General features: G+C 44.1%; 2 protein-coding genes across 4 annotated transcripts; both read right to left on the bottom strand.

The window, feature by feature from the left end:
- Nucleotides 1-45,030: 45,030 nt before the first annotated feature.
- Nucleotides 45,031-54,873, bottom strand: pcdh18b (protocadherin 18b). Of its 3 annotated transcripts, none has more exons than XM_006803654.3 (4): nucleotides 52,112-54,873; nucleotides 51,696-51,784; nucleotides 51,238-51,407; nucleotides 45,031-46,447 (listed from the first exon to the last, which is right to left on the bottom strand). In XM_006803654.3, exons 1-4 carry the CDS (start codon nucleotides 54,611-54,613, stop codon nucleotides 45,510-45,512), a joined length of 3,699 nt encoding a protein of 1,232 aa, XP_006803717.2. In that variant the 5' UTR covers nucleotides 54,614-54,873; the 3' UTR covers nucleotides 45,031-45,509. The 3 variants fall into 3 exon arrangements, with proteins under 3 accessions (XP_006803717.2, XP_035769220.2, XP_006803718.2); XM_035913327.2 differs by having other exon boundaries at nucleotides 51,292-51,407; XM_006803655.3 differs by having other exon boundaries at nucleotides 51,696-51,751.
- A 2,790-nt stretch (nucleotides 54,874-57,663) lies between these two features.
- Nucleotides 57,664-62,227, bottom strand: LOC148106020 (uncharacterized). Its single transcript, XM_087830121.1, has 5 exons — nucleotides 61,763-62,227; nucleotides 61,109-61,630; nucleotides 60,877-60,997; nucleotides 60,512-60,801; nucleotides 57,664-57,807 (listed from the first exon to the last, which is right to left on the bottom strand). Exons 1-5 carry the CDS (start codon nucleotides 62,225-62,227, stop codon nucleotides 57,664-57,666), a joined length of 1,542 nt encoding a protein of 513 aa, XP_087686247.1.
- Nucleotides 62,228-72,089: the final 9,862 nt, after the last annotated feature.

The following is a 72,089-nucleotide window of genomic DNA, read 5'->3' as shown; positions in this document are numbered from 1 at the left end:
GTGAACGGCACATCCGGGACCTTCAGCACTCAGGAGAGATTTAACTTGACGTATGTATTTACCTTTGATATCCATGATTCGACGCACACTTCGCAAGGTAAAGTTGTATGTTTAACAAGCTAATTAACGTTAGTTAAACGGAATTAAAACAATGCACAATCGATTTGAACAAACTGAAAGTGATGAATGATGATAAATGTTAAAAAATTACTTAAGATTTATCTTCAACAATAGATATTAGAAGTTAAATTTAACTGTTCTTAAATTCCCACTGGAGTTAAAGGGACCTGCGGCCTAGCATGTGCTCTGCATCTTCAACTGCAGAGACAGTCAGCCTAAGCTCTTTTTAAGTGTAGCTAACTGCAACACACATTTTTTTCAACACAAGATATGTTTGGGGGGATTTAAATGATAATATTAATGTTTTCGTATTTAGCACAAATCAATAGTATTATAGTTATTCGCTCACGGTCTGGGTTTCTGGCCCAGCGTTTCTGACTTTATTCTAAAGTTTTTGAGTTTCTTATGTTTGGTGGTGGGTTAGCTGACTTTGGCATAACGTTATTAACATCGTTTTAAGGAATTTATGTTAGGGCTGTATATTACCACGTTTGTATTTTCATGCCATGTTTCCTGTTTTATTTTGAAAGAGTCTGTTGTGTTCAGTTCATTAATCTCACTTCCCTGTTGTGTCAATAGAATCATTTGTGCGAGCTACTACCCTGCTGTCCCTCCATCCTGTCTCAACCTCCAACAGGAAAATAGAAGTCCTCATATGGTAGGACCAGTGATTGTAGTGTGTGTTACATTGTTCTCATATTGTTTTAAGCTGTGAAGGAAAATGAGTGTGTTTAAGTAGAAGTCCTCATATGGTAGGACCAGTGATTGTAGTGTGTGTGTTACACTGTCCTCATATTGTTGGGTAGCAGAACTGTACGGTGTTAAGTTTCTATAGAATCTGGTATAAGGAAGTCAGATCCTTCTGTAATAATATTCACTGATACAAATATGATCTGTAGTTAATTATCTAGTCGGGATTTACAGTACAGAATGTTTCTGACGTTATATTGTTGTCTTTTGTTGCAGACACCAAGTGCTGAGGTCCTGTCTCAACCTCCTTCAGACCAATTGGTGAGTGACATACCCACTTCATTCTTCCAACAGGTTACACATTATTTTTTTGTATTTGGTATCAAGTATATGTGTCAGTTGGGCCTAGTGCATAAATGAAATGCACTTTGATTGTATTAAAACAATCAGTTTGAGTCAAAGTTAACCAAAATCAACATTAGCATTAGGAGAAAGTAATTGTCTATACCATTTGTTAGTCCAAACTTTCCCTTAAAGCATCAGCTTGATCTTTATTCTGACTACATTTGATATTTTTGTCCCTTTACACATGTTTTTGTCCATTTAACCTCCCGCTGATCAGTTTACATGATTTAATTTCTGGGGAAATAGATGGCTTTACATCAGTGTTGGGTTTAGAGCTTTTATTGACAACAGCAGGAGAAGTAAGAAGTCAGGAACATGAACTCTACATGTGTTCAGTCGTCATGTCCTCATATTGTTTTAAGCTGTGAAGGACATGAGTGTGTTTAAGTAGAAGTCCTCATATGGTAGGACCAGTGATTGTATAGTGTGTGTTACATTGTCCTCATATTGTTGGGTAGCAGAACTGTACAGTGTTAAGTTTCTATAGAATCTGGTATAAGGAAGTCAGATCCTTCTGTAATAATGTTCACTCATACAAATATGATCTGTAGTTAATTATCTAGTCGGGATTTACAGTACAGAATGTTTCTGACATTATATTGTTGTCTTTTGTTGCAGACACCAAGTGCTGAGGTCCTGTCTCAACTTTGTACAGACCAATTGGTGAGTGACATACCGACTTCATTCTTCCAACAGGTTACACATTATTTTTTTGTATTTGGTATCAAGTATATGTGTCAGTTGGGCCTAGTGCATAAATGAAATGCACTTTGATTGTATTAAAACAATCAGTTTGAGTCAAAGTTAACCAAAATCAACATTAGCATTAGGAGAAAGTAATTGTCTATACCATATGTTAGTCCAAACTTTCCCTTAAAGCATCAGCTTGATCTTTATTCTGACTACATTTGATATTTTTGTCCTTTTACACATGTTTTTTTCCATTTAACCTCCCACTGATCAGTTTACATGATTTAATTTCTGGGGAAATAGATGGCTTTACATCAGTGTTGGGTTTAGAGCTTTTATTGACAACAGCAGGAGAAGTAAGAAGTCAGGAACATGAACTCTACATGTGTTCAGTCGTCATGTCCTCATATTGTTTTAAGCTGTGAAGGACATGAGTGTGTTTCAGTTGCCTTCCTCGTGTGGTGGGACCAGTGATTGTAATGTGTGTTACATTGTCCTCATATTGTTTTAAGCTTTGAAGGACATGAGTGTGTTTAAGTAGAAGTCCTCATATGGTAGGACCAGTGATTGTAGTGTGTGTGTTACACTGTCCTCATATTGTTGGGTAGCAGAACTGTACAGTGTTAAGTTTCTATAGAATCTGGTATAAGGAAGTCAGATCCTTCTGTAATAATGTTCACTGATACAAATATGATCTGTAGTTAATTATCTAGTCGGGATTTACAGTACAGAATGTTTCTGACATTATATTGTTGTCTTTTGTTGCAGACACCAAGTGCTGAGGTCCTGTCTCAACCTTGTACAGACCAATTGGTGAGTGACATACCCACTTCATTCTTCCAACAGGTTACACATTATTTTTTTGTATTTGGTATCAAGTATATGTGTCAGTTGGGCCTAGTGCATAAATGAAATGCACTTTGATTGTATTAAAACAATCGGTTTGAGTCAAAGTTAACCAAAATCAACATTAGCATTAGGAGAAAGTAATTGTCTATACCATTTGTTAGTCCAAACTTTCCCTTAAAGCATCAGCTTGATCTTTATTCTGACTACATTTGATATTTTTGTCCTTTTACACATGTTTTTGTCCATTTAACCTCCCACTGATCAGTTTACATGATTTAATTTCTGGGGAAATAGATGGCTTTACATCAGTGTTGGGTTTAGAGCTTTTATTGACAACAGCAGGAGAAGTAAGAAGTCAGGAACATGAACTCTACATGTGTTCAGTCGTCATGTCCTCATATTGTTTTAAGCTTTGAAGGACATGAGTGTGTTTAAGTAGAAGTCCTCATATGGTAGGACCAGTGATTGTAGTGTGTGTGTTACATTGTCCTCATATTGTTGGGTAGCAGAACTGTACAGTGTTAAGTTTCTATAGAATCTGGTATAAGGAAGTCAGATCCTTCTGTAATAATGTTCACTCATACAAATATGATCTGTAGTTAATTATCTAGTCGGGATTTACAGTACAGAATGTTTCTGACATTATATTGTTGTCTTTTGTTGCAGACACCAAGTGCTGAGGTCCTGTCTCAACCTCCTTCAGACCAATTGGTGAGTGACATACCCACTTCATTCTTCCAACAGGTTACACATTATTTTTTTGTATTTGGTATCAAGTATATGTGTCAGTTGGGCCTAGTGCATAAATGAAATGCACTTTGATTGTATTAAAACAATCAGTTTGAGTCAAAGTTAACCAAAATCAACATTAGTATTAGGAGAAAGTAATTGTCTATACCATTTGTTAGTCCAAACTTTCCCTTAAAGCATCAGCTTGATCTTTATTCTGACTACATTTGATATTTTTGTCCTTTTACACATGTTTTTGTCCATTTAACCTCCCACTGATCAGTTTACATGATTTAATTTCTGGGGAAATAGATGGCTTTACATCAGTGTTTGGTCTAGAGCTTTTATTGACAACAGCAGGAGAAGTAAGAAGTCAGGAACATGAACTCTACATGTGTTCAGTCGTCATGTCCTCATATTGTTTTAAGCTGTGAAGGACATGAGTGTGTTTCAGTTGCCTTCCTCATGTGGTGGGACCAGTGATTGTAATGTGTGTTACATTGTCCTCATATTGTTTTAAGCTGTGAAGGACATGAGTGTGTTTAAGTAGAAGTCCTCATATGGTAGGACCAGTGATTGTAGTGTGTGTGTTACACTGTCCTCATATTGTTGGGTAGCAGAACTGTACAGTGTTAAGTTTCTATAGAATCTGGTATAAGGAAGTCAGATCCTTCTGTAATAATGTTCACTCATACAAATATGATCTGTAGTTAATTATCTAGTCGGGTAGCAGAACTGAATGTTTCTGACATTATATTGTTGTCTTTTGTTGCAGACACCAAGTGCTGAGGTCCTGTCTCAACTTTGTACAGACCAATTGGTGAGTGACATACCCACTTCATTCTTCCAACAGGTTACACATTATTTTTTTGTATTTGGTATCAAGTATATGTGTCAGTTGGGCCTAGTGCATAAATGAAATGCACTTTGATTGTATTAAAACAATCAGTTTGAGTCAAAGTTAACCAAAATCAACATTAGCATTAGGAGAAAGTAATTGTCTATACCATATGTTAGTCCAAACTTTCCCTTAAAGCATCAGCTTGATCTTTATTCTGACTACATTTGATATTTTTGTCCTTTTACACATGTTTTTGTCCATTTAACCTCCCACTGATCAGTTTACATGATTTAATTTCTGGGGAAATAGATGGCTTTACATCAGTGTTGGGTTTAGAGCTTTTATTGACAACAGCAGGAGAAGTAAGAAGTCAGGAACATGAACTCTACATGTGTTCAGTCGTCATGTCCTCATATTGTTTTAAGCTGTGAAGGACATGAGTGTGTTTAAGTAGAAGTCCTCATATGGTAGGACCAGTGATTGTAGTGTGTGTGTTACATTGTCCTCATATTGTTTTAAGCTGTGAAGGACATGAGGACATGGGCCCTCTGACCACCACCAGTAGGCAACGGGTGAAGTGTCTTGCCCAAGGACACAATGACCAAGACTGTCGGAGCTGGGGCTCGAACCGGCAACCTTCCGATCACAACTCTTGAGCCCCTTAGCCCCTTAATTTTAGAATTACACACTGCCCAACGCTGACTTTTCCTACAATGCAGAGAAAAAAGCAAACAGACCTATTGCATGCATTGATTCTCATATTTCACTGTTACTTTTCAAAGGCTCAAGGACCAAGTATTCTGGGGTTCCAAGCCACACGCTTTACTCAGCTGCCCTGGACAACATGAAGGGCACCTCTGCCTCAATCACCCTGGACAACAAAAACATTAGCAACACTTCACTAAGAAGGGGTAAACGCACCCAAATACAAAATGTTTTAGCTGAATATACTTGTGATCAAAGGACAAGTTTATTGTTTTCAGACATGACACTATTGAGAGCTTTTATCATAAATCCTTTCATCTCATTTGATTCCCAGCAGAACACAGCACTTCAAATGGTTCATTCCAAGCATCCTTAAAGGAGCAATAAGCAATATCTTTTCACTGCTAGGTGTGCTGTTGTGCACTGCCTGTAAACCAAACCAAAGTCTATGGCTGGAGATCAACACAGAGAGAGGGATTATGACTTCATGCTGTACTCCAGATGTAATTACACCTCTAGTTCTTCACATAGCCATTTTTAATTCCTTTAACCTAAGTATGATGAATTGTGCTTATTGCTCCTTTAAAGTGCTCCAGTAGAAAGCAAGGTTTAAGAACATTTTGCATTCACATTAAGATATTTTCTTTTGTTTCCATTTATGACAGCTGGGAAGGTGAGAATCAAGTGGACAAATGATGAAGTGAAGGTTGCTGAGCGGCACGTTTCACTTCATAACAAGCTGCAAAGTACCAGGTAAAAAGGAATGTGACTGCTGCCTCCAAGCAGAGCCGGCAGCTCTGAAAGGCAGAGACTGGGTTCTCATAAGGTACTACATCCACAACAGGATCATAGCATTAAAAGAAAGATGCAAGAAAAAAAGAAACAAGCAAGAGAGATACTTTGTTACTTCCACAGTTTTGTCAGTATTGCAGTTTTCTGTATTGCATTGTTCTTACTCATAAATCTGTGTTTTATGCTGGGTGCTTTTTGCAATTAAATGATAAGAAAGGCAGATAATGTTCCACGTTTTTATTCACATGAACATTCACTACAAAATGAATTAATGCATTACAATATTAAGACTTAAAAAGTAGACTGACCACATTTGACCTATGTCTTTTTTTAAGTCTCTACACAGCTCAGATTTACTGTTTTATTAACACATAAATGTCTGATATTTCTGTCAGAAGTTACCCGACTGGTGAGCATTACTATTGTGCATCCATGCCTATTATATTGTAATCTCAAAAGGAGCCAAGCTAAAAATACAGAACCTACCCTTACCTGGTCCTTATAAGTCATGTATACTTGAAAATTATGTGTTTCCATGGGCTTCACAATTCACCTAAACATGAAATATCAGTGTGTGACCTTATGGTACTCATAAGTCACATAAACCTCACAGTGTCCTCACAAGTAGCAGTAAATTCAGGTTTGACCAAAATTTAGCCCTAGCCAAAATCTCAACAGATGGGCGTGTTCCTGGAAGCATGGGTCAAACCTTTTGTGATTCCCATGCCTCTAGAACCTTCGGAAAGGCACGTTCCCATTTGTCACATTTTTGTCATACGTGCTGATATATCACGAAAACACGTATGTGTGTGTGTGTGTGTGTGTGTGTGTGTGAGAGAGAGAGAGAGAGAGGAAACCTGTGTGAATGTGTGTGTGTGTGTGTGTGTGTGTGTGTGTGTGTGTGTGTGTGAGAGAGAGAGAGAGAGAGGAAACCTGTGTGAATGTGTGTGTGTGTGTGTGTGTGTGTGTGAATGTGTGTGTGTGTGTGTGTGTGTGTGAATGTGTGTGTGTGTGTGTGTGTGTGAATGTGTGTGTGTGTGTGTGTGTGTGAATATGTGTGTGTGTGTGTGTGTGTGAATGTGTGTGTGTGTGTGTGTGTGTGAATGTGTGTGCTGTAAATGTTCTGTTTAGTAATATTGGAACAAAGATCCTAAATACTAAGTTTAACCTTGTTGGAGTGATTTTATTAAATGTTGTCATTGTTGTGCTTCGTTGTTCTAAACAGATCGAAGACATTCCTTTGTTTCCCCTCCCCAGCCTGTCAGATGGTAGAGTGAGGATGTTCAACTTCCTGTCCTTTATGACCTCAACTGTGTGTGTGTAAGCCATAAACTGGGTGAGGGGAGTTGACCCTTTTGTGGGCAGGGGGTCACACAAACGCACCCCCAAACACACACACACACACACACACACACACACACACACTGATGTTGTTTAGATATGCCTGCTCAGAAATGTCACATGTATTTGTAAATGCATATTCATGAGTGTAACCAATAAAAGCAGCCTGCAAAGGGAAGCTCGTTGAAGTAGTTACTTCAGCTACTTCCCTTGTGGCAACTGCAACAAAGAGCGCTGTGCGATCTCGTTCTTGAGTGAGTGTCTGCTTATCCAGCACTTTCAGGAATATCCCTGACAAACCTGTTTGAAACTTGGAAGAAAAACTGGCAAAATGTCGACTGTGTAAGTGAACGGAGCTCTGAGTGTCCCAACACACAGGAAAGCTGAACATTACATTAATGTCTTAGTTTCTATTGATTCTGCTGCAGCCTTTGTGCTGTTTAAGAGTCGGAGCACCTGTAAATGATAAAAAACATATAACCAGGTTATGTGCAAATTTGATAAAAGTAGGTGTCCTGTTTTAGAGTGAAATGTTAATGCTCATAGAACAATACAAGGTTCATAAATCTGTTATTGTCATTCATCACAAAGAAACGTGATCAAACATGAATAAAGTTACTCTGCCCCTGGTGCTAATAACCATTCAAATATAGCACTAAAAGTAATGAAAGTAAAAATATAAATACATGTAAAGCATCATAATAAATCACCTGTTAAATAATGATGGCTTAGTCAATAGGCCCATTAAAAGGTTCAGCTATTCTACAGGTCCACCTGCTCCACTACTGCACACGCTCCAGCCTGGGGGCGGGGCAGAAAGAGTCCATGTTCAGGGTGGGTGGAGTCTCTCGTGATGCAGGTTGCTCTGTGGTGCAAATGTCTGAGAGGTGAGCTACATCTGAGGGTCCTCTGTGCAGACTCAACCACGTGCTGCAGGCCTGCTTCTCTGCCCCGGTGCACCTGTAGAAGGAGCTGAGGAGTCTGGAGCTCAGCCCCCGTAGCTTCTTCAGGTAATACTAATGAGCCTTTTAGTGATGCTGAGGGTGTTTTCACTGCAGGTGAGGGTGTTGTTGAAGTGTAACTCATGGTATTTAAAGCTCACAACCATCTCCACGACCACGCCATTGATTGTGTGAAGTCCACAATCATCTTCTTGGTTTTATTGATGTTAACGATGGCGCTCCTTACAGCACAGTCCCAGCCTGTAGGCGATTCGTCCCCGTTGTCCCACCACTGCTGTGTAACCTTTAACTTAACTGTCATAGTGAGCTCCGCAGTCAGGGGTTAGCATGTGTCGAGCAGCGGTCTGAGGGTGATGGAGGAGGCTGTGATGTGATGGATATTCACAGATGTGTTAGTCAAGAAGACAAAGATCCAGTTCAACAGTAATGGGACCGTTTCAAGTCCTGCAGGATGATCAAAGGCAGAAATCCAAGAGAGACTGATGTGACTAATGGTAACAAAATCGAAAAGACGCAACATAAAATGCTCTGTTCTCCAGATGTGTGAGGGTCGGCCGTTTGTCAGCTGTATGATGAAAATCATCCATTAGGAAAACTCACAAGGAAGCACACAAATGTAAAACAAAGAGAGAAGAAAAGTGTACTACAGCAGTATACATGTACTTTATATTTTTGAAACACAGGACAAAAGAAGCAGGAAGTAAACTGGAGATTTGCAGCTGCTGTGTGCTGCGTTTGTTCTCCAGCTTTCTCTGTTTGATCTTTGGGTCTCGGGCTCCCTTTGCAGCCCCTTTGTGGAGTAAATTCACATCATAACTGAATGATTGATGTGACAGCTATCTGATATGATATAGAAATAATAAAAACACATCGACTGGCTGGGGGACTGGAGGACGCTTCATCAGATCAGGGCCTGAACATCTTTCAATAACTGTGAGCTTGTACCTCGTCTGTTCAGCTGGACTGCACAGAATCTTGTCCTGCGATAACATGAAATATCCACACTGAGATACATGGAAATGGCCATTTCTGGGGTGTATTTCTGTGGAAATGTAAACATCTTCATTGTTTTTCTTTTGTTCTTTTGCCCTTTATGTCCCAGAAAATCAGAGATTTGATGCTTTCAGGAGCCGTTAGAGATTCTCAGTTGTGCCAGTGGCTCATGAGTTACAGTAATTTGACCTAAAATGGGTTAAATTCATCTGGCAATTTAGAAACACTATGTTAAAAATCTCTGGCTCTGTTAAAAAAGCAGCTAAGAAGTCTGTCCTCATTTATATGTAGCTATGGCTTTAGGTAGAGTCAGAGTTAAGGAATCACCAGAATGATTACACTTCTCCATGGCTGTCTGACAGCTGATGATAAGTAAATAAATAATAAATATCAACCTGGCGGTGGTTCCAAATAAAAAGTCATAAAGATTCATCCGACCTGCAGTCCTCATCTGTCCATATAATCTTTTATGGCAATACCATACCAGACCAGGTGCTGCTAATGTATTGATAACAGACAGATGCAGGAAGTTAAACATAAGACTATTTTATATACTTGATTTGCAGAGTTGCAGTCTTACACGCCTCTCTGCAGCTTCTCTCCTCCTGCTACCCCCCCAAAAACCCATCTCCATAGAGACTGTGTCTGCTTCCAAAAAGACAAAAAACAAACTAAAAACCAGCAACAAACAACTTAAACATTTACAAAGAAAGAACAATACAGTATCCACATCTGAACCAAAGAGTAAAACAGTGAAATGTGGATTATTAAATATTAGGTCTCTCTCTTCCAAGTCTCTGTTAGTACATGACTTAATAAATGATCAACAAATTGATTTACTCTGCCTTACAGAAACCTGGTTGCAGCAGGATGATTATGTTAGTTTAAATGAATCAACACCCCCGAGTCATTCTAACTACCAGAAATCTCGAAGCACAGGTCGAGGGGGCGGTGTGGCAGCAATTTTTCACACCAGTCTATTAATTAATGAAAGACCAAGACAGACTTTTAATTCATTTGAAAGCCTGATGCTTAACATTATCCACCCCAGCTGTGAAACTCAGAAACCAGTTATCTTACTTGTTATCATCTATCGTCCACCTGGGCCTTACACAGAGTTTCTGTCTGATTTCTCAGACTTTATATCTGATTTAGTTCTGAGCTCAGATAAAATAATTATTGTGGGTGATTTTAACATCCATGTAGATGCTAAAAATGACAGCCTCAACATGGCATTTAATCTGTTGTTAGACTCAATTGGTTTCTCTCAAAATGTAAAAGAACCCACCCACCACTTTAATCACACTCTAGATCTGGTTTTAACATATGGCATAGAAACTGAACATTTAACAGTGTTTCCTGAAAACCCTCTCCTGTCTGATCATTTCTTGATAAAATTTACATTTACAATAATTGATTACGCAGCAGTGGAGAGTGGACTTTATCAAAGTAGATGTCTTTCTGAAAGCGCTGTAACTAAGTTTAAGAATATAATCCAGCCACTGTTATCATCGTCAATGCCCTGTACCAACACAGAGCAGAGCAGCTATCTGAACGCTACCCCAACAGAGGTCGATTATCTTGTTAATAATTTCACCTCCTCACTACGTACGACTCTGGATACTGTAGCTCCAGTGAAAACTAAGGTCTCTAATCAGAAGTACATGACCCCGTGGTATAATTCTCAAACACGTACCCTCAAGCAGACGACTCGTAATCTGGAGAGGAAATGGCGTGTCACAAATTTAGAGGATCATCATTTAGCCTGGAGAAATAGTTTGTTGCTTTATAAGAAAGCCCTCCGCAAAGCCAGAACAGCTTACTATTCGTCACTGATTGAAGAAAATAAGAACAACCCCAGGTTTCTCTTCAGCACTGTAGCCAGGCTGACAAAAAGCCAGAGCTCTTTTGAGCCAACCATCCCTTTAACGTTAACTAGTGATGACTTCATGAACTTCTTCACAAATAAAATTTTTATCATTAGAGAAAAAATTACCAATAATCATCCCACAGATGTAATATTATCTACAGCTACTTGTAGTTCCATTGATGTTAAGTTAGACTCTTTTTTTTCCAATTGATCTTTCTGAGTTAACGTCAATAATTACTTCCTCCAAACCATCAACGTGTCTTTTAGACCCCATTCCTACAAAACTGCTCAAAGAAGTTCTGCCATTGATTAATTCTTCGATCTTATATATGATCAACCTATCTCTAATAATCGGCTATGTACCACAGGCCTTCAAGGTGGCTGCAGTTAAACCTTTACTCAAAAAGCATCTCTAGACCCAGCAGTCTTAGCTAATTATAGGCCAATCTCCAACCTTCCTTTCATATCAAAAATCCTTGAAAGAGTAGTTGTCAAACAGCTAACAGATCATCTGCAGAGGAATGGTTTATTTGAAGAGTTTCAGTCAGGTTTCAGAGTTCATCACAGCACAGAAACAGCTTTAGTGAAGGTTACAAATGATCTTCTTATGGCCTCTGACAGTGGACTCATCTCTGTGCTTGTCCTTCTTGACCTTAGTGCAGCATTCGATACTGTTGACCATAATATTCTATTAGAGCGATTAGAACATGCTGTAGGTATTACAGGTATTGCACTGCAGTGGTTTGTATCATATCTATCTAATAGACTCCAATTTGTGCATGTAAATGGAGAGTCCTCTTCACACACTGAGGTTAATTATGGAGTTCCACAGGGTTCAGTGCTAGGACCAATTCTGTTTACATTATACATGCTTCCCCTAGGCAGCATCATTAGAAGACATAGCATACATTTTCACTGCTATGCAGATGACACCCAGCTCTATCTGTCCATGAAGCCAGATAACACACACCAATTAGTTAAACTGCAGGAATGTCTTAAAGACATAAAGACTTGGATGGCCACTAACTTTCTGCTTCTCAACTCAGATAAAACTGAGGTCATTGTACTCGGCGCTGAAAAGCTTAGAAATTTGGTATCTAACCAGATTCTTACTCTGGATGGCATTACCTTGGCCTCCAGTAACACTGTGAGGAACCTTGGAGTCATTTTTGACCAGGATATGTCCTTCAACGCACATATTAAACAAATATGTAAGACTGCGTTCTTCCATTTGCGCAACATCTCTAAAATTAGAAATATCCTGTCTCAGAGTGACGCTGAAAAACTAGTTCATGCATTTATTACTTCCAGGCTGGACTACTGCAATTCATTATTATCAGGATGTCCAAAAAACTCACTGAAAAGCCTTCAGTTAATCCAAAATGCTGCAGCAAGAGTACTGACAGGGACTAGAAAGAGAGAGCATATTTCTCCTGTTTTGGCTTCCTGTTAAATCCAGAATTGAATTCAAAATCCTGCTCCTCACATACAAGGTCTTAAATAATCAGGCCCCATCTTATCTTAATGACCTTGTAGTACCATATCACCCTATTAGAGCACTTCGCTCTCGCTCTGCAGGCCTACTTGTTGTTCCTAGAGTATTTAAAAGTAGAATGGGAGGGAGAGCCTTCAGTTTTCAGGCCCCTCTTCTGTGGAACCAGCTTCCAGTTTGGATTCGGGAGACAGACACTATCTCTACTTTTAAGATTAGGCTTAAAACTTTCCTTTTTGCTAAAGCATATAGTTAGGGCTGGACCAGGTGACCCTGAATCCTCCCTTAGTTATGCTGCAATAGATGTAGGCTGCCGGGGGATTCCCATGATGCATTGAGTTTTTCCTTTCCAGTCACCTTTCTCACTCACTATGTGTTAACAGACCTCTCTGTATTGAATCGTATCTGTTATTAATCTCTGTCTCTCTTCCACAGCATGTCTTTATCCTGTCTTCCTTCTCTCACCCCAACCGGTCGCAGCAGATGGCCGCCCCTCCCTGAGCCTGGTTCTGCAGGAGGTTTCTTCCTGTTAAAAGGGAGTTTTTCCTTCCCACTGTCGCCAAAGTGCTTGCTCATAGGGGGTCATATGATTGTTGGGCTTTTCTCTGTATCTATGAAGCGCCTTGAGGCGACATTTGTTGTGATTTGGCGCTATATAAATAAAATTGAATTGAATTGAATTGAATTGATATCCTTATAGAGTTATAATTATTTACAACCATGTCCCTGTGGGATTAATGACTGATGGCAGAGTGACTGACTCTCTGAAAGCACAGCACTGTGGTCAGTTCAGGTGCAGCTTCATAGAAATATAGGCGCATGAATTTAAACATGACATATTTGCATACACTTTAGTTTTTACTGAAACTACTTTATTTGGAGTGCATGTAACATCTAAGACAGCTCATCAAAATGTCAAGATGTAAATTTAAATTAGTTAAAAAGAGAAGTCCGAAGAGTGCTTTAGGGTTGTATTAACCACCTTCTGAGATCTTGCACAGATCAAAGAAACATGGAGAAACATGTCAGTGCATTTTATCTGTTAGACCTCAGATCGTTTATAATCAAACTAATCTACACTGAAGTTATGCTTAACTAACACAAACTGGAAAAAGTCACACCAGACTAAGTGTCACCAACAAGAGATTTTTCATCAGGTCCCTGATGGTGTAACCTGTGTGTAACATGTGTGTAACCTGTGTGTAACATGTGTGTAATGTGTGTGTAACGTGTGTGTAACGTGCATTAAATAAGATGCCACACAAATTATTTGTGCCACTCCAAATATTTCTGTCCACTATAAAGGAAACATCACAGCTGATACCTGCAGGTCTGACAGCAGCAGGTGTGTCACTCCTGTTTCTACCTGGAGACAGCAGTCGCCTCATTGTTCTCACGCACAACACAAAACTATCCACAACACTGCACACTAACTACACAAGACAACACATTAACTACACAAGAGAACACATTAACTACACACTGCAAACACGCTAAACGTCACAAATCTCTCACATCTCTCGCTCTCTCTCTCGCCGTCGCTGTAACACCTGTGTTGTTTACTTTAACACAAGATGAAAGGCAGCTAGGTGTCATGCCAGCATTAGCTGGAAGTTTGACACTTTCACTTATAATTCTTACTTATAATAAAATCTAATTTTGTGGGCTAACAAGAGGACATATCATATCTGGATCGCTGTTGTACTGATTCTTGGTCTGAATAGATCTATCCAGCCTTACCTTTTCCCTTCATTCAGCCAATACATGAGGCTTAGAAATACATTTGAATGGCCTGTGTGTGAGGCCAGAACAGAGCGAGGTGTTTCCAGAAGGTTTCCTGTTGTCAGTCAGATATTCTCTGTCTGCATCCAGAGCTCCAGTGGTGAGTCTGGGAGTAAATTCCTCAGGTTAGGGTTTAGTGAAGTGAAACATGGTCTGGTGTACATGTGGGAATATTTGAGCTTTCACACACAGACTTTGCATTTTTTACCCAGATTGCAGAGGTGAAGTGTATTAGCGACGGTCATTCTCCGCAGCCTTGTAATTTGTCAAAGAAATCAGCCTTCATGCAGGATGAATTCCCCTCTGAAGATCCACACTAGAAAGGTTATAAATTTACCCTGATATTAACCAGGCTTGCCTGAAGGATGTGAAGCGTGTTCTGGCTGTGCTGTTTCGACCTTTTTCCTTGTGTGTCTCGCCCGCCCTGTCTCTGAGCGTGCATCACAGGCACGCAGGCGTTCGTGTAATAGAACGTGATAACAAATTCAAATTATGATGGGGATAAAGCGCCTTCATTCGTCTAACAGTCAGTGAGTGGGTAAAGAATTTCTCTCCTCCTGCTGAGTGTGTATATGCGTGTATGAAAAATAGGTCATTATGAGAATCCACGTGAAACATTTTCCCTTTGAGTAGATTTATAATTTTGTGTCCCTTCTGTCTCGACAAAGACAAAGGGGGGATGCATGAGGATGAGGGAAGATTTTTTCTGTCAGTCTTAAAAGACATTTCTCTGCTGTGTTCTGTCTGTACGTGCACTGAAAGTCTATCGCTGCCTCTCTCATGTACTCACTGGCTTTAGCTTGGAGTAAATACACCAGGCCCTTTTTCAAGTCCTTTTATGTGTCTCCCTTGATGGAGCGCATCAGCCGACTGGAACTCCAAATCCATCCCCATGTGAGAAAATGATTAGAGAAAATGAACTTACAGAGCATTTCATCACTTTCATGCTTTCGGTCTACGTGGTGGAGTCAAAGCGAGCAGAGCACCTGGAGCTTCTCATGGTGCAGAAACACTGAACAAGCAGACACATGTAAACAGTGATAAAGTGAGTAGAAGAAAAAGATGCACAAACACACAACGTATGCATTATTAATTAGAGTATTAGAGTACTAGTCTGTGTATTTGATCAGTTCAGTAGCAGAATGGGCGGTTAATCACTTTCAGGTGAAATTAGCAACAAGTGCCCTACAGGGGCAACCATGTGACACCCCCCAAAACAGGAATGGTTTTACAGGTGGAGGCCACTGGCCCCCTCCCACCATTTGGATCCTTCAGTGCATGCTGATGCAGTTACTCGAGGAGAGCGTGACAGGGCCGTCAAAGGTCTTTTTCCCCACGCTGTCCGAATTTATTGTTTTCTGCTTTCTTCAAGCCAGTCAGCCTTTGCCCTGTGCTGCACTCTTAGTGCTCCTTCATCGTTCTGACTTTTAGACTGATGATTGTGATTGTGTCCATGTCTCTTCAGTCCCCGTTACGATCCCCGTCCAGTGTAACTGCAGGAGAAGCTCCTGCATGCTAACATGGCTAAAACCACTCGTTCTTACTGCAAATTCTCACTGACAGCAACGTCCAGCACTGAGACTGGGAGACTTGTGTGATTGCACAAGCCTTAGATACCTGTCTGCTTTCAGTGTTTTTATTGCATTTTTAAAAAGAAATAAATAGATTCAAAAATAAAATTTGGGAATGTAGATTTTTTTTTCTGGTATTTCTTTTGTATTAGCTTCTCCTTTTACCTTTTACTGTGACTGTTTTCATCCCTGCACAAACAGGAATGCCAAATTAGCCGAGCAGTGTGAAGTAAGGAGGTCTGACTGCCTGGATCTTTCATATCAGCAATACAAAGCCTCATCTAGTCTCTGTTTCAGCTTGTGTCTAAAGTGCAGACTTCAAACTATAAAACCAGAGTTAAGATCATTTACGCCCTTCTTCCTGCAGTCCACTGCAGAGGAGGACAGTCGGGACTCATTGTGTAATCATGGGCTCCTTATTTTAGCAGCCAGCTGGGAGGAGAGCTGAACTGTAATTCTAACTCATAACTAAGTTATGAAAATGATTCATTAATCATGTTTGTGGCTTTCACACTTTTTCCTACTCAGATTTAAATTGTTTGTGCTGATATGAAAAAAATAACTAATACTATTCAGGCGTGAGGTTGTGCTGAACAGAGTGATGCCAAACAAGGCGAGGTAAACAGGTTTCAGCTTTTATTTGACAGACAGTGAAAAAAGGACAGGAGCACATGTGGCAAAGGGCCACGGGTCGGACTCGAACCCAGGCCGTACGGCATGCGGTCCTCCGCTGATCGCACTGTGCTGAGCTAGCAGCTGAGGTAAACAGGTTTAAGATAAAAAACCCTTTATTAGTGCCAGAGATCAGAACTTCACACAGCAGCAAACTAAACAGGCAGGAATACATCATTAGAGGCAACATACCTACAAACAACAATGCTATGTAAACATAAAAGAAAATATACACTGTGCAATTTAAACATAAATATATGTACATATATTTATGTTAAGCTGCCACTAAGTAATGAGCTAACATTAGTCTCATTTCCTGTATTACCCACTATGTTCACAGCTCTAGTGACTCTTTCCCACCTTTGTGATGGTTCCATCTTTTACAGCATTCATTAAGCAAAGTGCAAACCTTCAAGTCCAAGAAGGTAGCTGACAACAAAGCCAGTCGTATCATATGTTAAAAACTGTGCCTTATATGGCATCATTCTTTTAACACAACCTGAGTAAGCTAAGGCAAGCTGGGGCCTTAAACACACTAAAGAAAAGGAGAAGGACAAGAAACAGGTGAGGAAAACAAGTGGCATTAATCAGCAAGAATCAGATGGGGGGGCGGGGAGATAAATGTACGCACAAGGGCCAAAGAACTATCAAAACAGGAAGTGCCATAAGAAAGGGACAGGTAACACAGAGACAGGGAGAGAAACTGAAACAAAACATAAACTATTAACAAAGCCCAGACACCAAAGCTCAGACTGAGAAGGTCTTGGACGATAACATAATGAACCTGACCAGGAGACATCAGAAATACCACAAAATAGTAAATATAAGAACCTGAAAATCCACTCTGCAAACACTGACTCAAAGCTGTCTTTGACTGATCGTGTGCAACCTTTTACAGAGTTCAAATATGAATGAATGAATGTTTATACAATATATATGGAAAAATACAAAATTCTTAGGTTAAACATGCACATGAAAGGTGAAGTTAAACGTTTTCTTAAATTTGCTGACTATTCAATTTTATTTACACAGAGCCAAATCACAACTGCAGTCGCTTCAAGGCGCTTTATATTGTACAGTAGACCCTACAATAACACATACAGAGAAAAACCCAACAATCATATGACCCCCTATGAGCAGCACTTTGGCGACAGTGGGAAGGAAAAACTCCCTTTTAACAGGAAGAAACCTCCAGCAGAACCAGGCTCAGGGAGGGGCGGGGCCATCTGATGTGATTGGTTGGGGTGAGAGAAGGAAGACAGGATAAAGACATGCTCAGGGTCACCTGGTCAAGCCCTAACTATATGCTTTAGCAAAAAGGAAAGTTTGAAGCCTAATCTTGAAAGTAGAGATAGTGTCTGTCTCCTGAATCCAAACTGGAAGCTGGTTCCACAGAAGAGGGGCCTGAAAACTGAAGGCTCTGCCTCCCATTCTACTTTTAAATACTCTAGGAACAACAAGTAGGCCTGCAGAGCGGGAGCGAAGTGCTCTAATAGGGTGATATGGTACTACAAGGTCATTGAGATAAGATGGGGCCTGATTATTTAAGACCTTGTATGTGAGGAGCAGGATTTTGAATTCTGGATTTAACAGGAAGCCAAAACAGGAGAAATCTGCTCTCTCTTTCTAGTCCCTGTCAGGACTCTTGCTGCAGCATTTTGGATTAGCTGAAGGCTTTTCAGGGAGTTTTTAGGACTTCCTGATAATAATGAATTACAGTCGTCCAGCCTGGAAGTAATAAATGCATGAACTAGTTTTTCAGCGTCACTCCGAGACAGGATATTTCTAACTTTAGAGATGTTGCGCAAATGGAAGAAAGCAGTCTTACATATTTGTTTAATATGTGCGTTGAAGGACATATCCTGGTCAAAAATGACTCCAAGGTTCCTCACAGTGTTACTGGAGGCCAAGGTAATGCCATCCAGAGGAAGAATCTGGTTAGATACCATATTTCTAAGCTTTTCAGCGCCGAGTACAATAACTAACTGACTAAAGATCAACAGTGTTTCCAACTGTTTCTTCAGAGAAAAGGAAGCTGACTAAATAAAAATATAAAATACAAACAGTTTTACAGCTGTGCCACATCATATGAAATTATTTATTGCAGAGATTACAGACTTCTACATTAGTCTTAGAGCTGAACCGGCTCTGTGCTGGTTGAGTAGCAGGAGAACAACCTGTGCAAATCCCACATCGAGCTGCTTCACACCAGTAAAAGGTCTGAACTGGGTAACACTGGTATTTAAAAGACCCAGGTGGGACTCTCTTCCCTCCTTTTACTTTCTGTGCACAGACTCTCTTTGGGTTATAATCAGTGCAAAATATTTTAATGCAAGCAGAGCATTGTTTCAGCCTTTCTGTGGCTGCATCCTACCCATCCTCTTGACTCCTACCGTTCCTAAAGTCTTCTGAAATGAACTGAAACCACAACAAAGCTAAAGACGTGTGAACCAGCACTGGTCCCTTTGAACACTGACTCAGACGTCCTACACACATCATTGTTTGTTTAAATGTGATCCAGGTAGTGAAAGCCAGCAGGCTTTGGTTGGCAACAAACTATCAGTCTGTACTGTGTACTAAAGTCTCTTTTATTCAGCTAAATCCTATTAATGAATCATTTCATGTACACAGTGTGTGCAGCACTGTTTAGAAAAGGATGACCCAGGCCATGAGTCCCATCCTGGCAAAGCTGTGCGTCACAGGAGCAGCTCTGTGTGACAGGAGGAGGCCGGTGTCATCACAGCTTGTTCAGATGGCTAAGTAAAATTCTTCCACCAAGCGGGAATCATCTCTCTGGTCCATCATCAGATAGAAAAGTACAAAGGAATAAAGCAGTGATGCGGTCAGGGAAGAACATCGGCTGGACAGTAACGAAAAAAGGGAATGATTTCCATTGAACGATTGTATCTGCACATGGTTTAGTGTGACTCAAATTCACTCTCCTCCTTGCCCATGAACTGCAGTTTGTCTCGAGTCAGTAGGTAATGGGGAATCAATTGCACTTTGAATGTTACTGACCATTAAAGGTGAGTCCTGGTTCATTTCCACCAGTGTTAATTTGGTTAGTTTTTGACTAAAATGTCATTTAGTTAAAGTCATATTTCAGTTCTAAAGTCTTTTAGTTTGAGTCCAGTTTTAGTCGACTACATATCATCAGACTAACTCTGAAGTTCATTCAGCTGAATGCAGAACGTGTGTTTACGCTCGTCTTCCTTCCAAGAGTTGACAACGTGTCGGAGCATGGCAGCTCCCCCCTCCCATCCAGTTTGTCAGTGGCAAATTAAACTGTGCACATCTGACTTTGCTGAGACTTCAGATTGGATCACTTCCAAACTCATCCCGCCTCTCTATAAACTTAATTCATTCTGATTGGATCTCGTCTCTCCAGAACATTTTCACGTCATTTTTACTCGTCAATAAAAGGGTCAATACGTGTCGTCAGAGTTTTTGTCCTTGTGCATTTGGTTTTATTGAGTTATCGTCTTTTTTTGGGATGAAAACTGTGATGAAAATGTTTTAACACTGATTACACATATCTCTACTTTCTTATTAGGCTTGTTAGATTGAATGCATTTGACACATGACTGCATCACTCTATCAGTGCTGTGGGAAGAAACTGCTGTAGAAGGAAAATGCTGTATTGATCCTTTGTTTCTGTCTGGACATCTAAGAAAATCAGTTTGATGTTTACTCCCACTTTATTTTTTGACAGCACAGTGCTAAACAGGAAAAACACAGAATTATGATTGTGATGAGCTGAAAACAAAACAAAACTAATTAAAAGGCTCACTAAAAATGTTGTTTTATTCTAATATCACTAACAGCTGACTGTGGTGAGGACATTTCTGCACGGGCACTCAGTGAACTCCTATGAGAAGCCCTCTTTTACAGATGTTTGTAGAAGCAGACTGCATGCCTGGGTACGGATGGAAATTAGTAAGAATTTAGCAATTGTGATTCCTTATCAACTGTCATTGTGTTTTCACAGGCTCCATTGTAAGAGTCCACCATCTCTAAGTCCAATTTACATTCAGGCAAATAATTGCATGCTGTGGGTCAAAGTTTGTGCGTGTTTGTTGGTTACTTAGTTACTCCCAGGACAAAGTAGTGCGATATACTACCAGTTACATTATTTTCATGTTACTCTGTAAAACAGCTGAAACACATTTTTTCATAATCACCATTTAACAATCATCTGAGGCTACAGCCGCACACACCAACACAAATCCCTGATGAGGACACACATGTAGATCGTTGTCTTAGTACAAAGCTGACCGCACAAAGCAAAGATGCAAACCAGCACAAAAAGCCATCGCCACAGTGATTCTGGACAGGTAGGAAGGGAGGCTGCAGCCTGACTGCTCATCTGTTTGTTACCCGCTGAAGTCCAGGGTCCACCCCACCTGCTGGGGTCAGCATTCACTCTGGGTTCATGGCTAGCTTAGCGTTAGCATGCTGTCTGTGCAGACCCAGAGCATAATGTAGTTGTTTCTGTCCTTGATATAGTTTCCACTTTACCATCTAGCTCGTCTTTCTCTAGACCGTTTGGTCCCTCTGACACGTGCACTGAAATCAGCTGACTGTAGTGCGAGTGGAAGAACTGATTAGTGGGCTGCTTCCGTGATTCAGATTAGCAGGCAGACTAACGATTCCAAGGAATTGGACTACTGGGAACCAGTTTTTGATTTGCATCCCTTGATTTTATACACCTGTGACTGGAACACTTGAATTCTTGCCCGAGAATACTCTGACATGCAGACTGAATTGAACCACCGACCTCCCAGTTAGTAGATGATCTGCTCTGTGTCCTGAGCCAGTTTAGCTAAGTAACAAGCTTACTCTAACCCCTTTATCAAAGCCCTTTATCAAAGCCATGAGCAGGTATTCATAGTGTCTAATAGGTGAATTAAAGGCTGTTTCCACTCATCTTACTGCTTCACTTGAACCAGATGCTATACAATCCCCAAGTCCAATTAAGTACAGCTGGAGGATAATGAGAAAGTGCTCGTAGTGCTTCTAAAGCTGAACTGAAGTCTTGTTCTTTTCAGTCTCCACCTAAGGGAGAGGATTACTCCAGCTGAAAGATATGAAGATATGTTTCCATGGCTTCTCTTTAGGAATTAGGTTGTACGATCAACTACTGGGAAGCAAATCAATAGATCAGTCATGTGGCTGATGTGGAGGTAAAGAGACGGTTTTGTTTTACTGAACACCTCTCCCAACCTGGAACCATCGTGAGGTCTGGTCGAGGGGTTTTAGGGAGAGTGGGATCCATGGGAGACTCTGGTCAAGGTTCAGACACAGGACGTGATTGACAGTTGTGCAATGTTGGATTTGCAAAGTATGCAGACAGACAAGTAAGTAACCAAAACTCTGAAGACACATGTTCACAGGTTCATAAGCAGGCACTGGACACTGAATGGTTATGAGGCAAAAAGGGTGTTAGATTTGTTTATTGTCATTTATGCTTAGAAATATTTACTCATATATGCTTAGAAGTATATAATCATTTGTAGATTGAAAGAATGTCTCATCCTAGGAGGTCTGTAACAACTCTGTGTAGCATGAAGAGGGGGGTGCGTTCACTCCTCTACAGAGTGTTCTGGCATAGATCGCACACCTGGGAGAGGTCGTATCTTCTCTTGCTGATATATGGTGTAGCAAACACACGTATATCTGTTTGAGTGTAAGAGCCTTTTGTTCAGATGGACTCCTGGCACCAGCTTTGGGGAGTCTTCACAGGGTCACATCTTGACCCCACACACACACACATACTTACACAGCACACAAGCAAGGCACTCTTTGTGTGTATGTAGACGTCATATGTTAATGAACCTATGCACATTCATGTAACCTCAAATAAAGAGCAGCGTTACGGGGGAGCGGACGAGAGCAACTGGGATCAATCGAAGGAACGGCGTTTGTCCAGTTCTCTTCCGTGCACGAGAAACATCAGGAACTTTGCCTACTTGTGTCTTGCTTTTGCTGTGTAGTAAATTGTCTTGAACGTTCCAGCGAATAGGTTTAAGCTACAAACCGATCAAAGGGCACTTGGGGAAAAAGCTTCACCGTCTCTGAGCTGGGTTCTCTGCAGCTTGAGGTCAGTAAAGAGCATTAACGTTCTCATCATCCTCCTTTTTCCTTTGCTGTGACTTGGCTTGGCTTCTGTGAGCAAACAGGTGAGCGTGTGCAGGGCATGGAGGTTTGTGGACACAGTCCTAGATAGCTTAAACTGTCCGTGGTGTTGACAGTCTGGCCCTTCGTGTTGATACGTGGATTCTGCCAGGTGAAGGCTGATGCAGTACTTACGTTTGATGTTAATGGTGAGGCTGAAGCTGTCATCTGATTTGGACTGAAGCTCACAGGTGTAAGTGTCAGTAAAAGTGTGGTGCTGCATGGACAGAAACATTAAGATCTGGAGGGAGGACGATTATGGAGAAGGGATCCAGGAGCTGTCCTTTGTCCTGAACCCGAGCTACCATACTATCCTGAAACAAGTATACTCATCTGCCGCAGTCCATCATGACTCCCTGTAGCAAACAGATTGACAAAGGTATGTAGGAGTTTATTTCACTTCTCTTCTCTCTGACAGAAAAGGTCATATCCAACATTTCTTGTTTACTTTCAGCAGGTCATGTTCAGGACATCCATCCATCCTCTGCACAGGGTCGCAGGAGGGCTGAGGGTTCACCATGGCAACACAGGGCTAACACAAAGAGACAACCACTCGTACTCACATCCACACCTATGATTAACCTAACCCCACCAGCAGCACGTCTTTGGCCTGTGGGGACTTTGCTGAGCTTCCAGGATCAGACTAGATCAGGCAGGAAGGTTTGGCCATAAGCTGGGACCACAGACACCATTCAGGGAGTCAAAGAAAGATTTTGATCATGTGTATCAGCATATTTCTGGTCCACTTTGTGACTGAGCAGAGTCCAGCATTTGCTGACGCTGGCACAAACTGCTGTTTGGCAGTAGAAGAGAGGTAACTTTGATGATGTTTCTCAGTCATGAAAACCAGAGAGTAATAATAAATTTGATGGTAGACTTTGTGGAGAAGCTCAAGATTCGACTGAGTTTGCCAAAATAGGACCTGTTGTAATTCATCAGTTAACACTCGTTAAATGATGTTAATCAGGCGGCTTCATATTCTCTGATGTGTGTTCCTGTTGTAATGGCGCCCAGGTCTCTCTTTACTCTCAGGGGACTTTCTGCCTAAATAAAAGTTAAATGAATGAATAAATAATCACTATTGTTAAAGCTAAATCATTTCCTAATTGAGCATAACATTATTCTTTTGATTTCCAACATTAATATAAATATATTTTAATGTCTAACATCACTGATGATAATAGTTTTGATGTGACCAAAGACTGAATGTGTTCCTTTCTTCTTTTTTCAAATATGGTGACAACAGTTACACGTGTTAGCATCCAGAAACCGTCAGGAAGGTAAGAGCATATTCAAAAACATCCGATGGGTCATTAGACTCTTTATTACTGGCACAAATTCAGTCCTGAAACGCTCTTCAAATCTACAGCACGCACTTGTTGCTTCACAGCAAATCGGCAGCACTTCCTCTTTATCAGCACGTGAAAGGTTGGAGAACTGTCACATTCTCAGCTTTGTTTCTGTGGGTGTGATTACAGAGGATTTCAGCAGCTGTGGAGACAGATTGAGTGATGTGAGAGCTGACATGTATCAAATATTTGCAGATGCTTTAACTGGTGAAGCCACAAGCTGAACTTAATTGATTTTGCCGTCTGGCTCACTGCACCGTGGAGCTCAAAAGACTAATCCCCACCATCCTGTGCAGTGTGTGTGTGTACTTTGTTTTACCCCTTTAGTTTTTTAGCTGCAGTTTGGTTACACATCTGCACCAAAACATCTTGGTTTGGCTTTAAACACACCACAACCTTCTCTGCACGTTACAAGCTTCTCCTCCCCCTTAAATCATCAACTCAACAAAAGCAAAATGAATCCATAGATGATAAGCTGGAAGGTGAAACATGTTTGCTATTATTCCTAAGTAACAGGGTTGAGAACTGTGTGTGTAAAAGTCTGCACATCAGTTAATTGTCACAATAATCTGATGGTGCAGCAGCAGGTGTGTATGATTCTGGAGAAATCCACGTGGATAACACTGTAAATAAAAACACTGTGTTATAAATATTAACATCATCTAAAACACAATCAGTAGCAGTGCCTCACAACATTTTTATGCAGCATTTCTGTGGAGCTGGTGACTGCTCGGGAGTGTAAATGCAGACGGACCAGCTCTATTGGTCATCTTGTGCTTCTTGGTATCTTATAAAACAAACGACTTTAAAAGTCTTTAAAAAAATCAGAACTTTCTGATCACGTTTGGTTTTTGTACTCTTTGTCACACAGTTCCATAAAACATCTGAGGTCTGATCCACGCTCATTCATTTTACTTTTTGAAAGGTCTGTGTCATGTTTCTCTGACCGCTAAGAGACAAACAGCTCAGGTTATTTGTTGTGATTGCCTCGAGTTACGGAGGAAATCAGTAATGACAGAGGAGGACGAAGAGCAGGCAGACCTACAACAAAGCAAACATAAGCTGAGACATCACACCTGGTGCTAATGAGTAACTGTGAGAAGTGTTCATATCGGCACTGATATCTGTCTCTATAGCTCTTTAAGGTTTTACTGTTTCCTCTGCAGTGTTGGCATCGTCATGTAAAAGTGTTGCATGTTACCCGTTATTGTTTGACAAAGCTGCGTTCTTTGAATCATCCCCAGAGAAAGTCATTAGTTTACTTTTTATTCTGTTACACAGCTTGTCATACACAGTCACAGAACACAAACTCCTGGGTTCAGTCGCGTACACTGACACAAGTCTTCATCATCATGAGAACACACGCCACGCTGAAGCAGGAAGCACACACAGTGACTTCTGCTGGGCGCTCACACGTACAGCCTTTCTGGCCTCCATGCTACTAGCTGCATGTTAGCAGGGAGTCCACAGATGCCTGCAGAGAGCCAGTGTTGTGTTAGCCACCATGGGGCATTCTTTGTGGTCGAGGTACAGTTTGTCTCACATTCATTCATTTTTCCTCCACGTGAGAAACCGACTACTCCAAGCACACTGTTTCTTTGATATAAACAAAGTTTCAGTATGCTTTAAACACCAGGGCACTTTTTGTACCTATTCTGCACAAGAAGAAGGAGAAGGAGCTCTGTACACCTTTCATATAGGGTTGATTACGTGAAGGTTCAAAGCTGGTTCAGACTGGTGTGTGCAGGGTCCAGACTACAAGGCTACTACTAATCAGTCCCTCTTAGGGTTGAACTGTAGAGCCTTAGCAGGGGTGGGCAACTCCAGGCCTCGAGGGCCGCTGTCCTGCAGGTTTTAGATCTCACCCTGGGTCAACACACCTGAATCAGATGATTAGTTCATTCCCAGGCCTCTGGAGAACTGCAAGACACGTTGCAAAGGTAATTTATCCATTTGAATCAGCTGTGATGGATCAGGGACACCTAAAACCTGCAGGACACCGGCCCCCACGGCCTGGAGTTCGACACCTGTTCCTTAGAGGGTAAAGGTGCAGTCAGGTACTTTATGTTTTTGTATGTGAGTGTAGTTCTGACTCCTCTTCACAACCCCACCCCCCGGGTCCTTATGATTTTGAAAAGATAACAGTCGTTTATTATATGACTTGATGATTTTGGGTCTTGGTAAGTATAAGGAAACAGAAACTGTGTGCAGGTTCTCAGTGCATGTCTTTGATCCTATGTCAAGTGTAATCAGCATCGTCCTCGAGTAATTAGAAGCAATCAGCTCCAGTGGAGTTAATCACACACGGCTGAGGAGATTTAGAAGAAGAAGGAGGGACTGAGGAGGGAACAGAGAAGAAACAGCTTAGATCATTACCCATTAGTGATTTTGATGTTTTTATCCCTGAATTGGGTAAATTCTACTTTATAGAAAGGCTTCCACATCACACCATCAGGTGTGGTTGTTGGTTATGAAGTAAAACATGACAATGCAGAGGAAAACCTGGTGCTGCTGGACAAACACGTGGTGCTAATTCTGTGTGGGCATGTAAATATCACTGTCTGTGTTTGCTCCTCCAAAAAAGCTGTCATGTCGTGTAAAATGTAAATTAAATCAATATGCTGGGATTCCCAAATGTCCACATTTGATTCACAACAGAACGTAAAAACCATTTAAAACGTTTTTACCAGCAGGACTGAAAAGCCCAACCACCTGGCTCTTCTGGACTCTTCTTCTGCACAAGCAGTTGTTATAGGTGTAATATCATCCTGCTGAAATACCTGTGAAAGATGTGGATGGCAGCAGAAGTTCAGACATACAGGCACAGGTATTTCCCAAATGTTATCATACCCCAAAGAGACAAAAATGCAATCAAACATACTCCAAATAATCCTTAACAAAATAATATCATAGCTCAACAAAGTGACCTCCCATATGAGGGACAGCTTGACCTGTATACTGACTCGGTAGATGTCACGGTCCTTGACTCAGTATTTTTAGTTTGAGTTCATGAGGCCTTTGGTAGTTTGTGTTTTGCATGGAGGTTATTGTTATGTTCATATGGGCGACATGGGCGGTTGCCAGGGCGGCATCGTAGCATTGGCAAAAAAAAAGTTGCTGGCACCCATGCTGCCCCGACATCATGCCAGCACATGTTGGGGATTGCATGGGCACCAAGTGGTTTTCTGTCACCCATTTATGGGGAGTAAAGGCGTGTTTGCGAGGTGCGCCTGCTGCTTGCTGCACAGGGAGGAGAGGGGTTTCTCTGGCTGGCTGGAGCAGCATCTAATAACTAGCTCGCAAAATAAAACAAAATAAAAACCAACAAACTGGGCTGTCAATGTTAACGCCGTCATCACGATTAATCCATTTGGAGCGCAGAAGGACTCAAAATCCCTGAAATGTCAACGCAGTTTGTCCACAGTTTGTCTATTCTGTGCTCCAGATGAGTCGATTGCATTAAAAATTTGCACCGATCATCATTTCTGCTACACTGGCAGGGCTAGGGGCCAGGACTCTCCTCTTCGGGTTTTTGGGGGATGTTGCTAACTCCGGGTCGATAACAGGCACCACACCCGCAGTAGATGTGCTCGGTGTGAGGTCTCGCAGCAAGCTATCAAATACGGTGCATTTCTCTGCTTTTAAAAAAAACGCTATGCGTCGCCAGGTGTTTCATCAGATTTGAGGTGTTACCTCCTTTGACAGCATCACAGTATCAGCTTAAAGCACTTGTTGCAGCTGCTGAGTTTGCATCTTTTGCTGTGAAGCACAGCCAGACTTTGACCGCTTCACCTTGGGCATTTTTAATCTGTAGCTCTGCTCTAAAAGAACGTACGTACCTGGACCCGCCTACTATCCTTGGAAAGGTAAAATGATTGGCTAGAATCCAAAGTGTGTGACATCTCAGGAAAAAAGCACCAAAAAAAAGCACCGAAATGTGCGCTGGTTTTCGGTCTGGTTACTACCGTTGTGCCATCATGGCACCGGATACCGGTACCCATCCCTAATGATGATGCAGCAGCAGCCGTTCTTCTCTGCGTGAGTAGCTTAATGTTGTTTGTGTATAATTTACGTTGAGTAGGCTAACCACGTTATTACATTAATGCAGTAAGGTGAACTAGCAAACACTGTCGTAGTTACATGCGGCTGTCTTCTTGTTTGATGGCAGATACTCCCTTCACCCTGGCCAAAAAGGCTAAAATGACCAAAGAAAAAGTGGATGAAATTCACAGGGCAGAGACAAAATTTATAGTCAAAGATCTCCATCCATTTTCAACGGTGGAGTCACCATCATTCAGGTGAAAAATGTTGTATTACTCTGACATTTAAAAAAAATAGTATCTTATAGACTGTATAATCATGTTGCAGAAAAAAAGTGCTAAAAATAAAAACATAAGAGGTTTTTGGACAAAATTTGTTTTCTCCATTCTTTAAGCACCTGTTCGAGCACCGTTTAAGCACCGGCACCGTTTCAAAAGTACTGGTTTGGCACCGGTATTGGATAAAACCTAAATGATACCAATTCCTACCGGTCGCAGCAGATGGCCCCGCCCCTCCCTGAGCCTGGTTCTGCCGGAGGTTTATTCCTGTTGAAAGGGAGTTTTTCCTTCCCACTTTCGCCAAAGTTCTTGCTCATAGGGGTCATATGATCGTTGGGGTTTTCTCTGTATGTATTATTGTACAATCTACTGTACAATATAAAGCGCCTTGAGGCGACTGCGGTTGTGATTTGGCGCTATATAAATAAAATTGAATTGAATTGAAATATTGTTAAAACATCCCACTATATTGGTCGATGGACTTTAAATTATTTGGAAATGGCCTGTCCAAGTTTAATTTAGTTTTATTTATAGCCCCAACAACAGTCGCCTCAAGGTGCTCTATACTGTGAGGTAAAGACCCAATGATAATACAGAGAAAACCTCAACAATCACATGACCCTCTATGACCAAGTGCTTTGGCGACAGTGGGAAGAAGAAACCTCTGGCAGAACCAGAATCTGGGAGGGACGGCCATCTGCCGCCAGAGATTGGACGTGAGCAGAGAAACATGGGACAAAGACTTGTGTGCTGTATAGACACACTGTGTGTGGAGAAAAGGTGTGGAGGTAAAGAGAGGCTGCAGAGCTGTAGTGAAGCTGTGGGAGCAAATAAGACTGTAAAAACCATTCATAGCCTGTGTTATCATAGGAAATGTCAGCTCGCTCCCTAATAAGATGGAAGTACCAACAGGAGTAGCAGCAATGTCACCTCATGTGCTTCACAAACATCAAACATGTGGCTGAATGAGCTTTGCACTGACTCACCCATCATGGATCAGGGGTCTCAAACTGAAATCAGCTGTGGGCCACTGCTGGCCCTGTCGTCTCATTGGACGGCCACTTTAGTGTTCAAGTAGTACAAACAAATAAGAAAACAAATATTTCCTAAAATGTTTTGTTTGTTTGTTTTTTAAATTTCAAATATTGTATAACAAGACAAATCCTCCCTCTTCACAAACGGAAGCCTTTCATTGAACGTTCACGTTGGTCCTCTCTGTCTGTCAGACACGTGGCAGCACTGCTGCTGTCATTGTGTTCGTGCAAAAGGAAAATACAGACATTAGTGTACACATTAGTTTGTGACTGAACTAAAACAGCCTCAGCATGTTTGCACTCTCTGCTCATGTCATCTTCATTTTCAGTCAGTTTTGACTTTTTAACTCCGTCAGAAAATTCTGATTTTTTGGAACTGAGATGTTTATTAACCCTGATAACAAAATCCACTTTTTTTTTGCTATATCATGTTGTCTATGATATATTTGTATTATATATTTATTATATATTTTTGTATCACATTTGATACATTGGGCGTTTTTTGCAACGTTTTGTTAACAACAATGTCAATTTTAGACAAAAAGGAGTTTTATGCATAACATTTTGGAATGATGGCAAGTATTGATCATGTTGATGAGATAGAGGTCTCAGAAACTCATGCACCATATATGATACAAAGGGCATTATAAGGTTAAAGAACTTATTTTAACACTGCACTCAACAACAAACAAATCCTCCCCAACAAAAGCCGCGAGTGGGCCGCGAGTGGCCCCCGGGCCGCGAGTTTGAGACCCCTGCTCCAACAGGCAGATAGGACCGCACCTGTGAGTGGTAACAGGTAGGAAGGGGGAATAAAGACATTTGTAAAAGAGAACAGAATAAATGGTAGAACTGTCCTTCAATGAGAAACTTTTACTGTCTTACTTTGAGTACATTCCAGAGTCTTTTTCACTTTTAGTTCAAGTAAATAAGTTGGAGTATTTTTTAACACGAGTATCTATACTTCTGCCACCTCTGCTTAGGGGCAAAGACAAGCCACTGCGACTCTACACCACCCTGGTAGTGTTTTTGTGTTTTTTAATGGATGCTGGATGAAAGTAATAACAGCTCATATTGAATTTAGTTTACATATTTGCTTGGCAGTGAAAGTTTGCTGGTTCAATTCCAGTTGGAGACACAAATCTCCTTTGGGGTTGCGACAAGAAGGGCATCCAGCATAAAGATCTGCCAAAACAAAAATGCAGAGCTACCTGATGTGGCGCACCCTCGTGACAAGCGATTAGCCAAAAGTAGCTGGATAAGTAGCTAGATCGAGCTAATATTGGTGATGTCTCACTGTTACCTCTTCTGGAAAACTAAAAGAGAGACAATGATCCAGACCTGTCATTGGCAAAGTGATATGATGGTCATATGGCTACAAAACATACAAATGAACAAAACTCTATAACCATGTGGAGAAAAATGGAGCACAAGGTTAGCTCAAGCAGGCCAACTTTTTATGATAAGGCTAATCTAAAAGCCAGTTCACCTCAGCTGCTGGTAAGTTCATGTTTTTGCATCTCTGTTTTCTGTTTCACTGTTTTACCTGTTTAGCTTTGGCCTTTGTTTCTTTTTGATGCTTGATGACAAAAAGTAAAAGAAAGATAAAACAGAGTGGTGATGAAAAGCAGTGTGGCCACTTTAGAAAAGTGTCGGAGCAATGTTTGCATGCACATTTTTATTAGTTACAAGTGATCCCAACATGAAGACAAGGTCGACCTAACAACAAATGATAAAGTGCACTTGTGTGCAAACAGGTGCACTGTTACAAAGTGATTATTTAGAACTATAACTTTATTAATTGTCACTTTTATTTGTAAACGTTTGTATTGTTACTTTGTAACACCTGGAACAAGCTAGCTCTTAGCTTATAAGCTAGTTCTGTTTCAGGCCTCATTCTTCTTCAACATGTTGAATACAATCTTCTTTCCACTGCACACGTCTTCACAAAATGATCCACACATTTGATCAGGCAGATTTCATGACATAACCCTCCCAGAGATTTCTGTCTCCTTCTCTTATTCATGTGAGACAAATGATTTAACCACTATGCTATAAGATAACAAATTCACTTTCTCAGTTGTTTATTTAAGCTGAAAAATTTCAGCCTGTATGTGCTGTGAGCCTATCATCTTCATTCCCCAATTTAACTTAGATTTTTGTGGGCTGTCATGCCAAACTGTATCTTATTCTTATCTTAAGTTTACCAAAAACACACACACACAGACCGGTACCTACACACTGACTCTGGACCCTGCAAAACCACAGAAAACATGAAAAACATGTACAGAAGGTTCTTAAACATGAGGTTATCCCAGCTGGGTCCCTTTCCCCTACCAGGCACCTCAAACCCACTCGCACACAGAGTCAGGTGACCTCAGAGGCCACAACTTGGTGGAGTGGGGCAATGTCTCACAGAGTTCCCAGTGATGGTAACAGCATTTTTCACATCCTGACTCACACGATGAAGCAAGGGTTAAAAAACCCTAATACGTGGGAATGCCCAGCAGTCAAAGTGTTCACACTGTACACAGATGTATAAGCACCAGACACACTGCACAGTGAAGCCAAATACACCCAAAATGCTGGTTGGGACTCCCCACGGGAGGGGTCACATCGCTATTTACCAAGAGCATTGTTGCAATCAAGCAAAAAAAAAAAAAAAAACACCTAAAGAAACAGAAAATGAAACTGGTAAATGAAAAAAAAAACTGGACGGTGAAATAACAACATGCAAACGAAACAATAAGACACACCACCGGTTCTTCCCCAGGGAGGAGACACCTGAAGTGTAACGGCCTCACAGATTGTACTGCAGCCACACTGAGCACATCCCACTATGGTGTAACCGTGAGGGCAGAGACCTACAGATGGACACCTGAAGAACATGCAGCCAGAATCAGCCTGCCACAGACTGAAGGCCCTCTGTCAGGAACAGCAGACACTTTCAGCTGTGATACAGACTCCATACTAGCAGGCTGTGCGCTGAACACAAAATGCAGCCTACCTTACTGTTGCTTTAGAAAACCCAGCTTCAGGATGGAAACTGGCAGATCATCACCTAGAGAGTGCCACCCAGTGGTCGACCTGCAGGTGAGAGAGAGAGAAGGCACACAACCTGATTGGCTCTATCATCGACGAGACTTGTGCTTCTCCTGCACAGGTCAAAGTGTCTGCTCTGGAAAATCTCCATAATTCCTGTGGTGTTTGGCTCAGAACAGCACTGTGTAAGCATTTACAGTAACACGTCGTTTTGTTGCTGATGCAACTGTTACACAGCGTTTGAGTGCCAGAACGTTGCTCCTGTCAGTGAACGGGAGCAGAGAGAGCGTGTAACTGCAGCTCTCGGTCTGAGCTCCTCTTTCTGCAGCGCCGTCAACGTGAAAAAGGAAAATGACAACAGATGTGTACAGCAGTGTGTAGAGACATTTGGTGGAGAGAGAAATCCAATTTAAGTGTGTATACTGGAGGTACATTTTAACACCAGGTGTAAGTGTAATCCGGCTAAATCGGAGCAGAAATACTTGCCAGATATGACACACATGCTGGTGCCAGTTGGAAAGGAGGCTGAAGTTGGAGAAAGAGGGGATATCGAGGGATCATATCCATCCTTTTGTTATTCTGCAGCTGATCCATTTTCTGCTTTAGTCAGAGAGCTGGCAGCCACAAGCACAGGAGGGAAGGCTCCAAAGGAAAAGGAAGAGCTCCACCTACTGGTGGGAAATGTGTGAGCTTTTGCAAACACACACACACACACCTAGACACTTATAAATACAGCACTATCTTCCTCTCTTGGCTATTTTGCATTTTAATTGCACTTGCTGACCATTTTCCACACAAACATCTTTGTGGGCGCACACACTCGACTCGCCCTCACTCACAGCTGTGCAGCAGGGGTCAGGCTTCCACCCGCTCCGTGACAAACATCCGAGCAGCTCTGTTACAGGAACGGCTCCGCAGCAGACACAGCGCTCAGGTGCTGCTGATGCAGCGCTGCATACACACACACATGCTGCAAAGACAGACACGGACACACACAAGCACACACACAGACACACAGATCCTGCACAGACACGTACACATGCTAGATGGACACACACGCACTGCACAGACACACACAGACACACACAAGCACACATACACATGCTACACAGACACACACACGCGCTGCATTGTAGGTCCAAAGGTGCCGAGCTAGAGTTTGTGTTACTGTAGCTTAAAGGAATGTTTCTTGGCAAACAGCATGACACTGTAACTCAGGTGGGAGGTGTAGACGTACACACACACACACACACACACACACACACACACACACACACAGTGTGTGAAACAGATCAGTCATGCTGCTCGTGTAGGAGCTGCACAGCACACAGTATTGCTGTTAAAGACGCAGGGATCAGTCCTATTCAGCCGTCCTCTCTTCATGGAGAGGCGATAGCTTCCAGATTTCTGCTGCGTCCACCACAACATGGATCCAGATTGGTCTGCTCTCATTCCCAGAATGTCCAAGCCAGTGCACCGTCACGTTTATGCAGAAGCTGACAGTTGGTGGCAGTGCATGAGTCACTGGGTCACAGCATTAGTGAGACAGGTCTGGCATCCAGCCTGCCATTTCTGAACATGCAGGGTTGTTCTTGTGATCTCTGACCAAATGTGACCAAGCGTCTGTAACCCCACACAGCAGGTGAAAAGCATCAGAATGGAAGATGTGGCTCTGCATCCCCCAAGAGGAACTGCTGCTCACAAACTATATGTATCTATACAGAGATTTATTTTCTACAAAACCAGCAATACCACAAGGTATGAAAAAGATTTAAAAGGAATACAGAGCACACACTGAAAAATGGAAAAAATGTGTTTAGACCAGAAGATATACGGTCACAAGGACTCTGTGGAGTCCTATGACTAACCAAGTCCACCTCATGGGTCTATAGCTTCTAAAAACTAGCTACAGTAATGTGCATCACTCATTTTAGAGATGGAATTGTGCTCATGAGTGAAGATAGAGTCCTAAGAAGATGAAAGGAGCACTTTAAGGAGCTGCTGAATGAAGAATATGAGAGGGAGAAGAATGGATGGATGGTATGATGGACGGTGTAGCTCAAAGACAGCTGTCCTTAGTACGAGGGATAGTTGACGAGCCACACCATGGAGGTATGAGAAAGAGCTGCCGAAGCTGGGCTATGATGATGCTCACCATGGCTTCATGCTGAGAGAGAGCAGATGTGATGTTTTCTATGAGAGCGTTTATGGAGGTTAGAATTTATTTATATATATTTATTGTCATTAATTTAATGAATAATGAAATGGCAGAGCAGCTCCACCTTCAGATCCACGATAAGTTCAGATGTCTTAAAAGGAGCGATAGAGGACAGAACCTGGCATCCCGGTGCCAGAAGGGTTCGTTGGTGCTTTGCAAAGGCAGGATAGATGGCAGAGAAACTGGCATCCCGGTGCCGGAAGGGTTCGTTGGTGCTTTGCAAAGGCAGGATAGATGGCAGAGAAACTGGCATCCCGGTGCCGGAAGGGTTCGTTGGTGCTTTGCAAAGGCAGGATAGATGGCAGAGAAACTGGCATCCCGGTGCCGGAAGGGTTTGCTCCTACATTTTGCAGAGAGAACAAAACTGTGAAACTGGCATCCTGGTGCAAGGAATGTTTACTGCTGTGTTTGCAAATGATCGACATGGAGAAGAAGACTGGCGGCACGGTGCCAGGAATGTGCACTGGTATATTTTGTGAAATACGTTTATATATGCAGGAAAACTGGCATCCACACCTAGTGGCTGGCATGGATCAGTAGTCAGCAACATCAAGGAACACAGGAAAACAGAGAAGTGCCAGAGACTGAAGGAACAACTGGAGCAGATGTGGAAGATGCCAAAGCCCAAAGTTGTGTCAGTGGTGACAGGAGGTGTCCCGATTCGTGATTGAGGTGTGAGACAAACGACCTCTGGTCCAAGTGCGTCAAAACAATGATTTTATTAAACACATGTGTGGAAAGATACACAGCTTGATATTGCCAACACAGATCTTCCGTCAAAATAAACTTTCAGCATAGTTTTATTATGTCAGGGTTCACGCCCCACAGAACATCACATGCATAGGTTATAATTAATGACAGTTCAACAAGTTTCCGTGTTTAACAGCATTTTTCCCTATATGGTTGTCTGGCTCCTCCAGATGTTTCCTGTAAACTTATTCATGGCATCATTAGTTGCTAAGCAGAGACAAAGCAAGATGTGTTTCACCTTTACCCTAGAAATTATACTGTCTATGTGTATGTAAGCATGCTCTGCATTCATTCACAGCACTCCAAGTCATTTCTTCAATATATCAGTTCAGACCATAACGCTGAACGAAGCTTTTAACCTTCACAGGACTGAGTGCTTAACTCTATCATGAGCACAGATGCAATGTGTGTAATAACATGATTGAAACTATATGCGTAATATATTGAATAAATGTTTTCATCAACTGCCACTGCTCAAAGCTTAATAAAAGGATATAAAAGAAAAAACATGATATGAAAAGGATATAATTCCCACAGAGGTCATGAGAGGTGGCGAGGTGGACGAGAGGAAAAGCGGGACCATGGAGGAGGTTACGGCGGCGTGGTTAGACACGAGGGGAGGAAGAACACCCTCGGTGGAGAGGAAAGCGGTGACAGAAGGACGTCCGGTGTAGGGAGGAAATGAGACACCAGCCATGTGCGTTGAGCTCAGGACTGCGACGGGTGGAGTTCAGAGCTCTGCGTATGCGGGGGAAGTCTGGACCCTGTTAATTACTGAAGACACTGATAATTAAAGAAGGATGAACTTCTATCGCTGCACCATCGAGAGCATCCTGACCAACTGTATAACAGTCTGGTACGGGAACTGCTCCGGAAGGCGTTGTAGAGGGTCGTGAAAACTGCCCAGTGCATCGCCGGAGCACCACTTCCTGCCATAAATGACATCTACAGGACGCGGTGTCTGAAAAGGGCTGGGAAAATCATCAAAGACCCCAGTCACCCATCACATGGACTCTTCACCCTCCTGCCCTCTGGGAGGCGCTACAGGAGCCTCTGGACTAAGACCACCAGGTAACTGTATATCTCAGATTTCTGTATAGTTTTTCATATTTATATCCTGTTCATAGCCTGTACATACTTATAGTTATAGCATATTCATAACATACTTCATACCATGTACATTAGAACATACCATAATAGACCCATTTCTGTAATATACTCACATATCTATATTATTGCAAATATATATTGTAATATATCTATATCATGGCTAAAGCACTTCTGGATGGATGCAAACTGCATTTCGTTGCCCTGTGACATGTGCAATGACAATAAAGTTTAATTCTATTCTATTCTATTCTAAGAGTGACTGTCCTCCTTTTTCTTCAGTGGACGCTGGAGCGAAGTGGCGGTGAGGATTTGAATGGACTTTTTAGTGGACGGCTGAGGCCACTGCAACTCTTACTTGGGCTGTTTTATATATTTAAATCCTTGTTGTCCCTGTCCAGGATATTTTAAATAAATTATATTTTAGAAACTTAATTTGTATATTTTCTCCTGCCCTGACTGCTGCTCTTCCTGTTTTATAAGGTTTCCCTTCTCAGAGAGCACCTCGTCACACATGTCCCTGACCTTTTGTTTTGCTGATTTGTGCTGCTGTAGGTAGAATGCAGGTCATTATCAAAATGAACTGGCTGTGTCGTTGTCCATATATCTGATAAATTAGCACCTTATGAGCAGATGCAGAAGCTTCCACTCCCACCAGTGGATTTTTGCCATTCCCTCTTCACACTAATTTGCCACATTCAGTACGTTACAGTGTTAACTGATGTGACACAAATTCACATCATTCTATCAGAAAATGCGTGAGAGATGGAGAGAGGCTGAGGCAGAGATGTGAGGAAGACGTGGAGGATGTTGAAGAGGATGAGACACACAGGGAAGGAGATGCAGCTGTCAACAATAGATTCAACATCTGTACAGAAAATGTGCCTGCATGTGATCTGCATGTGATCTGCATCTCACCACACAGCACTAAACCGTGGAGTAGTGCCAAACTAACCAGTGGCAATAATGTGCACATTTCTTATTCATTTCCTCTTATATGAAAATATAGAGGACCAATTTAATCATGAGTGAGACTGAAGATGTTGGTCGGTAAGCTGAAAATCCCACAGTGGCGAGGAAACAAAAAGGATGTTTCTGTCTCCACTGTGGATCACAGAGGATTGTTCCCAGTCGCCCTGTGATGGTGTGCAGCCTGGACTGTGGCTGGGATTGATCCATATGAGAAATTAAACTGAAGTGACCTGAAGACGTGTGCACTGATAATGCCGTTGCCTCTCCAGTTTTAATAGTACGTAGCAGACGGGCAGGCTGAGCTGCTGTGAATGCTAAATGGAAGTAATGAAGATTTGTGAAGTGGAGTGTGAGTAAATCTAAAAAGTGATTTTATGTTTGACAAACTGTAGAATCACATTGATTGAACTTCTCAACCATGCAACACATCCCCGTGGCCAGTGATGTGGGAAAGCTTTTGCAGCTGGTTGTGTTGTTTTAGTCTCATCACTGTTTCTGACACTGATGCAGACGGAGCTCAGGAAAGCTGCTGGTCGCCGTACGTCTGTGTACCACGAGGCAGGGCTGTTCTGTAACTGTGTCCCACTCCCACAGCACCAGTGGAGCTACATATACTGTGTCTTTCAGTTGTCTCGTGTTTATTAGTGAAATGTCCCTTTATGCCCAAACATGCATGTCTGTAAAGCTTACATTTCAATAGCTTACTGCAAATGTATGCAATAAACACGCTCAGTTTGAGCAGATGAGCCTGCCCCCCACACCCCACCCACCCACCGTTCACAGGCAGCAACCCAACAAGGTGCTCATGCTGCATACACAGAGATTACACTAGCTTATCGAGTCCTAAAACACACACACACTTTCAAACACTGTTTGTATGTATCAGGCAGATATTTACTGGGCAGATACTACCCACAGTCACACACACACACACACACACACACACACACACACACACACACCATTACACAAAATGTGTTTCACAAAAAATCGAGAAATCAAAAGTGTTCAAAGTGGAGACACAAAGAGATAAAGACACACACAGATACCCATCCACTCTGCTGTTATTATTTAGCTGATGGTCCATTATCTAACCCTGTGTGTGTGTGTGTGTGTGTGTGTGTGTGTGTGTGTGTGTGTAAGTGCTACTTCACATTACAGTGCTGCTCCCGCACACACAGAAAAGACAACAGATAAAGCAGCTATTGTCGCCGCCGTAATCCAAGTGAAAAACATGTTGTGGTGTTGCTGTGATACAAACAGGAGCATATTGTCTTGACAACAAAAGGCAGCCTTGTGAGCGGTGGAGAGAAAAGGGAAGCAGAGCAGCGATCCACAATAACATTATTGTAATGTAGGAGTTATATCAACAGTGTTTTTCTTCCAAAGCCTCTTCAACAACACACTCATTGCAGTAACCTAGATAAGTGGCAGCTCTGTTCCTTTAATACTATCAACACATAAACAGACGTGTTTGTAAGACACACAGAAATGTTTAGCACCAGGCTAAATGCAGCCTAAGCCCACAGCACCATGGATGCCCTCCATGGACCAGTGTCACGAGCATCCCTGCACACCTTTCTTTCCCTGGCCACACCCACCAGCCCCAACCATGTGACCTTATCAAAGTGGCTGATAACACTAAAACTTAACAGGAAAAAAGAGCTGTTTATGTTCCATCCGATGTATCGGACTATGAAGTGAAAATTGTTAGGACGTTATCACTTATGAGCGGCCATAATGTGTTGACTCATGTAAGTGAGAAGACAGCACAGATACATTTTCACACACATGCAGTCAAGCAGTTGGCAGTTACTGAAAATATGTAAAACAAGTATGTGATTACTTGCAGTGATCACAAATGTGGGAGTGAGAACAGACCTGCAACCGAAGACAAAATAAGAGACAAACCTGTCGTGTGTGGGAAAGTTGAAAAATGGATCGGTGAGGAGAGAAAACCGAACATCGCTCAACAACGAGGCTGAAGTTCATTCCCACTGGCAGTCATTCTGTGGTGTTTCGGTTCTGCTCAACACGTTTGCTTCAAAGGCATACATCACACACTAAGTACCTGCTTTTTCATTGAGAAACAACTGTGTCTTTATCCACTGCTAACACTGCAGACAGCAGAGCTGGCGTCCTCCTCTGTGCTGCTTGCACCGTGCACGACTCGTGCTGGCTGCTACAGGCTTTTCTATAACCTCCCTTTTTCTTCCACTGGGTACATTTTTGGATACTGACAAATCTTTCCAGTGGGTTTAAACCAAACAATCAGTGTGAGATTGGAGTGCAGACTTTTACCTTTACCTTCAGGTAAAGCGTCAACATTTTAGGATTTACCATCATTTTTACACACAGTTCCTATTTTCAGGGAACAAGCAGTTTAATGACCTCGTGATTTAATTAGAAACACAGCATTTAGAGTTTGTTTGAGGCAGTCAGTGACACCAAAGAACATCCAAGTATTAGAAACACTTCCTAAAATGGGTTTACATAAAAATGGCTGTAGTTTCTAAACACTTTGTGCAGTAACTTTGTTTAATCCCTTAAATTAAAGCTCAAAGTCTTCTTTGATTAGATTCTGTTATGTAGAATCCACTGGTGAGGGGCACGGATACAAAACTCAACAAAAAACTGTCATTGTCTTCAGACCGAATCACCTAACTGTACGCGTTTGTAGTAGTTCAGCACAGAGCTATTATCATACGTTTTCACTCTTAGCCTCACAGGCTGCTTATGGTTCTGTAACTCGTGCACATGTGAGTGGGGAACCACAAATAAAGTATGTTAGACGAGGGTGCTGAGCAACAGACTAACGCAACTGCTGATTGTCTCTTATTTGTCTGTTACAGTGGTAAATGGACTACTTTTCTACTCTCAGAGTACTCAAAGCTCTCTATACAACATAGATGGACTGGATGGATGGACGGCAGTGTTTAGTTTGTCACTGTAACAGTAACTGTTGCCGTTTTCAGTCTTGAACTGTTAGTTAATAAGTCTGAGTTTCTGTTTTGCTCTCTTGTTGTTTCTATGTAAGGACTTTTTCTGTGGTTGTATTTTCAGAGTCCTTTCCCCTCTGTCTTTGTACCACACTTGAGTGTCTGCTTGTTACCTACAAAGCACAGGAAAACCTTAGAGATGCTTGTATAAATGGCCTGTTAGAAATATGAACCCTGATAACAAATGGGTAGTGTTATTATGAGGAGTAAGATCACTTTCCCTGTGACTGAGAACTAAAATGGTAAATGGATATATATAATGGTTCTTATAAAGCGCTTTTCTACTGAGTGCTCAAAGTGCTTTACACAACATTCACGTCCATTCATACAAGCATTTCTAAGGTTTTCCTGTGCTTTGTAGGTAACATTCATATACATTCATACTCTGATAGATGCATCGAAGAGCTACTTGGAGTTAGCATATTGCCCATGAATACCCACCTTGTGATTAGTAGATCACATACTCTACAGCACAACTGTGCAGGATGTAGAATTACCAACATGCCTGTGTCTGTTTGAGTGTGGAGAGGAACGAGGAGAAAACCACATTCACTGTCCTCAAAGAAGAGAAGCTCATGGTGAGTGTTAGAGTCAGCTCTCACTTAAGAGCTGCTTTTAATGTGCCAGACGTCTTTGCACTCCTGTGAGTGTGGGTAGAGGCAGACGACCCTGGGCTGGGTAGTTCTTCGTCTAATGAAAAAAAGGTCAGGAGCCACTGCTCGTGTGATTATATATATATATATATAGTACTATGTAAAGGTTTTGAGCCTGCCCATATCTTTTATATGCTGCTATAACAAATCGGTCCATGATTTACATGTAAACATGCACAGAAACACAGCTAGTATCATTCTTAGTCAGTTTCCTTATATATGATAAAGAGTTTGAAAGTGAAGATTTGGTGTGAGCAGCTTTGTTGTCCGGCACAGTCTGAACTCCTGACTCCAATCTTCTCTCAATTCTTTTTACCGGCTTCTAAAAGGACATTTAAAGCTCTTTGTTAGATGTTTCTGCTTTTTGTTCTCTTCTCTGTCCGGGTGATTCCACGCTGCTTCAATAATGCTGAGGTCTGGGCTTCAGGGAGGTCAATCCATAACTCATAGTGTTGTTATTGTTTTCTTGGAGCCTATCCAGCAGTCATAGGGTGAGAGGCAGGCTGTCGTGCTGTTGCAAGGCTAACACAGCGAGGCAGATATGCATTCACACAGGTAGCTGCAGTACTCAGAGAGGACTCAGAGGGAGAACATGCACACGGTGTACAGGAAGGCTTCGGCTGACTGCTGGCTTTAAAGACACGATCTTCTTTTTGCAGTCATTTGTCAGCAAACACAATGAAACATAACTTGAGGCTCTTTGTAGTTTGAATCCACATTTGCTGATTTATGGCCTCCTTACTAATCATATATAATGTTTTCCTTTTTTATGTTCTAATGCTGTGTTGGGCTGCACCCTGGTTTTCCTTACAGATGCTGTAAAATCTGCAGTGTGACCATTTCTCCTCCAGGGGGCTCTGTGTGGTTGCCTTCCATGTCAGGGCTCATTACTGCTGTGTTTAGCCGCAGTAATAAGAGCTGGAGTCACCGGCCTACAGTGCACACGGCGAACCTCTAGGTGTCACCCATTGTCTAGTTGTGAAGGCAGAGGGGAGGGAGGTGTCTGTAATCCCCCCCCCCCCATGAAAATTCAACCATTTGGGGGTTTTAGCAGCACCTAGCTCCACGTGCGTCTCCAGCACATTTCTGCCTGCCACCACATCGAAGCTCAAGTGGCTCTGAGACTGACGACAGACTGCTGCTCTGTTTCTCTGAGCTCAGACTAAATTAATCCTAAATGCTTCCAGACATTTTGTTAGCAGAAATGCTTCTAATATGAATAATAAAAAGCAATGTTTCCTGATTCAGTAACTGAGGAGAGCAGGTTTACCCTTCATGAAATCCATTTTCAGTGTATTCTCTGTGTTCAGAGCCTTTAGAATAATTATTTTTAAAGCGAATTAGCCAAATTACTAACTAACAAGTGGTTGTCACAAAAACGACTGTTATAGATGTATAAAGCAAGGGACGGCATAAATCTATAAACTATTTGATCATTTATTTATATATTTACTAATTTCCACAGTTCTGTGTTGTTTGTGTTTGTTGCACTGATAGTGTGCTGTGTCACTGTGCTGACATGTTGTGTATGACTGAAGCTCATTCTTTCACTGATTATCAGCTGATGTTGATGTGAGCAAATAATAATTGCTAACTAATACCTGAAATACTACACAATCCATACTAATAAAATGATAATGCTCTGCTGCGTGTGCATTTGTTCTGCTGGTGTTTGACGATGCTCCACTGCAGAGGTGAGATACATACATACCAGTGTTTCTGATGCTGCGTCCTCATGAAGACCAGCTGTTAGCTTTATTAACATTTTTTAAGAAAATGTTTGAAACACAAAAACTTGGGTAAGGAGTGGAGTGCTATAGTTCAGAAATAAGGGCAAGAATTAAAAGAAAAGTAGAGGTCTGCTTGGTTTTACTCAGACAAGTCAAGGTTACACAAAAGCTGAACGAGGAAGAGGAAAAATGAGTTAGTTCTGAAGTCTGCCAACAAATCTGCTGCCTATAAACTGAAGTTATGAACTGGAATGAAACAAACTCAAAATAACCGACCTAGCATACAGAGCACAACTAGCTTGCTCATCAGACAAGTGTATTCATGTTTATTGAGACAAAGAACATTAAACAAACCAAAATTCGAACTCAAATATCAAAGGAAACAAACAAAATTCACTTGTTTTTGAATAATTAATAATGTTTCAACTTCTATATGCATAATACGAGACACTTGGCTCGCATTAACCCTCTCGAGGCAGGCGTTGCAACAGTTAAAAACTAACAACCTGATTACCCCACATACATATTTTATGAGGTTTTTTTTACCCAGAAGTACCACTGCAGGACTTGGTTGTGCATCAGCAACAAAAGGTTTAATTTGAGCCTGAGAGGGTTAAAAGAAGGGAACCAATCAGAGAGGACTCCGTGTTATAACTACGAAAGCATGGACAGATGAAACAACAATCCTAGTTTCTTGTCAGCACCAGGGTGACAAAAAGTCAGCATCCTGCAGTTAAACCGTTACTTATAAAGCATCTCTAGACTCAGCGGTCTTAGCTGCTTTACAACTCTCTACTATAATCAGCTAACAGATCATCTGCAGAGGAATGGGTTATTTGAAGAGTTTCAGTCAGGTTTCAGAGCTCATCACAGCACAGAAACAGCTTTAGTGAAGGTTACAAATGATCTTCTTATGGCCTCTGACAGTGGACTCATCTCTGTGCTTGTCCTGCTAGACCTCAGTGCAGCGTTCGATACTGTCGACCATAATATCCTATTAGAGCGATTAGAACATGCTGTAGGTATTACAGGTATTGCACTGCAGTGGTTTGTATCATATCTATCTAATAGACTCCAGTTTGTGCATGTAAATGGAGAGTCCTCTTCACACACTGAGGTTAATTATGGAGTTCCACAGGGTTCAGTGCTAGGACCAATTCTGTTTACATTATACATGCTTCCCTTAGGCAGCATCATTAGAAGACATAGCATACAAATGTTTCTTCTTTACTCACTATGTGTTAACAGACCTCTCTGAATTTAATCGTGGGTTATTAATAATCTCTGCCTCTCTTCCACAGCATGTCTTTGTCCTCTCTTCCTCTCCTCACCCCCAACCAGGGTGAGATGTTCGCCCCCCCCCAGAGTCTGGTTCTGCTCAGGGAGTTTTTCCTTCCCTCTGTTGCCAAGTACTTGTTGCTTGATTGCTGAAGTGTCACTCTAAGGTTGTAGGTTGTTTACAGTATAGAGCACCTTGACGTGACTGTACATAGATAGGGAAAAATGTATTCATTTAAACAATTAAGCATGCTGATTTCTACTGCCATTCGATTGATGGGTCAGCATTGTTTGGTTAAAGAATGAAAGAAGAATGCAAATAGAATTTGGAGGGTGAATTATAGCTGTAGCTAACGTGTGGTGTGTACAAAGTCTTGCACCCGCAGTGAGCCAAGCAGACGGTGGTGATACAGCTAAATGTCTGACACAACTCACATGACCTCAGCATCCAAATGGACCCCACAGACGTCTGCTTCAAATATAACACAGGTAAGGTTAAATTATTGAACAGTACTCTATATATTAATATACAAATATAACTGTATGTTAACAACAATATATTCAGCATTAAATATAATGTGATCTTTGATAATGTATTATCATTATCAAAGACTGTGTTGTCATGTAAAGGAAAATGAATGTGTACAAGGGTTGTTTGCAGACCACCCGGGGTCTTCATCTGCACTGATAAATAATCCTGACAGAAGGACGTTTACAGCAAATCAAATCTAGTCTGAAATACGTCTCATATTGAAGGAATGACAGTAAAGTAGATTTCATTGTTTTCTATCAGCATGTTTGGTTGATCCAGTCGACTGCAGCCATCCTCATCTTCCTGGGAAGAAAGCGGAGCTCCAAAAATTCCTACTGTGCAACAGAAAATGTGAGCCAGACACCTCGGTCAGGTTTGTGCATTATTTTATTTGTTTTTCATTCCCCTGCACCAATAATCCACAAACACAAGTGTCTATTAACTCAGTATTATATTAATGAATACATATTATAGTGACAAATAAAAAATAATCACAATACAAAAGAGCCATTTAAATATGTCGAATGTCAATCGCATGTCAAAGTCTTGATTCAACGTGTACTCAACATGCATTTAAAATATAAAAATAGACTTCTGATTACAATTATATACATTTTTTATAAATATAAGTATACAAATGTATTTTCAAAATACAAAGATAAATACAGTCACATTGTGTACCTTTTTTTGGATATTTAGCATTCACAAAACACATTAAAACTGAAACGCAACTTTAACGACACTTGCAGGTCTTTTTTTTTCTTTGTTATTTCCTTTTCGGTCTTTTTTGCCACCAACACGCCCTCACTTTCATTCTGCACTGAGGGGGCGGGGAATAAACAGGAAGTCTAGCTCTGCCGAACATCCTGTAACAGTTTGTTGATCTCAGCCACCAAATCACTGGCGTCCACCAATTCATGCCGGCTATCGCTACGTTTGCCCTGAAGGTGGCCGAGCACCGAGTCAAAATCGTCCTCCTCGTAGTTCTCTGGGATCTCCTCCATGGCTGGCAGCCACTTGGAGGAAGGCCCAGGGAGCGGCGCCGACACCGGCACCGGGGCCAGGGGAGGCTGCACCAGCGTGGGGCTGACCAGCGCTGTAAGCAGAGGGCTGCTGTGGGGCTTGTTCTGGGGGCTGTTTTTGGGCGCCTGTGAGCCCTTGTGGCTGCTGCTCTGTGAGCTGAGCTTGGTGCTTGGTTTCAGCGTGTGGTAGCTACCGCCCTGGTGGTGGCCGGATGGGCCTATGCTGCTTCCTGGGTTCTGGAAGTGGGTGTTAGCAGCCCAGGCTGCCACTCCCTGTTGGTGTACAGAGGGGCTGGGCTTGCCAGGCAAATGACCCCTCCTGCGATCTAAAGATCCAGTCATCGGTACGCCCATCCCACTCAGGCTAGTCCCCTTCTGGTTTTCACTGACCTGGACATATGAGTCCAGGCCCTGGGGTAGTAACCTCTGAAACACGCTGCTCATCTCTGAAAGCAAAGACGTGGTCCCACACAGGTCTTCGTCTGCGGCCTCGTTGCTGCCGGCACCTTCTCCCCCTTCGTCTTCACCGTCCTCCCCAACGAGGTCCTTGCCAAAGGTGGAAAAGCTCTGGTTCCGGGCGGAGCCGGTATCAGTGCAGGGCTGCGGGGTCTTTTCTTGAGAGACGTCACTGGCTTGGCGGGCTTCTTCCCCGGGGATGTAGAGATTGCTGCGGTAGTCAGAGGAGGCTGGGGAGGCCAGGGGTGGCATCCAACACTGATCGGAGTGACCCAGGACGCGGCACTCGTCCGTGCAAAGCCTCATGGCTGCAGAGAAGACAGAAGCATGAGTAATCATGAGTGAGCTGCAGCCATATGGTCTCTCTATACAAAACTAAACCTGCTTGAGTCGTTTAAAGATAAACCTTTTACTAAAACCTAAACAGGAAAGTAAAACTCACAGAACAAAGGTTTGTTTCAATCCTGATAGTACACTCAGGACACTTACAGTTACTGAGTAACCACGTGAAAAGGTTCTGGTGGGAGACCCTCCCTCTCTCACTGTTCATCAAACTGATCATGTGACCACCTAAAACATTTAGCCGTGTGTTAAGCTACCATCTATTAGAAGACTGAACAGGTGTGGCCTTCGTGTTTGCTCACAGGTGGGTTTCTCAGGATTATTGTCGGGTCTTCACATTATGAGATAAAGTGCTTTGAAGTGACTGTTGCTGTCATTTGATGCTATGTAAAAGGATGGCTCTACCTGCTATTGAATTAGTTATTTATATCAGCAGTCCCCAACCTTTTCTGCTCTAATGTCAGACAACATTTTCTTTAAGCCTTTAAGGTGTCGCGGATACATACAACAAAATAAAACGACCAAGACACAAACTGTGGGATTCTGTAAATATCATAATAAACATGAATTCACTGTGTAATTATGTAACTTTATTAGCAGCGTCCTCCTGAAATGTGCCAACAGCATTGAGAGTAACATCCTCCTCTCTGCCCCTTAATGCTCTCTGGTCGCTATGGTAACGTGTAAATATTTCTTTCAAAATAAAACGCACAACTACAACACGGGAAAAGACCCAGGGAAACCAACTTAATGATAAAAACCCTGAAAACCATCAATTTCACACCCGAGCCTCAACTCTCGCAGCCCGGTACCAAACGACTCGCGGCCCGGTACCAAACAACTCGCGGCCCGGTACCAAACGACTCGCAGCCCGGTACCAAACGACTCACGGCCCGGTACCAAACAACTCGCAGCCCGGTACCAAACGACTCACGGCCCGGTACCAAACAACTCGCAGCCCGGTACCAAACCACTCACGGCCCGGTACCAAACAACTCGCAGCCCGGTACCAAACGACTCACGGCCCGGTACCGGTCCACGGGCCGGGGGTTGGGGACCGCTGCCATAAATGAGTTCATAGATTCCTGTAGCAACGTTTTCTTCCACATGACTGTATGAATATACACAATGCACAAAATAAGTGATTTCCTACAGGCCTACTGGTGATATTTACAATTTCAAACATAATAGGAAAAAAGGACTTCAAACTACTTCCAAAAGCATCCCATAATGTCCTGTGTATGTCCATATTTTATGCTGTAAACAGGCAGAAATAACATTTGCCTGCCCGTCCTCAGGTGTTTCTTTCTTTTCATGCTTGGCTGTCTCTGGAAATCTGCCCTAATTAGTCTGAGAGGCTCTTTGCAGGAGCTCTGCCGTCTATCGTCCAACGACCACAGAGAGACGATTCAGCCAGGCCGATCAATGCCTATTACCCATTCAAAATAACTCCTCCTCTAAAAGCCCTGCATTTTTCCCTTTCAAGTCACTCTTTTCAATATTAAATCTTCAAATAGAAAATCTCTGAAGAATAAATTAGACAAATCAAATATGCCAACTTAAAGCCTTCATTAAAGGACTGCGGTGCTTTTCAGTGACGCTGTTGAGGGACTTCATTATCCCCTCATTAACATGAAAGGAACATTTATAATACATCTTAGAGCAGATGAAAAGTGCGTTTGGGTGCAGTGGAAGGATGAAAACAGTGCGGGGGCAGAAGCAGATTGGCTACCTCGCTGATGAAAGGCTAGAAATGAAAGATTTAACCCGAGCGACTGGTGTGTGCAAACAGAAAAGGAACAAAAATCCACGTCAAACAAACATTAACCTCCTTAGACCCAAACTCTTTCATGCCATGCTTAATCCCTCTTTGCTATTTGGGCTGATTGGGACCTGATGAATGCAAAAATAAAGAATTAGGTCATTTTTATTTTTTACCTGATTTTGTTTTTGACAAAAATGAGATTCACAAATGAGTTTTAAATGTCAATAGAACCATGGCAGTGTAATGTCCTTTTAACTGGATCTCAGGCTCTTGTGTTGTCCTAAAATGTGACGTCCACATATGTGGACGCAGGTCCTGGAGGTTAAATGAGAGGCTCCTGACTTACTTTTCAGAAAAGAGAACCGAGGACTTTGTTGAGGACTGAGGACAACATGGTTCACTGTGTGTTTACTTCAGAGACTGGATTTGATCAGTAAACCAATTCAGCTTCTATTCCTGCTAAGAGGAGGACGATCGGTGAACGTCGGTGATCAGACTACGATTACAGGAGCACTCTGGCTTTGTGTAAAGCAGGCACAGACCAAAGAAGAAGAGTCACAGTGGAAAGGAGACATCCAGTCAAGCTTTAAAAACACTGCGTTGTACTAATGCCTTTGTATTTATCAGTCATCGGCCCCTGAGGAACGTTCCCAGGCTGATATCTAAACCTGGAGGAGTAATCTATTACTGTTACATGTGCCTGAAGCGGTCTCCCTGCCTGTATGTGACGACACTGTTTACTCAGCATTCGTGCTAAATATAAAGGTGTGATCAGGCTGATCAGCAGCACTACACAGAGGTCTATTAGAAGTAAGCCAGCAGGTTACTCATGTGCAAGAGCTTAAAGGCAGTACAAGTGTTAAATAAATGAGTATTGAGTAAAATGTGCAAGTACTGCTTTCCTGATGGCTCTGTACTACAGCTGTGTATTAGCTGTGAAACAGAGAACCTGTCTTTGGCATCATTTATTGCAGTCTTCTCCATCTAGACAAGCAAGAAACAAAGCTCTGTGTTACATCCAAGGGGGCGGGGGTTAAGGCTTCCACACTGAGTCATAATAACAGAGAGCTGACTTTATGCTGCAGTGGACCGGGAGTGGGAGGTGGCCTAAGCATCCATAAGGAGAAAGGTGAGCCTAGAGATGTAACTGTGCTCTTCAGGGTTTAATCATGAGCGCAACTCTGAGCCGATTGCATAGCAACTCTGCGCCTCGTGGCAATTAAATGCCTCCGTTTCATCAGAGCAACATAAGAGCTTTGGTTTGGATGGCTGGAAATGAAGGTTTGAGGGTGGGAAAAAGCAGAGCGCCTAACGAGCGGAGCTCCTCGACAAAGCTGTAAAGAAGGGGTGGGAGGGAAGGAGGAGGCGTTAGTGATGAGATTGTCTGCCCGTCTGAATCGACTTTAATTGGGATGTAGCTCAAATGTGGTATTAAGTGATGGCTGTGTGGGAAGCTGGCCGGGAAGAAGCAGCAGCTCTGGGAGAAGAGGGATGGCGTGATAAAAGATGCTGCAGAAGCTTGCAGCCTGTATGATGTTAGCCAAGACACGGTGAAGTTTTACAGGATGTGACTGAGTGTATCCTGCTCAGCTAGCATGCAAACCTGTCACACGTGTGATGCCAGCAGACAGAATACTTCACAGTCAGTATGGTCACTACAAAGTGCTCATTCGTCCTCGTTAACTCAGCTGTAGAGAGGAGGGACGGCCCAGCAACATGCCAGCATGACATGATTCATGACAGTGTCACTCACAGTCCTCCAAAGTCAATACAGTTTCAGTTTTTTTATTGTTTTTTCTTTCTCCAAAAGGAGCTCTGACATGACAGATAAAGATATGTACTGATAAATGATCAGAATTATAATATCTCTGACTGTCTGAGCCTAAACTCAGTGATAGAAATCAGCAAGGATCCCGGCCCTATTACAGCTGTTTATAGGCCACAGTATTCCCAGCATCCCACAAATAGACTCGTGTCTTGGTAAAGTGGAAAATTCATTTTAGTTTTTAAGGATGATCTAAAGGACCTCCGACTCCACTCTACAGAATGGGGGCAAAGTCAAAAATCCCATAATATGCAAACCAGCACAGTAAAGTTGAGGTTAAAGGAGACAAAGACGATGTGCTCCACAGTTTTTCATATGAAGCTCTGTCTGTTTAACCATCAGGCAGTTCCTCTCAGCTGTGGTCCACAGAGAACACCGTGACTACAAATGACCACAGCAACGTATGAGAAACTCAAGCGTCCTTTTAAAATTGACTTGAAAACCTCTTTAATAGGGTTAATACCTGTACGACCTGAAAGGAAAGAAAATGAGCACTTAAATCACAAATCAGGTCTTGGCTAATTACATTTTCAAGTAAAAATATGTGATTTGTTGAGAGAAATTAGGCGGTGGTCAGTGGAACCAGAAAGCATCAACCAGCGAGGGCTGGACTACGTAGTATAGTACATGGCATGTTATTAGTATCGGTGGTATAGAGAATGAATTGAGGGTGTGGCACAGTCCTCATCAGATGACCTCCAGGTGGGGTTGATGAGCAAAGGTTAAGCAGCTCTGGTGGTGCCCAGTTTGAGCCACGGAAACATGAGTGAATGATGACTCATACGTTCTAATGAATTTCCCAAATTGACGTATTGATTTAATTCATTTAAATGAATAAATCGACCAAACATGCAGACTGCCAGCTGCCATAATTTGCTACATTTATCATCTCATATGAAAAGAAGCTGAAAGTGTTTGTGTTTAGAGCTGTTGGCGTGAACCTCCAGGAGCACTTGTCACTATTACATGATAAATCACCAAAAATATAAATATTGCTGTAGCTGTTAGATCAGCAAACCAAGAATCTACATGTTTAATGGATACAGTTCTTAGCAATTCTACGTATAATTATTAGAAGAACAATATCAGAGTGGTGGATAAAGCTGAGCAAAATAAAGACTGAAGCTTGGCTTCATATCTACCGAGGGCAGTGCGCTGTGATGTACCTGCATGTGCTCTGTGCTGGCCATCAGGGGCATATATCTCAGTAAAGCCCTCACCGAGGAGCCTGTCCATGGGGGACTCCCTGCCGGGCTCGTAGTCGCTGTCCCCGGCCTCGCTGTCTCCCCGTCCGCTGTCCTTCAGACTGAACTTATCCATCTCATTCAGGGCATATCTGCAAAAAGCCAGAAGCAGATTTGATACATGAATTACTGCCAATAATATTAGCACACTTATGAAGACACCACACTGATGGATAATAAGGTTCACTGAGAGTGCTCTGCAGAAGGGTTTTAACATAAAATTATGCAGATGTGAAGTTATCGAGCATATAGTTTAACTCCAAAATCGACTGGAGCAGAGCTGAGAACAGTGGAAATGTTGCACTGTGGCATGAGGAGGAGCTCAGAGGGCTCTTCCTCATGTGTGCCAGCACACAAAGCATCGTTCACGCATGTGTTACCTGTAGCTTCTGGTGTATTTGTTGCCTCTGAAGCTTGGCCGTGGCTGGTACTGGCCCTGATGAAGCATGGACAGAAGCTGTGAGACTTGCTACAAAGCCAAGAAAAAAAACAAAAAGAAAGGAAAAAAGACAAAATAAAAGGGAAGATGAAGAGGGGAAAATGAATGGAGTCAACAAGCAAGGCCACAAGACAATGTTTGGGGGGGGGGCATTGTGGGGGGGCTGAGGGAGTGCATGACTTTGTGATGGTCAACAAAAACACGACACGTACAGCTGAACAGAACACGGGAGGTAACCCCGTACATGACGAACCACGTGCTTCAAATGAAAAAGTACTATGAGTATAAATACTTCAAAGTATTACATGTGAATCAGGTTTACATCAATGCCATGGACATTTAGAGAAAACCTCTCACCTCTACAGGAGGAGTGGCATGGGCCAGCTCCAGAGGAAAGTTCTCTTGCACATGATTGGAGGAGATGGTGACGAGGCTGTTCAGTGACTGGCGGCTATGATGGCTCTGCCTGCTCCCCAGCGTGCCTCTCTCAGGTGTAGGGGAAGGGGAGGGGGAGCGCGGGTGTGCACGCACAGGTAAAGCTCCATTGACGGTCGGGACCAGCGTGATGTCTGCCTTGTGGATTTGCCTGGCGGGCTTCTTAGGGTGGTTCTGGTAGCTGTTCTCCGCCACGCGGCAGTTGTAGTTGTGTCTGGGGTCTTTCTTCTCACGGCTGCAGCGGGCCGTCGCAAACATCAGCATCACGATGAGCAGCAGAGCGCAGACTGCACCCAGAGAAATGATGACAATGAGGGAGAGATCCAGGGAGGCCTGGGTGGAGCCGGTGGGATAGAGCGAGGGGAGAATGTCCATGTTCTCCTGCACAGAGAGCCTGAGGAGGGCTCCTGTGGACAGCGGGCTCATGCCTCTGTCCTGCACTTCCACCCTGATCTCCATTATGTCCCGCGGAGCCTGCTCCAGACTGGCATTGGTTCTGAGCTCACAGCGCCGGGCATCCATCACAAACAGCCCGTCCTCATTGCCACCGATGATGGTGCAGCTCACCTCTCCGTTGGCGCCAGCATCACGGTCTGTGACTTTAAGGGCGGTGATCAGCTGACCCGGGGATGCATACTTCCACACGGGAAGCTCAGCGGTATGATTCCGGAGTGAGGGGGAGTGAATGATGGGCGGGTTGTCATTTTCATCCAAAATAGTCAGCAGGATGGAGGCATTGGCCGACTGCGCGGGGTTTCCCCCATCACGTGCCTGAACAGTGAAGGCGATCCGGCTGACATCCTCGTGGTCAAAGCTGCGCAGTGCATAGATGGCACCATTAGAGGGGTCGATGGTGACGTAGGTGGAAATGGGGCTGTCTTGAACCACCGTGTCTACGATGGTGTAAGTGACCTGACCGTTGGTGCCCAGATCTGGATCTGAGGCCACCACTGTCATCAGGTAGGCTCCAGGAGAGTTGTTCTCTGACTTGAAGACCTCGTAGCGGCTCTTCTCAAAACACGGAGGATTGTCATTTTCATCCAGAACCTGGACGGTAAAGTGTTTGATGGTGGAGAGGCTGGGGGAGCCCCTGTCCTCAGCTATGACCGTCAAACTGTACTCTGACCTCTTCTCGCGGTCCAGTGAGACATTAGTGAGAATCATGTAGTTCTTCTCGTGGGTCTTCTGGAGCCTGAAGTGGCCATGGCCGTGCAGCCTGCACACCACCTCGCCGTTGAGCCCTCCATCAATGTCATCAACACGCACCAGAGCTATGAACGTGTCCACAGGGGCCCCCTCGGAAATGTAGGCCACCTCCTCTTTGCCAGGTGTCATCAGGTTAATGTTTATCTCTGGTTTATTGTCGTTGACATCCACAACTTTGACCACGATTTTGCAAAGTCCAGGAATGGAATTAGGGCCCAAGTCCTGAGCCTGAACATCCAGCTCGTAGGAAGCGCTGGTTTCATAGTCCACCTTTTTAATCAGAGTAATGTGGCCGCTTTCTGGGTGGATCTTAAAGGTCTCCAGGATCTTTGGTGAGACATGACTGCTGAAAGAGTAAACTATTTTCCCATTAGTGCCCTCGTCAGGATCCGTGGCGTTTAAATCAATAATCAGAGTCCCAAGGGGAGAGTTTTCTAGCAGATTGATGGCATAAGCCTGTTCGTCAAAGGTCGGGCTGTTGTCGTTGGAATCCGAAATACTGATCTTGAGCAGAGTGGAGCCAGACTTGGGGGGCACCCCGTTATCCGAGGCCGTTAGCTGCAGCTGGTAACTGGCCTTCACCTCCCGGTCCAGTTCTCTCATCACCACCAGCTCCGCGTACTTGGCCCCGTCCGTCCGGGTCCTCACGTCGATTTTAAAAAAGTTGTTGGCTGTGAGGGAGTACGTGTGCAGAGAGTTCTCCCCTACGTCCGCATCCACAGCGCCGTCCAGCGGGATGCGCGTCCCTACTGACGCGCTCTCGGAGATCTCAATGGGGACGATGGCGCGAGCAAAGTGCGGAGAGTTGTCGTTGATGTCCAGGACTTCCACTTCCACGTGGAACAGCTGCAGGTACTCCGTGGGCAGCGTGACCACGTCGAATTCAATGGAGCAGTTGGAGTTTTTCTCGCAGAGCTTCTCGCGATCGATCCTGGTGCCGATGCTGATCTGTCCGTCGTCCTCGCGCACGGCCAGCAGCGGCGTGCCGCGCAGCTGCATCACGCGGAAGCGAAAGCTCAGGGAGCTGGGTAACTTTGGCAGAACCGCGGACACGTCCTCCTTCAGCCGCGCGATGACTGTGCCCACTTTCTGCTCCTCGTAAACTTTGTATTTCAGAGTCTTCCCGCTGGCGCCGTGCACGAGCGCGAGCAGCAGCGCGAGCTGGAGTGGAGCCGAGGACCAAACGGCCGCTTTTCTTTGGCTCCTTTTTGCCCCCATCTTCTGCGCTCACACCGAGGGATGACTTCCACAGAGGGGAGATCACGGAGTGGAGAACACGCGTGTCCTTAGTGCGACATGTTCGTCCTGCGAAAACTGCACGAGACACAAAGAGAGAGGAAGAAATAAAGAAAGTAGTTTCGTGGGAGACGAACACACACAAACTGCGCCTCTCTCCTCGCAGACCGCTCTGTCACACTTCCACATATGCTCTGAGTGTGCGTGTCTGTGTGTGTGGCTGAGGAAGCTCCCTCCCACTCTGCGTGACTGAGAGAGAGAGAGAGAGAAAAGTCAATGTGTGCGCGCGCTAGTCTTTCTTCTCGCGCCCCTCTCTGCGCCCGCCCCGTCTCTTTTCCACACAAACACTCCTCCCCCACCTCCTCCCTCCTCCTAAATCAGAATGGCCTCCTTTAAGCAACAGGAGAGCGGAGGGGGGGTCCCGCTCCCCCCACCGCAGAAGTGTGTCACAACAATGGGCCGGAGCGCGATCCATTCGGCTGAGCCTCCGTTAACATGGCCGCGCACTGACGGTCGCGCTTGTATTGACAGCGCGTGCCACCTCTTTTGTCGCTAAAACACCAACTTTGAGGACAACAACGAGCCAACACGAGCAGACCCAGTGTGTTTATCACGGCTGCGTTAGACCACCTTATAGATCATCACTATAAGGACAGGGCACAGCAAAGTTACGAATCTGTCCTTATAATGCAGTAACACACCGTGTGTGTGTGTGTGTGTGTGTGTGTGTGTGTGTGAGAGAGAGAGACAGTCTCACACTGATCAGTTACAAACTATCATGGATGCACATTAGCCACTGTAGTCTGTGACTGAGCACTAAAGTCTGTCTGAACACAACAGTCCTTCTCTCCGTCTGTGTGTCTGATCTTTCCAGAATGCATTCTCACAATCACTGAAAGTGTGCTGACCCCCCAGCTGACCCCACAGGTGTCCCTTAACAAAGCCCCACCTCCTCTTGTGGAGGCAGAATCTGCAGCTCCCCTGATCTCCATCCTGAGCCTCAAGCAGCCCAGCCTACAATTAGCATCCATTCAGAGTGCCTGGTGACAACGAGCTGAGCTCAGACCAGCGTTCCCAGCTATGATGGTGCCACATTATTATCAGAGCTCAGTAATGACGGGCAGTGGTCTGCTACACGGACTTTATCTTGATGTCATGGCTGCTGTGTGAGTGAAGGAAAACAAGATAAGTGTGTCTTTTGGTTCTGAGCTGACACCACAGAAACACCTCCACACCCACAGTGTCGCAAAGCCCACAGTACAGATTTGGTCCATTTGATTATTCACACAGTAATGAGCTGCTCACACTTCTGTGCACCGGAGCCACATTAGCACTGCAGTCTGTCCGAGGCTGGATCTGTGACGGACTTCATCGCAATCTGACATTCCTGTGTGCGACCCGTGGGAACAGGCTCTGCACTGCCATCTGCCTCTGAGCAAACACATGGACACCGGCTCACTCACACACACACACACACACACACTGACCGACCCAACACCCATGTAGTATTCGGTTTGCAGATGCTGATTGTCAACAGACACGTCTTAGAAGCTCTAAGCACTAATTTAGTTTTCATGCAGCGATGGCCTGAACTGTGTTTAGTTCGAGGTTCAGACGCAGAACACTCAGTGAAACAAGCACCAGGGCTCCATTTCAACCCAGAAACCTTCAACCAAGCCTCAACCAAGAAACTCTGCTGCACTTATATTTAAATACGATGGACAGGTTCAGTCATCTTTATAATATAATATAATATAATATAATATAATATAATATAATATAATATAATATAATATAATATAGGCGGGGGTTGGGTGGTTGCTGGATGGTCCTGGGCAGCTCATGTGCAGCAGGCTGTGTGACGGGGTGGATGCAGAGACTTTGCCCTCAGGGACCATAACATGAGTGAAAAGAGGGCGCAGCACCTTTGTCATTGAAATGAAGCAGGAGATCCCCATGACAAAGGCTGCGGAGCAGGTGGAGCAAGCCCACCCCCACTCATTCCCATAGAATGAGTGGTGCAGGGGGGTTAAGGGTGGGAGCTGGGAGACGTGGGGTGATACTCGGGCTTCCTCTGCTTCTATTCAGCTGTCGGGATTTTCCCCCAATTTAGACATGAAGAAAGTTGGAATAAGACTTGATGGAATGAAGATCAGTGACACGCTCGGGTAATCTGCACCAGAACAGCCGTTGTGTCGGGAACAACCGGTCCCGGTCAGTTACACCGCTCTGTGCAGATATTCAGCATCGCTCCCATGTGGGGGTGTTCGGGGGTCTCGGCATGCGTCGGGAGCATTGTCAGGGCACGCGAGCATCTGCCACTGTTTCATTACCATGCTGTCAGATCGTGTGAGAATGAATGGATTTGGGCTGGAGGAGAGGGGGGCTAGGAAGGACCCTGCCTGCAAGTCAGCTGATCACCACTTCCAGTGCTCTCCAAAGTGTGAGCGCTGGAAACTAACCTAATGACAGGAAGTCGCCTGCAAACTCAACACCAGCAAGCACAGATGCTTGTGTCTGACACAGCAGTACACAACACCGGGACCATCACCTACGACTTTACAGAGTTAGAGGCAGCTGAGCCGAGCTTTGCAGAAAATCCCACAGTGTGTGAAACACAGGATGGTCCATCCAGATGCACGCGTCACAACACGTCTCCACAGAACTTCATCACTGCACACAGAGCCTCATGTATGTGCAGACAGTTTCAGCACACACTGACAGCAGTGACTCATCAGGTTTCAGGAGACACACATAAAGTACTCCAGTACTGTACCAGTTCCAGTTTCCCAAAGAGAACAGGATGTGCACATGCAGTGCTTACAGAGACAGATCTGACCTCAGCACTTTGTGCAGTTAAGCAAAAATGTTCACGGTGTTTAAAGCAGAGGAGAAATCCATAAGTCTAATCCTAGGAGACTTTGGACACTTTGGACACTTACCATGTCCAAAGTGTCCAAAGTGTCAGGCAAGCATTTTCCACCCCGTGTTTAGTCCATCATTTTGATTCTTGGTGTGATGGTGGATTTCGTTCATGCATGTGGGACAAACCCAGAGTCCAGAAGCAGCTGGGAGAGCTTGGTCATGACACCTCCAAGGTGAGTGGGCCTGTCCTTCATTGTGACTGGAGTGTGTGAGGGACTGGGGCTGCTGGGATCCCAGTCCTTCTGGGGTTGCTGTAAGTCGTTGAATCTGTTATAGAACATGCTTTACTGCTCTGAGGTGGGATCAGAGTATTTAATTTGGCTGTGCTCAGGTTCCCACCCATCAGGGTGCTGAGCCCAGGCCTTTCTTCCATTCCCTGCTGTAAACGTTTCTCTCCACTTTGTTCTCAAGTTGGATTTTGTTCAGCTTTACTTTCTGTCTGAAGTCCTTAAACATTCCAGTTTATTCTTATTTAGGAAAAACTTCAAGTCTTTTTTGACCCAAGGTGTATTATTTGGGTCCAACCGAACCTGACGGGGTAAGAGAATCAGCAGAAACGATCAGGTAGAAAGAATCTGTGTTCAGAATCACTGTTTCTGAAAAACATCCCAGTCAGTCAGTTCTGTGCAGCCTCCCAGTTCCTCAGTTGACTCTTTGGCCCGTATGTTGATGGTTTTGGTCTACTTATCATTCAGACTGTAATGTTATTCTCTTACTTTAGGTGAATATCTGATGCATTTTGAACAGAGGCAGGCTAGCTGCTCCATGATTGAAGAAGGGAGCAGCTGCGTGAAGACCCTGAGCTAATGGCGTGCAGGTTGCCTTCTATGTTTAATGCACAGACGAGATTCTCTGCTTTACTTTAATAGGGGAAAGAAACTGAGAGTGAAAACTTAGTGCTGCCTGTGCACAGCTATGTCTCTCCATCCTGGGATTTTCACTCTGCTGCACAAATTCTTCTCTGATGAAAACGTACAAGTCGGTCTCTTTTGCTGCGTCCTCAGCCCGCATCGTCAAGCTCTGCAAGTCAGTCATTTCCTGTGTATATCATGCACTGATCGTCCACGGGGAAGACGCTTCCTTGTTGCGTTTTGACTGTTTAGCAGTGTAGCTGCAAAATCACCCATATAAAGGATGACAGAGTGTGTGGTCAGCTGTGTCACAAACTGGGTGCTTTCATTTGACATCTTCTCCATCAGAGCCTGCTGGAACAAAGAGCTGGACACTGATTAGAAACTTTAGGCTGACGGAGCAGGAGCTCGCAGTGTTGTGTGTGTTTTCACATGAATACCAGCAGCACAACCTCAGAATCAAAGGTGCTCCTTTCTCTGAGCCTTTACAGCGATGTTGTAGACAACAGTGTGCTTGTTTTGTGTTGCCAGCAGTGTTGGGTAAGTTACTTTAAAATAGTAACTTAGTTACATTACTAGTTACTTCTAACAAAAGTAACTCAGTTACTTCAAGTTACTCGTTACTTTCAAAGTAACTAGTTACTAGGGAAAGTAACTTTGGTTTTACTCAGAATTCTCTTGTTAATGTGTTGCTTCTGTAACTGGATACCCAGCACTGCCAGTGTTCTAGCTTGCTTACTTGCCACAAGTGCACTGTGCCACCTACCAATAGAAAGGAAAAGATAATGTGCATATTTCCACGAGAGGAATCCCACGCCTGATTCAGTAAGGACGTCTCCTGGTTTCATGTTTCCTTCTCACCAGATAAACAAACCGACATCATGACCAGCAGCTTTACAGCTGTGGCTCCAGCAAACATCAGCTGATACTAGGAATTAATATTAAATAAATTCTAACAACAGCTGATCAAGCTTAAACGTGCTGCTGTTGTTTAACGCGACATCGGCTGGTTTCCTCTTTCTGGCGCAAAGTGGGCGATAAACAAACAAGAGAGACGATCAGCTGATCATTGATCAGTTTCATGATTGAAGTAGAAACGGGAGAGGGAGGGGGGAGAATGAGAGAAGAAGAGGCAGCTGTGCAGCAAAGACACAGAATAACTCCAGCTTTGTGCCTTTTTAAACGTAGCCGAATTACGGGACAAACTGTTCCTTTTCACCTCAATAAGAAACGCGTAATATTTTCTCTGAATACCAGACGGGCCGGTTGGCAACTCTAATAACTTATGAACAAAATAAAGTTTAACATCGTTAACATCATAGCACCCACCCAGCTGTATAGAAACTCCGTCATGCTAGCTAGTACGCAGTACGGAAAAAGTCAGAATAACGAAAATAAACTCCACCTAAACTTGGTTTATATCTGACCCGGATAGACTGCAGGTCATAACTTTTTACTGTTATGTGAAGGCTGTGTGCACGCAGGGGTGGTGACATGAAGGACCCAAAATGCAGACTCAGGAAACCAAAGGTGAACTTAAATACAGCTTTAATGTTAAACTAAAAAAAACAACAAAACTGAGTATCCAAAAATAAACTTACACGAACAGACTGACAGAACACACAGCTAGATAAACGGTAGATCGCAACAATGACAAACTGAAACACAGGGCTTAAATACATAGAGGGAGCAATCAGGGAATGGACAACAGGAGGGAAACACAGCTGGGGCAAATCAGAACTGACGAGACAAGGAAGCGTAAACTGAACACACTGAGATGAGACAGAGACCTTCAAAGTAAAACAGGAAACACATAACACAGACTGAACAAAAGACACAGACTCACATGCAGGCACTACAACAGAGGGAACAGAGACGTGGGACCAGGGCAGACACAGACACTGACTGGACACGGGGATATAGCAGACAGGGGAGACAGCAACTAAGGATTACACAGAGAAAAACCATAAGACATGACTCTAACGAAAACCCAAAGACTAGAAATTAGAAATAATATAATAAACTCAAAAACTCAAAAAAAATGATGTCCAGTCTTTGGCCCGGAAAGTGGCCGAACAGGCCGGACAGGACGAGCAGGCCGGACAGGACGAGCAGGCCGGACAGGACGAGCAGGCCGGACAGGCCGGACAGGACGAGCAGGCCGGACAGGACGAGCAGGCCGAGCAGGCCGGACAGGACGAGCAGGCCGGACAGGCCGGACAGGACGAGCAGGCCGAGCAGGACGGACAGGACGAGCAGGACGAGCAGGCCGGACAGGACGAGCAGGCCGGACAGGACGAGCAGGCCGGACAGGACGAGCAGGACCAGACGGCATGGGGACCTCAGGCGCAGACGAAGATAGACGGAGTGAGGCAGGACCAGGCGACGCCGAAGGCGAAGACACGGAGGCAGGACCAGGCGACGCCGAAGGCGAAGACACGGAGGCCGGACCAGGCGACGCAGAGGCTGAAGCTGAACCTGGACCAGGCGAGGGCGAAGACTCGGAGGCCGGACCAGGCGAGGGCGAAGACTCGGAGGCCGGACCAGGCGAGGGCGAAGACTCGGAGGCCGGAGCAGGCGAGGGCGAAGACTCGGAGGCCGGACCAGGCGAGGGCGAAGACTCGGAGGCCGGACCAGGCGAGGGCGAAGACTCGGAGGCCGGACCAGGCGAGGGTGGCGCTGCAGGGAACGGCATGGGAGCCGCAGGTGGTGGCGCTGCAGGCGACGCAGGTCGCTGGATGGGCCCCTCGGACCCTCCAGCGGGAACAGGAGGCTGGACGGGCCCCTCGGACCCTCCAGCGGGAACAGGAGGCTGAAGCGGTCCCTCGGACCCTCCAGCAGAGGCAGGAGGCTGGACGGGCCCCTCGGACCCTCCAGTGGAGGCAGGAGGCTGGACGGGCCCCTTGGACCCTCCAGCGGGAACAGGAGGCTGGACGGGCCCCTCGGACCCTCCAGCGAGAACAGGCGGCTGAAGCGGTCCCTCGGACCCTCCAGCCGAAACAGGCAGCTGAAGCGGTCCCTCGGACCCTCCAGCGGAGGCAGGAGGCTGGACGGGCCCCTCGGACCCTCCAGCGGGAACAGGCGGCTGAAGCGGTCCCTCGGACCCTCCAGCGGAGACAGAAAGCTGAACGGGCCACACAGCCCCTCCAGTGGAGACTGAAGACGGCTGGAGCGGTTCTCCAGAACCCCCAGCGGGACCAACAGATGAAGGCCGGACGGGCCCCTCGGACCCTCCAGCAGGACCAGGTTGAAGAACAGATGAAGTGGATGTGATGTCAGAATGTCCAGAGTCAGAATGCTCAAATGGAGCATACAATAAACAGTCACCGTCTTCCCCGAGAGGAGTTTGCTCAACCGTCCTGGAGTGGCGGCGGCCTGAACGCCGTTTCCTTCGGGATGAGGAAACAGGAACCGGTGGAGAAAAGGAGACCTCCTCCTCATCCTCTGACCACATAGCCGCCAGGAAAAAGGCAGGCGAACGAGGACCCGGCTGGTGTGGGGAGGGAGAGGAAGTCCGTGGCAGTGTTGAGACAGGTGGAGAGTGTGTGTTGTCCTGGGGCAGCGGTTGGGAAGATGTAGTGAGTGAGAGAGCAAGCTCACCAGCCTTGACTTGCTCTCTCCAGGCAGTAATGGTGCCATCCAACTTAGTGTCCTTAGCAAACTGAGAGAGCTGAGGGTTATGACGAATGATGGCATCTACTGCACTTAGCCCAACTGCCATAGTCCGTAAATCCTGTGACTGGGCAATGCGGTCGAGCAGACTCACCATCCGCATCATCTCGCCGTTGAACTCCGAGGAAAAAGAGTCTGCGGGGTCCATGTTCTGGTCGCGATCTTCTGTTATGTGAAGGCTGTGTGCACGCAGGGGTGGTGACATGAAGGACCCAAAATGCAGACTCAGGAAACCAAAGGTGAACTTAAATACAGCTTTAATGTTAAACTAAAAAAAACAACAAAACTGAGTATCCAAAAATAAACTTACACGAACAGACCGACAGAACACACAGCTAGATAAACGGTAGATCGCGACAATGACAAACTGAAACACAGGGCTTAAATACATAGAGGGAGCAATCAGGGAATGGACAACAGGAGGGAAACACAGCTGGGGCAAATCAGAACTGATGAGACAAGGAAGCGTAAACTGAACACACTAAGATAAGACAGAGACCTTCAAAGTAAAACAGGAAACACATAACACAGACTGAACAAAAGACACAGACTCACATGCAGGCACTACAACAGAGGGAACAGAGACGTGGGACCAGGGCAGACACAGACACTGACTGGACACGGGGATATAGCGGACAGGGGAGACAGCAACTAAGGATTACACAGAGACAAACCATAAGACATGACTCTAACGAAAACCCAAAGACTAGAAATTAGAAATAATATAATAAACTCAAAAGCCCTGGGTCAATGACCCAGGCATCCTAACACTTACCTGAAGTTCAGTTCACACTTGGACCAGCGGCCGCCTCGGGTCTCTTTTCCTTCTGCGTCCCCTTTCCCTCCTCCACCTGCTGCCTCCACCACTTGCTAACGTTACTGAATCTGTGGAAGCTCCGCGATGCCACCACACGAAGTAACGAGTAACGACCCTATCTAAATCCCAGTAACGACTAACGCGTTCCTGATTTTGGCATAATAACTACTTACCGTGCTCGTTACCACAATAATAACGTAGTTACTGTAACACATTACTTAATAACGCGTTAGTCCCAACACTGGTTTCCAGCTTGGCTTTGGCCTTTTACTGTTCTGACATAATGCTCAATACAGAAACGTGGACTGCATAGATTCAGATGGAACCTCACCCAGACGATGGGCCTGAGTGTGATGCCTCAAATGATCACACATTTGATTGGTGTAAATGTTTTCTGCACAAAATGAAATCAGATCCTTGCTCACGTATGAATATGTGTACGCCACTGCCTACTGCAGAGGAACCTGCAGTAGGATCTGGGTCTTCATGCAGTAGTCGTCCCTGTGTCTGTGCTCATGTTCACAGCTATGCAGGTAGGATTCACTGTGATTCTAAGCTATTTTTTCTAATGCACCAATACTAATAAATTATGGGAACGCTTGCACCATTTCCCCTTTTTTAAAAGCTCCATCACATGAGGGTATGAACATGTCACCAGAGGCTTCCCATATGGAAAAGAAATAGTAAAAACTTATATGATTTACTCATGAAAGTGGCCACTTTCTCATTACTTTCATATATTGTTTTAGTAAGTATCCAAAACATACAAGTTTCATTATATAATTTTTAAATGGATCTTATATCTGTTTTTACTCTTGTATGCTTTTCATACAAGTTTCACACAAGACAGATACAAAATTTATAAGATTTATATGTATCTTTTCCATATGGGTTGCCTTGCAGCAAGAAGGTTTCTGGTTGGCTCGGGTCTTTCTGTGTGGAGGTTGCATGTTGTGTCTTGATGGGCTGCCTCCAGCTTGTTCATTGGCCTCTCCTGCGATGTAGGTGAACTACTGAATAAAGGGATATTTGGTTAAATGTGACTTGTACTCTCATTACTTGTCTTACTGATCACTCAAAGCTCTTTAGAGTACATTATACTCACCGACCCAAACATTACTACTACAGTCCCCAGACGCTTACCGACACCCTTGGTTCCTGTGGCTGACTGCAGGTGTGAGACACGTTCTTTCTGTCAGCCTTCACAAAAATGGAAAAGTGCTCTTTCCTGTTTTAAACAACTTTAAAGAGCTGCCTGAACTCTGACCTTCTTTAATATCAGATCCCGTATCTGCAGTGGACTTGAACAGCGTACTGTGGGCACATCTGAAGAAATAATAGACCGTATGGACGCAGTGTTATCCTTGCATAGCAAAAGCAAACAGAGAAGGGATGCCTTTATACCGCCTAGCATCATGTGAGCACCGTGTTGTGTGTTTAAATGTCAGTGCACAGCAGACAGAGGTGGTTACAGAGTCGGTGCGTTACAGGAACAAAGATGGATCCTTCATTCACCGGACACGCTGTAATTACTGCATCACGTCACAGGTGATGGCGTTCCTGCTCTGCTGCTGTAAACCCCGTTAGCCTGTCTGTGTGACAGCCTGTTTGCTCTTCTCTTGTTCCTGAGCAGCTCTGATTGTCTTCACTGGGATTGCCGAGCATAAAGCCCGCCTCTACCTGTGGTGCAGCCTCGTTAACTGCCCCCCAGGACTCCATTCACATTTGGAAGCTTTGAAATCGCTCCTTGACTTGGTAATGGGCTCTCCCAGCTGTATACAAAGCACTTGTCTTGTTAGGTCTGTGCTCTGCACCGCCACCTTTTACCGTGTTGACTTTCTGCGAGCTTTGAAAAGATCCTTTCAGACATCCTGTCCTGCTTTGAAGAGCAGCTCTCACAAAGAAGGAGCCCAGCATCGAATGTTTCTGGGATGATTTGGCCATTGCAAAGAAACAGCTGCATTCATAGGCTCTGTAACCAGTTACAGATTTTAAACACTTCTTGAAGCATTGAAATATTAATGAGCGTTTCATCCACACTGTGCAGGCAGCAATTTGTCACCGACTCCACTTTGGAGCAGTGCTTACAAACAGCACAAAGGTATCTGTGTGCAGAGCTCTGCTACAAAGGCTAATTGACTGCTCTCCTCAAAGACTCGAGATAGTCTTACATTTCAGCGTGTTGAGGATGATCAGAGGTGGGCGGGGAGCTCTCCCAGCGTTCGTGTTGTGACAGAGCCAAAGACCTGCTCTCTGGTGGGCACACGCCTCGCATATGCTGCTCTGATACCTGATCGCTTGTTTTTAAGACGGCACAATAGCCTCTCCTGGTTTACGCCCTCCTTTCATATATCGGCGCTGGGAGAAGCCAGTTGTCGTCACAGTTCTAAACTTCAAATGCTACCTCTTTGTATCACTCATCTCGCCACACCCAGCATTTTACCCACTTCTTCTCCAAAGGCAGTATCTGCCAGATGCTCAGCAAACCCTTCAAAGCGTCTTTCTTGGAGTATTTGTTTACTGCTGATCGCAAAAGTTAAACAGTTGTTTCTCTCCCGACAGAGCTCCCCTCGCACGAGTCACTAAAACTGTAGTTTGCTGTGAGAGTGTTAACTCATTAGGATCTTTTTCAGACGCACACGTGCTGCAGCAGACAAAAGAGACGTGTGTGGGAGCGCGGAGCCAACAAAGAGCTCCTATGTGGCTCAAGTTGAATATTTACCACGTGCTGGGCCAATGGGTGACATATTTTTGGGAGTACTCATCTATTAGACGGAAGATTTACTACCCCAGCCCCCCAGCCCACCCATCAGCCCCCACTTCTTCTTTTCCATTTGTCTTGGCAGATGTGAAGCAGGCGCTGGCCTTTCAGTCTCGCTTTCTCTTTTCCACTCTGCTGTGGGGGTTGACTCTTTCGTACTAAAGTGCCATGTGTTCTTCATTTTGAGGCCATTTGGATGGAAATTCTCAAAGAGCGCTGGATCAGCGCCTGTGCTCTGGGTCTGATGCTGTGCAGCGGGGCAGTGTTTGCTACTGGAGGGGCCATCGTGGATTAGTTAATACACAAATGTAACTAGAATCTCATGTGTTACCGCACAGCTTATACAGTAACCAGTATAGTTTCAGTGCAGCTGTACTGTTCAGTACAACACCAAGTGTGTGTGTGTGTTATTATATTTGTTTTATTGCTCGGCCAGCTTCACCGTGTCGTTAATAACTGCACACAGACATCCTCAGGATCTGTTCCAGCCGCTGCACTGTCGTCACTGCAGAACTCACTTTTACCACGTTAATAAACGCTCCACACACCGAGCAGCACTTGTGTTTATCATGGTGGCCCATAGGGAAGGATCCTTTACAGGCCAGTCCTGATGTGCTTTATCTAAACACATTCCAGCTTTGGAGGAAACTGCGAGGGCTTCATATGTAAACCTTAGAGTACTGAACTCAGCGTGACCTGCTGCTCTGCTCCAGCTCCAGCGTAGCTCTGCATGAAATTCTACTCAAAGCCCCCGAATCCAAGAGACACCCAGCATCATCATGACCTGAGCACAAACTGATGTTTCTACAAGTTTGTGTTTTGGGGATGAAATGGCTCGTGCGCTCAAATCCACTGGTGGGGTTTGAGTCACTAAGTGAAACAGACACGAGTGCAGGCGGCAGCAGGTTTTAGAGGTGCAGCCGGACAAAAAAGCCTGAAGGAAGGCTGAAAACACAATTTTCTCCTGGCATCAACTCATGTTCTGCACTACTTAGGGATGTACACAGCGACAGGGCCGTGTGTGCGTCTACATGTGCCAGCACCTGTGTGCTGATGCAGAGGGACACATTAAAAGCAGCGAGCGAGTGGAGCTGAGGTCCACAAGCAGCGAGCAGCACCTCCCTCCTGAATCATTCATAAGAAAGTCCACACACGTGTAAAAACACTGTGGGGAGGGGGAGGAGACGAGAAGTTGAAATGTCAGACAGCAGCAGTGCTTTGTGTGGGGCTGACCAGCACAGTGTTAGCGCTCGGGCTAATCGACTGTTAATTTGAATCAGAGCTTTGGATAAAAATAACTGTGAGAAAACACCCTAATGAACTGATTTGTGCCTCTTTTTCCGCATTCATCCCAGCGGATTTATTAATGAAATCTTACGGCTCAAACAAATCCAATACTCGGAGGAGCAGCTCTGAGCTGAGCAGCAGCATCTCGTTGCCTGGCTGTGTTTAGGCTAATCACAGAGCTCCCTAATTACTTTGCCAGCGTTGATTTCCATGAGAAAGCTTCAGTCATCAGTCACGACAACTTATTCATTAGTCTTGCCTAAAGGATGGCCCCTCAACTGCTGCCTCCCCCCCCGTCTACTGCCTTCATTCCTGATCTACTCTTCCTCTCTCTTTGTTAGAAGAAGAAGGTGCGATGCAGGGAATAGCAGCAGACTCACGGAGTGCAGCTGTGCAGCACAAAAGTCTTTCAGGTCTTTGATGCCAAACTCATTTTTGGCAGCCGCCACTTTAAAGTGAGGAGCTTACTTACAGTTGATTTTAAGGTTGAAGCTTGATGGCTCGGCGCTGGCGTGAGCGGGTTTCACACACAGCGTTTCCACAGCCGTGGAAGATCAAACCAAGAACATTTGCTGTTTTTGGTCCACATATAAACGGTTTCATTAGTGAGTGAGCATTTGTTCCACTGTGTCAGCACAAACTCCGGTCCTTTGGACCTGCTCGTTGTTACTTAGCTTGAATCTCACTTAGTGCCCACACCTCTGTGTTACACTTTCTTAAGCAAATATAACAGAATATAACAGAAACAGGAAGAGAATCAGTGACATTAGTTAAGTACTGAGCAATGAGATAAGAACAGGTTACAGTGGGGCAAAAAAGTATTTAGTCAGCCACCGATTGTGCAAGTTCCCCCACTTAAAATGATGACAGAGGTCAGTAATTTGCACCAGAGGTACACTTCAACTGTGAGAGACAGAATGTGAAAAAAAAATCCATGAATTCACATGGTAGGATTTGTAAAGAATTTATTCGTAAATCAGGGTGGAAAATAAGTATTTGGTCACCTCAAACAAGGAAAATCCCTGGCTCTCACAGACCTGTAACGTCTTCTGTAAGAAGCTTTTATGTCCCCCACTCGTTACCTGTATGAATGGCACCTGTTTGACCTCATCATCTGTATAAAAGACACCTGTCCACAGCCTCAACCAGTCAGACTCCAAACTCCGCCATGGCCAAGACCAAAGAGCTTTCGAAGGACACCAGGAAAAGAATTGTAGACCTGCACCAGACTGGGAAGAGTGAATCTACAATAGGCAAGCAGCTTGGTGTGAAAAAATCAACTGTGGGAGCAATCATCAGAAAATGGAAGACATACAAGACCACTGATAATCTCCCTCGATCTGGGGCTCCACGCAAGATCTCATCCCGTGGGGTCAAAATGATCATGAGAACGGTGAGCAAAGATCCCAGAACCACACGGGGGGACCTGGTGAATGACCTGCAGAGAGCTGGGACCAAAGTAACAAAGGTCACCATCAGTAACACACTACAACGGCAGGGAATCAAATCCCGCAGTGCCAGACGTGTTCCGCTGCTGAAGCCAGTGCATGTCCAGGCCCGTCTGAAGTTTGCCAGAGAGCACATGGATGATACAGCAGAGGATTGGGAGAATGTCATGTGGTCAGATGAAACCAAAGTAGAACTTTTTGGTATAAACTCAACTCGTCGTGTTTGGAGGAAGAAGAATACTGAGTTGCATCCCAAGAACACCATACCTACTGTGAAGCATGGGGGTGGAAACATCATGCTATGGGGCTGTTTTTCTGCCAAGGGGACAGGACGACTGATCCGTGTTAAGGACAGAATGAATGGGGCCAAGTATCGTGAGATTTTGAGCCAAAACCTCCTTCCATCAGTGAGAACTTTGAAGATGAAACGAGGCTGGGTCTTCCAACATGACAATGATCCAAAACACACCGCCCGGGCAACAAAGGAGTGGCTCCGTAAGAAGCATTTGAAAGTCCTGGAGTGGCCTAGCCAGTCTCCAGACCTCAACCCCATAGAAAATCTGTGGCGGGAGTTGAAAGTCCGTGTTGCTCGGCGACAGCCCCAAAACATCACTGCTCTTGAGAAGATCTGCATGGAGGAATGGGCCAAAATACCAGCTACTGTGTGTGCAAACCTGGTAAAGACCTATAGTAAACGTTTGACCTCTGTTATTGCCAACAAAGGTTATGTTACAAAGTATTGAGTTGTATTTTTGTTATTGACCAAATACTTATTTTCCACCCTGATTTACGAATAAATTCTTTACAAATCCTACCATGTGAATTCATGGATTTTTTTTTCACATTCTGTCTCTCACAGTTGAAGTGTACCTCTGGTGCAAATTACTGACCTCTGTCATCATTTTAAGTGGGGGAACTTGCACAATCGGTGGCTGACTAAATACTTTTTTGCCCCACTGTACATCCCTGATGTGAGTAGTTAGATTTTAACTGTGATAACTCGACAGAACTGTGGGATTGTACACTCGGGCTGTGCTTCACTGTTTGTCCTGTGGACGTCTATAAATGTTCAACTGAAAACGCTTCAGGAGTGACATCATGTAAATCCACTCACAGCGCTGCAGGTCTGAACCGCTGTGACGAACAGAAGCAGAAACATTTTAGTCAGAAACACTCTTCACGTTTCAAAGGGGCTAATAAGGCCAGTCCCACACTCACATCTCACTACATCTGCTGCTTTTCCAAATATGTGACACGTGTGGTGACATCAGATTTATGGCCACCCAACAGGTTTGACACAATCCTCCATTTCTCTATGAAAGCCAGCGTGTTTAGACGGGACAACCTGTCAGTCATCTACTGGTCTGGTCTGTGCTGCACGACGGTGTCCGGACTGAACCCCAGTCATTAGCACAATGTTAGAAACTAACTGTAAATGCATGTAAAGCCCTGTTAGGTTTGAGCGTCCTGCCTGCAGCACAAAGTGAGGAGCTTTCACTTATAGCTGATGTGATTCACAGCACCCGTGTCAGTGTGATGCTAACTGCTGCATCTTCAGTTCGGCCTTATGTCAGGGCCTGAAGCGAGGGCAGTCTGGCGTCTGCACCTGTTCCTCTGCCTCAGATGTTCTTGCACTTTACTCGTGAATAGCTGCACACACATGCAGATGAATGACAGGCGAAATCAGCCAATCTGCTGATGCGTGACAGTTGGGGCTGCTCAGCGCCTCAGCGCTCTGCTCCTTACCTACAGATGTCCACCAATCCTTCGCCCTCCCCCAGTGTGTCAGCATGTACAGATGCTGATCTGTCATTGTTAGAGGCCAGACGAGAGGCTGCGGTAATAAGCCCTCTCCTGCCTGCCCCTGCTCCCAGCCACATGACTTTTGTTGGGAGTTCAGGCTCCTTTGTCAGACCGCAGGTGACCTTTGACCCTTAAGTCTCCACTAGGGACGAACGCTGTTAAAGCCTAACTCGGGTTGTCTCGTGAGTCCCCATCCCCCAGCAGACATGCTTGAACACAAAGACACTTGTGTGCTGGCAGGGATTTCTCCTCCTTTCTCTCCTTTGTGGGAGGCCAAACCTCTCGCAGGTCATTAGTGCACAGTGTGCTGAGACTCAGAGAGCCTCCTCCTTTAATTAAGAGCCAAAGAAGAGCGATGGATGCTACAGCAGAGGAGAATACGTCTCACCTAAGCTTCTCCAAAACGTGGCTGTATCCATTACTGCAACTGCCTCACAGCTGAGTGCTATTGTATTTCCCCCATTAGCATTAACAGTGTAGCAGCTTCCTGAGGGATATCATGCATTATCTTAGCTGATAACAAAGCATCATCATTACCAACAGCACAGGGTTATTTAAAGTTTTTAGCATGAGAGCTCGTTTCTTCTTTTGCAGAAACCTCAGAGACACAGAGTGGTTTGTTTTTACTCTAAGAAGGATCCAACATGTCGGAAAAATGTACGAAAACAGATGAAAGTGGGAAATTTAGCTGGATGAATATTGATGTGCAGCCTATTTGGAAATTACCCTACTTTCTCCACATCAGCAGCAACAAAAAACAAAAACAATACTGACCTTGTTTTTTTCACACAGTTCTCACAAAGTTTTCTATTTATATGTTTTTAGATTCAGAAACTGAACATGTGTGAATACACGTCTGCTCCATCCCGTGGTTTGTGTCCAACATTATTAGTTCAGTGTGTGTGTGTGTGTGTGTGTGTGTGCGTGCGCACGTGTGTGTGTGTGCGTGTGTGTGTGTGTGCGTGTGTGTGTGTGCGTGTGGTCTCATGTGTGTAATAACATGTTTTTGTCCCTCGGTCGTCTGTGCGCATGGGTTGGCATGTTTCTAATATAAAGGCTTGGTGCTTTTGAAACCCTTCTTCCACACACACACACACACACACACACACCTACACACACACACACACACACACACACACACACTGTATTTCATTTCCAAACTGGGAGCGCTGGTCTTCATCATCCTGCCAGTTTTCCTGCTGATGGACAAATGTTCCTGGGAATCTGAACTGGCCCAGTAATGTTTATGAAACCATCACGGAGCTCTGGGAGCTAATTGGTGTTGTTTGGACATCCTATTGCATCACTTCCTTCCCAAACAACTGTAAACTTGGATGTTTCCCATAGTTAAAGTCTTTGTTCACTTGGATTTCACTAGAAAAACGTTTCCATGATTCAGACTCCAGAACGATCCTCATTCATCTCCGTCTGGCAGCCCCTCACTTCACCCTGTTTGAAGTTCAGTTTATCCTCATGCAAGCCCAGCTCTCTTCTGATTGGCTGACCCTCACAGGTTTGAACAGCAGGTAGATGGGCGTTCTCTGTTTAAAGGAAGACCGTTGTCTCAGAGAGAGTCACGTGAGCTCACACTGATGGTAAATCATGGGTTGTAAATGTCTCTGGTACCTTTTCACAGCTACTCCGTGTATTTTGTAGACTCTTGTAATTCCTTTTTTGGCATTCACCATAACTTCCACCTCTGCTTTTATTTTGAAAATTGCATGCCACCTTTTTATCGAGTTATCACAGTCACAAGATTTTCAGATTACCTGGCGTCTCAGGTGGTGTGGACACGTGTAGGCCAGTGGACTTACTCACCACAGTTTAACACAGTCTCGTTAAAAGTGAAGGGTGGAGCCGTGCTCTGGACATTAGTGGGATGAACACAGAAGCA

This window comes from Neolamprologus brichardi, chromosome 2 (genome assembly GCF_056152115.1).
Source record: "Neolamprologus brichardi isolate AB-2024 chromosome 2, ASM5615211v1, whole genome shotgun sequence".
Lineage (NCBI taxonomy): Eukaryota > Metazoa > Chordata > Actinopteri > Cichliformes > Cichlidae > Neolamprologus > Neolamprologus brichardi.
The sequence above is the reverse complement of the archived record's forward strand: the minus strand, read 5'-3'. Positions and strand labels throughout refer to the sequence as shown.

What these genes read in the sequence shown, in the direction of transcription:
- pcdh18b (XM_006803654.3), bottom strand. Translation starts at nt 54,613, where the DNA reads ATGGGGGCAAAAAGGAGCCAAAGAAAAGCGGCCGTTTGGTCCTCGGCT. An exon ending in AAATACACCAGAAGCTACAG is followed by an intron (nt 51,408 to 51,695) that starts GTAACACATGCG and finishes GGCTTTTTGCAG; the next exon opens with ATATGCCCTGAATGAGATGG. An exon ending in CCAGCACAGAGCACATGCAG is followed by an intron (nt 46,448 to 51,237) that starts GTACATCACAGC and finishes TCTTCTCTGCAG; the next exon opens with CCATGAGGCTTTGCACGGAC.
- LOC148106020 (XM_087830121.1), bottom strand. Translation starts at nt 62,227, where the DNA reads ATGGACCCCGCAGACTCTTTTTCCTCGGAGTTCAACGGCGAGATGATG. An exon ending in GCCTGGTCCAGGTTCAGCTT is followed by an intron (nt 60,802 to 60,876) that starts CAGCCTCTGCGT and finishes CCGTGTCTTCGC; the next exon opens with CTTCGGCGTCGCCTGGTCCT. An exon ending in CTGTCCGGCCTGCTCGTCCT is followed by an intron (nt 57,808 to 60,511) that starts GTCCGGCCTGCT and finishes AACGACTTACAG; the next exon opens with CAACCCCAGAAGGACTGGGA.